At 46.4% G+C, this 72,089-nt stretch overlaps 2 protein-coding genes across 5 annotated transcripts; one reads left to right on the forward strand and one right to left on the reverse strand.

Annotated features, from left to right (window-relative positions):
* The first annotated feature begins 1,285 nt into the window (after positions 1–1,285).
* Positions 1,286–18,959, forward strand: CD276 (CD276 molecule). 3 transcript variants are annotated; one of them, XM_083183576.1, is made up of 8 exons: positions 1,286–1,603; positions 4,040–4,106; positions 7,117–7,464; positions 7,576–7,872; positions 9,752–9,904; positions 15,441–15,479; positions 15,999–16,031; positions 17,567–18,959. In XM_083183576.1, the coding sequence occupies exons 2-8, from the start codon at positions 4,052–4,054 to the stop codon at positions 17,590–17,592; spliced, it is 951 nt and encodes a 316-aa protein (XP_083039702.1). In that variant the 5' UTR covers positions 1,286–1,603; positions 4,040–4,051; the 3' UTR covers positions 17,593–18,959. The 3 variants fall into 3 exon arrangements, with proteins under 3 accessions (XP_083039702.1, XP_083039703.1, XP_083039704.1); XM_083183577.1 differs by having other exon boundaries at positions 1,290–1,603; positions 7,120–7,464; XM_083183578.1 differs by having other exon boundaries at positions 1,292–1,603; positions 9,752–9,892.
* A 6,013-nt stretch (positions 18,960–24,972) lies between these two features.
* INSYN1 (inhibitory synaptic factor 1) lies at positions 24,973–57,156 on the reverse strand. 2 transcript variants are annotated; one of them, XM_083183580.1, is made up of 4 exons: positions 56,683–57,156; positions 56,047–56,178; positions 48,491–48,989; positions 24,973–25,936 (listed from the first exon to the last, which is right to left on the reverse strand). In XM_083183580.1, the coding sequence occupies exons 3-4, from the start codon at positions 48,644–48,646 to the stop codon at positions 25,346–25,348; spliced, it is 747 nt and encodes a 248-aa protein (XP_083039706.1). In that variant the 5' UTR covers positions 48,647–48,989; positions 56,047–56,178; positions 56,683–57,156; the 3' UTR covers positions 24,973–25,345. The 2 variants fall into 2 exon arrangements, with proteins under 2 accessions (XP_083039706.1, XP_083039705.1); XM_083183579.1 differs by having other exon boundaries at positions 55,908–56,178.
* Between the last annotated feature and the right edge of the window lie 14,933 nt (positions 57,157–72,089).

A 72,089-nucleotide genomic window follows, 5' to 3' on the forward strand; every position in this document is an offset into this window, starting at 1 on the left:
CTGGAACTGGTCTGGAAACCGGAACGCTGGGGGGGTGTCCTGTCCGATGGGGTTGAGAGACGGGGTAGGAGACTGCAGTATGATCTGGGGATGTAGTAAAAATTGGAATGGACCGGACCATACGGGGAGGCTGTAATTTCTCCCTCTACATCTCCCAAGTGACAGCTGGAATGGCACAGTTTCTTGTTTGGAGCCTGCCTGGCATTATAGTTCTGGTTTTTAGTCCCCTAAAACCTGGCGAGGTTCCAATGTGATCACCGCATGTTGGGTTCATCCTCATTAGTGTGGGTGCAGAATGACTGGCCGATGGTCGAAATCCTGATTCTTCGACTGCCCAACACCTGTGATCCCGACCAACAGGGGCTATTCTCCCTCATGGTGGCCCACAAGGGCTTTTTTTTTTTAGAATCGCCCACCTGTCAGAGTACCGGCAGCTGGTAATCCAAATCAGTATACTGATAGTAGAGATCCTGACCGTCATACCTAGGGATAACACCTCTCCCCGATTTCTGGGATTCTCCCGGATTTGGTCGCAACCCTCCAGGAGGCTTTTCCAGTCACCCAGATAACGGGAATCTCCTGGAATTCCGGTGACTGGAAAAGCCTTTACAGCCTCCACTGCTGCCGGACTGGTCAACAGGAACATGGCCGCCGCCCAAAGCTGGCCTTCTGCACTAAGGACTCGGAGAGGACATGTCTGGTGACATCATTACAGAGGGCGGGGTTGTGGCCGGGGTGTAAGAAGGGAAGGGCCAGACACCTGGAAGCAACCTTTGCCAATCGCACTCTACTTCTGGCCCGTGCTTTGCACCTTACTTCCGGCCTGTGCAAGGCATTTTCATTGGTTGCTGCAGCCCCCCTTCCCCCCCACCCCACCTCACTGATGGAGCAAATGTTTTAAGGTTTCTCTAGGAAACTAGGAATTGATGATGCATGAGGTGCCAACCCTGGTCATACCACACCTATCAGTGCAGGGCTATCCAAACGCATAGAAAAACAGTCAGACTGATGGGTTTTCTATATAAGATTTTGAAAAAAATTTCCATTCAGAGAAAATAACCGCATTACTGGGCACTTCCTGTTGAACAATTACAATTATTCAAACAAGTGAAAATGTGAACGGGATATCCATTTTTTAATGCAGGTTTATGTTGATTCTCTATCTCTAAATAAGAATATATAAGAGAGCACCTGAAGGTCTTACATGATGAGGGGACCGCATTTGTTTGCCAACGTTCGGGAAACAAAAGACACACACACAGCCTAGCGTCCTTATATAAATTTACTAAGAATGAATAACGTTATTTATCTTTGTCCCTAGAGGAAGCGTTAATCGCCACCTCGCATGAGGGGATTTTCCCCTCCAGCCCGGCCAATGGCGCGGCCGATCTCTGCCCACCTCTCCTCCTCCCTTCTCCCGAAAGCAGCGTATGCTGATGATCTCACTACGGATTGGGAAGCGGAGTCGCCGCCATGGCATTCCCGTTGAGTGGGAGAGGGTGAGTGGCAGCTTCCTGTTGGATAGCGGTGGCTGACTGCGAGGGGTAGGAGACGCCGCCACTCCCCGGTACCGTGTATGTGTGTGCGCAGTGTAAGTGGCAGGGTAAGTCATTGCAACTGGACGCCTGGAATCTAACTTTTTTTTTATTATTATTTGTTGTTAACCTCTTTGCTGCCTGAGCGGCCCGCCGCAGGCCGGTGTGTCCATGCTGTATCTACTGTATATGAGTGATGCTGCTTTGTTTTGTATACAGCATACCTCCCAACATGATCCTCTCCAGGAGGGACACATTTATTCCTGGACTTTCCTCCTCATTTATGATTACCTTACCATCACCTGTGCTATAACAACTTTCTCATCAGTTAACCTGTTTAATACAGGTGATGGCAATCATAGATTAAGAGAGAAGTCCAGAAACCGATAATTGTGTCCCTCCTGGAGAGGGTCATGTAGGGAGGTATGTATACAGCAGTGTGAAGTTTAGTGGCCGCAGAAGAGAACTTAAATAACCTACAGTACCCCACAGTTACTTACTGTACGTGGTAGTCTGCAGTGATGAATATATGACATGAGTCAGTTGGGTATGGTTTGTTAGGTCGACCCTGTCTAGGATGGGTGTGTGGTATATGGTCCCGACAGTCGATTTATCACATTAAAACAAAATACCAACGGGGAGCTGCAGGGCAGTGAGGAGCAGTGGGGGCGGGCGGCGGCTCTCAAATGAGTGGCCGGCTGGGGAGGAAGCAGTGGGGCAGCAGCATTAATCAGATCAGTCGGGGCGGGCAGCGGTGACCAGATCAGTGTTCACTGTCCAGCGCCGCAGCGGCGGCTATTACATCTTTAAAATAATGTGTCAAATGACTCTCCGGCTTTTGATTGGCTGAGATAGAGCACTCTCAGCCAATCAGCTGCTGCGGAGGGAGGTCACTGATTGGCTGAGAGTGCTCTATCTCAGCCAATCATTAGCCGGGCAGTCATTTGACATGTTATTTTAAAGTTGTAATTGCCGCTGCTGCCTGCCCGCTCGCTTGCTACGGCGCTGGACAGTGGACACTGATGATCTGGTCACCGCCGCCGGCCCCAGCACTAGACCAGTTACGGCTGCGGCTGCACTTGCTTCCTCCCCAGCCGGCCACTTCTTCCCCAGCTGGCTGGGCTTCTTCCTCACGGCACCCCCGCCCACTGCAGGAGGTCGGACGTGGTCGTACATGCTGACCGTCCGACCTCCTGATCCGGTTCGATGCACATAGGACCGCGCATCGGATCAAATGTCAAACACATGCGATTTTGGGCCAATTTCACGCGATTTATTGGCCCAAGTGCTCAAATCGCGTGAAATCGGTCCAAAATCGCATAAAGTATGGGGGCCTTAAGGGAGGCTTTATTTTATTGACTATCTATAGCCATGTTAAATGGGCACTGAGAAATCTATGGGGGATGCGACTGCTGGTTGGACAGGGGGGATCACAGCAGGATATATCGGAGATTCCTGCTGTGGACCTTCCATGATACTGCAGGGGGTGGTAATATGTGCAGCTAATGACCAGGGCCGGTGCAGACAAGTCGGGGTGGGGGCACTCCGGTGCCGGGGGGGGGGGGGGGGGGTGGTGGTACCTGTGTAAAAAACTTGCGGCGCCGGCGTCTCTGCAGTGCTGGAGCGGGCAGGGGTGTCCGTGCCGCGGGGGAACCTGCAGCACTGTCATTGTGTATAAAGCTGGCGGCGGCCGGCGGGGTCCCTGCAGTGAATAGAAAATAACTAGCGCTTCCTGCGCCGCTTCGCGCATAGCGCTAGTTATTTTCTATTCACTACAGGGACCTCGCTGGCCGCCGCCAGCTTTATACACAATGACAGCGCCGCAGGTTCCCCCGCGGCACGGACACCCCTGCCCGCTCCAGCACTGCAGGGATGCCGGCGCCGCAAGTTTTTTACACAGTTCGCTAACCCTCCATGCTTGGGGTGAGGGGCGAACTGCCCCCCTCCAAATGCCTAGAGCTGCCTAGTGGTGGCGCCGGCCCTGCTAATGACAAGTATATGTAACTAGGATTTTATATATGTGCTCATTTATCCTCTATATAAACTGTATGGGCTACTAACAAGGCAGAAGAGGAAATGTGACTTTTAAGCAGCCCATACACGCTGCGATGCGGGCTGTCCGATGTGTGCTTTGAGGTGCGCGCTCCTGCGGCACCTCATCGCACAGTACAAAAAGTATGTGTTTGCACATACTTTTTGTACTTAGTTTTCATCACATCACATTGCATCGCATTGCATGCACAACGCATGGACAGGCAATGCAATGCGATGTGATGCGTGCTAGTTAAGCACTGAACGCACGCCCGTATCGGGACGTGTATGGGCGGCTTAACTTTCCTAATAAATCACAGTAAAAGATGCATCTCTTTTTATATAATGAACTCTGATGTATCAGCATTAGATCTGTGTATACAGAGCTATTATTTATTGGAGCTCTTTTGTTTTCTCATTGTGTCTGCCACTTCCCATGTTGTTACTGCTAACTTCCTTTCTTCTACTCCTAGTGACAAATAGACATGGACGGCCTCTGCTTGCTCCTTCTCCTCCTTCCCCTCCTTCCATCTATCTGCAGTAAGTCTGGTTCTTGGCTCTCCCACACTGTCTTATATATAAGGAATATAAAGCATTTGACAGGAGAATATAGAATATACCGAGAACAGGGTGGTGAGATCTGGTGTGTGGGTGTACGTTATGTGCACTGTCTCTTCCTCTTCAATAGCGTCTCTTAAATTTAGCCCTTCTAAGGGCTCTAATGTGATATATTATAACTGTGAATGTGTATATATATGCTAACGTCATAGCAGTATCTACTGCAGCAGCGGGCATACTAATCATCAGCGGCTATTACTGACATACCCCAAGCGCTACAGCACTTATGCTGGATAGCGCCTTGTATGTCTGACTCGCACAAGGGTTCTGATATCTATCTATAAATGTTATTCATTGCGACATACACACATAGCCACCGCTGAAAACTTCGATCCTAAGAGCTGATATGCCTGTTACAAATCAGTACCGTTAACATGCTGACGGGTATAAGCGGTTTAGCACTATAGACGACTGTACACTGGGGCAGCCAGGTACAACTGGCAATTATATACCAGTGGCCGAGGGACAATGTCAAATGATCGACTTACAATGATGACAATAAGAAGGATACAATAACTCACTTGGGTCCTTGTATTATCACCAAAGTACACATACCCCACGCAAATGAGGGGAGGTGATTGGCAGCCCTCACATTAGCCAACAGTATATTATAGCTGTATCGACACAGGGTGTGTTGACACAGCCACTCAACTTGTCAGCAGTTACATCTCCTGCTTACATACACGTAATTGCTTCTCCTAAGGGCTCCAAAGTTATATGTTATAATTGAAACTGTGTACATATGTTGTAGTACCATAGAAGTATCTACTGCAGCGGCGGACATACTAATTATCAGTGGCTATTACTGACAAACTTCTTATTTGCAATATAAATACACATAGCTACCGCTGAAATTCTGATTTCGAGAGCAAATATGCCTATGACAAATCAGTACCGCTAATACGCTGACGGATACAGTGGTTCAGCACCACAGATTATTGTACATAGTACATTGGGGCAGCCAGGCTTAACTAGCAAGGATATACTAGTAGCCGAGGGACACTGTTGAGTGACTGACTTATGACAAAATCAAGGACACAATAACCCACTTGGGTTTCATATTACCGCTAAAACACACATACCCCCACAATTGAGGGGAGGTGATTGACAGCCCTCATACTAGTCAAAAATAAACTATAGCTGTATCGACACATGGAGTGTTGACACACCCACTAAACCTGTCAGCAGTTACATTTCCTGTACATCTCATGCACACATATGATTGCTTTAATATAAACAATTCACCATCACAGGCAACTAAATTTGCAACAACTGTAACAAGAGGAAGTGTCTTTCCCACATTTGGCAACAATTTCTCTCATTTGAGACGCTATACTGTATTATTAACATAAGAGACCTATTTTGAACAAATATTCGGTCCCCACACGTACTGTTTTTAAACACGCACTAATTGTCACTTTGGGCCTTATTTTGGTTCATTCTTTCTGACAAAATCCTTCTTAGATGGGCAAAACCATGTGCACTGCAGGTGGGGCAGGTGTTACTTGTGCAGAGAGAATTAGATTTGGGTGGGGTTTTACTTCAAAGTGAGATCTATATTGCAGTGTAAAAATAAAGCAGTCAGTATTTTCCCTGCACAGAAACAAAATTACTCACCCAAATCTAATTCTCTCTGCACATCTGCCCCCCCTGCAGTGCACATGGTTTTGTCCATCTAAGAAGGATTTTGTCAGAAAGAATGAGCCAAAATAAGGCCCTTTGTTTGTTATGTGTTGTTTCTTTTATATTTCGCAGTTTTAGTAATCCTTCATTAAAGGTTAAATTTTATTGGCATCCATTATTTCCTTAAGGTGCACCACACCCAGACACACTTTTTCTTTCTGTGCTAAATGGAATATAGAATATCTGTATATGAAATGTAAAGTTACAATCGCTCTTATACCCCTTTCACACCGATTGTCTGACCCATGTAGTTGCCAGGACAAGCCAGGGCGCCACAGGTCCTGGCTCAGCATGAAAGAGTTTACCCAGACGTGCAACCAGATTAGCTGCTGTATGAAAGGCAGACCCGGGTCATACATGACCAGGGTCATACCTAAAAGGGTTCTTATTGGCAGACTAAGGATGCTTGGAGATAATGGGGCGAGATTCACCAAACTAAAAATGCCGTAAAAACCTGTTTTCGGGGTTTTTACCGCATTTTCATATGCAGCAAAGCCCCACCGCCGGGGCTTTGCTGTGGGGGGTTACGCCAGTTCTATATGGCATAACTCCATGGAAGAATATGGGCTTCCCTTCACGTCCCCCGCCGCCCCACGCGCCCCCGTTGATCCGTGCTGCCCTCTCCTCACATGTGTCCGGGCAGCCTCCTGCTGTGCTGCCCGACCCAGTGACCTCCTCCTCCCTGCACAGCTTCCGGGTGCAGGGAGGAGGAAACAGAGCACTTACAGCCGGGTAAGGGTGGAGGGAGGGGGGAACCCGCTGCACATCGCCGGTCATCGCCTTTGAGTTAATAATCACATATGTTACTGCATATGCGATTATTAACAATGCGAATGCCGGCGATGTGCGGCGGGGGCTATTGGAGAATCCCGCCCAATGTAATTTTCAAGCATACTGTAATAATGGTGACAATGTGGGAATAAACCAGGGTCACCAAGGTGGTGTGAAAGGGGTAAGTAATATAAAACACTGCTTTGACCTGTGTTCTGTATTCCAGGTCGGACATGGGTCTGAGCCGGAACTTTGGTGTGAAAGGATTATTTAATTTAGCATTGCTGAGCGGGGTCTGTAACTATTTAAAGCAAATTATTCATCTGAGTTGCTCCCGGTTTAAGACTTTTTAGTCTCTTTATCAGTGGTAATTATGATTACACTGTGGCTTATCGGATATTTATTTTATTCTTCTACGTTCTGTATATTCTCCCTGTCTCTTACCCCCATTCTGTAATTCCTTTTGTCTTCTCTCAAGCAGCCATTGAAGTGCGAGTACCTGATGGTCCTGTCACAGGCATCCTGGATGAAGATGTCATCCTTCCCTGCTGGTTTTCTCCTCCAGTTGGATTTCTGCTGAAGGACCTCAGTGTGTTTTGGACATTAGCAAACCAGCAGCAGGTTCATGCCTTCACTTTAGGTCAAGAGCAATTGGAGAATCAGGACCCTGAGTTCATTAACCGTACGCAGCTTTTTCTGGACCAGCTACCACAAGGCAATATGTCACTTTTACTTCGGAGAGTTCGCTTGGCTGATGAAGGAACTTACACATGCTTTGTTAATGCTGGGAACTCCAGTTCAGCTGCTGTGAGTCTGCAAGTGGAAGGTGAGCAACAACTATATGTTAGTATGGGCTGACATCTGATGTGGCTCTGCTTGTGATGCTGTATAAACCCATACTCTACCCTTACTCTTCCTATACTTTCCCTCACAACAGCCTCATTTCCCAAGCCCACTTTGCACCTGGAACCTAGCGAGGGCCTTAAACCTGGTGATCAGGTAACTGTGACATGCCATATTTATTGTCGATACCCCGAAGTGGAAATACTGTGGCAAAATGGAAAAGGCCGGAACCTGACAGAAAATATCACCACATCACAAGAGGCCACTGAAGATGGCCTATTCCATGTGCAGAGCTCCGTACGTGTAATCTTGGAGACCAGTGACTCGTACACTTGCATGGTATATAACCCCGTCCTGCAGATGATGACTCATGCATCTCTGACGGTCACAGGTCAGTGGAAGGGGGGCGCATCCCTTTGTCAGAGGTCAGTGTAGCAGATACTTTGCTTTGTGCAGTGCAGATGCTCATTATGGGTCGTCCCCCCCCCCCCCCCCCCTCATTCATGTAATTCTAGAATCTTTCATAGTATACTGAACACCATCTAATTAGTGCCTAGTTATACAATTATGTAATTAAGAGTCCATGGGGAGAATTCAATTCCAGGCAATGGGTACTAATTGCCGCAGAGTTTATACAGCGGCATCAGCCCTTCAACTCTTAGCCTGGCTGAATGCCAAATTCACTCAAGTGTTAGCTACTCTATGGGGCAGCAAAACTTTTTTGGGTGTGATTTCGGTTGTTCGCTGCTTAGCGAGCACCGTAATTACTAACTCCGCCCCGCTGAACGACACCTCCCCCCCTTCCCCTCAACTCCAGCGCCTGAATCCCTACCAGTGCCAGGGAATGTGTTTGCTATTTCCTCTGTTGAACTCTGTAGACAAGAGAGAAGCTGACATGTGACGTCAGCCGCCAATCCCGAGCAGCCATCACCCAGCATTTTCATGGGGACTCCTATAAAAGGCTGTGTTCCCCCTGCTCCAGGCTGATGCCCGCACCTGCCTGCTCCCCTACCTGTGCGAATGCCTTAGTGAGTGTGATACTTGTTGAAGGCATTCGCACAGGGGGTCTGCAGATAAGCAAATACATGCATGCACAGACTCCCCCCTACCTGCGTCCCCCTCCAGTCACTGTTAAATACATCCCTTTGTGGGATATTGGTTGTCATAGAGCATATATTGGACTATGTGGAAGTATATACAGATGTAGCCAAGCTCCTCGTTGCCACGATTCGGTCACGTGCTTGTTTGACGCACTAAAATGACACCTGCAGCACAGAATCGATAAGCTGCCACAGCTGCTCAATGCGTTTTTTTTATAAGCCAACAGTGCGATTTTAGACACATGTGCGTCATCACGGGTCACACGTGGTGATTGGAGCAGCAACGATGATCTTGGTTACTGTATTTGCCGTCATAGCAGTTTATGTTTGTCCAGTCCCTGCTGCATCCTACCAACAAATATTGTAGCGGCTAGGGAACGTGACAATAAGTCCACCAATAAGTGTCTTGGCTAGAGGTTCCCAAACGCGTTCCTCAAGGCAGCCCAATGGTCTAGGTTTAAGGATGTCCGTGGCTGAGCGCAGACAGTTGAATCAAATTGATTAAGGTACTAATTGAGTTCCTGGACCATAAGAGTGCCTTCACATTTGATCGTTCCCGGTATGCTAGTTGATTGACAGAAAGCTGGCGTTTGTGGGCAGTAACTGTCTGTTTTGTGGGAGTGGCAGGGAAAATGCAGGCATGCCCAGGCGTTTGAGGGGAAGTCATGTGACGTCAGGAAATATGTGCATGTGCAAAAACCCCCTGAGAGGGAAGTGAAGGTGGCAGAAGGGGACTGGTGCAAGGGAACGTCCAGCGTTTTGAGGAAGCCCATAAAAACTCTGGGTGTTCCCCTGCGAATGCAGGTGTCGATGCCTGCTCGGGGTGGGCAGCATTTACTTGTTTGCTAGGCTGCGAACACACGCAGCCCGGCGAACAGGTCTGAATCAGCCCCACAGTGCTAAAATAATTTGATGGCGAGCGGCTTGTGAATGGATTTGCAGCTAATGTTCGCCAGTCATGTTAAGCAATTTGCAGGCTTTCACTCCGACTGGGCAGTGGCTATCTAACCGCAGGGCTCTGCTAAATCACGCCACAGCTATCCGGTCTGAATAACCTCCATAGTGACGAATGTTCTGCAGAGGGAACATGGTGTAGGGCAGATTATAGCCTCTGCCGTTTGTCCCAGTAATGAGTTGGAATTTACTTTATTATCTTTTCGTCTTCTGCAGGTCAGCACCTTTCATTTCCTCCTGTGGCTGTGTGGGTGACAGTGGGTCTATGTGCGTGTCTCATTGGTCTTCTTGTGGCTCTTGGCTTTTTGTGCAGAAAACATCTTAAACAGTCCTGTGAGGAAGAGCAGGAGGAAGCAGGTAACGATGCATGTGAGTGGTGAATGCAGCGGTTCTGTCTGTTGGGATAGACATTTATACTGGCAAACAGGGGCAGATATATGAAACATTGTTAAGGTAGAATTGAGCCAGGGGAGATGTTGCCCATGTCTGCACTGAAGTAACCTCCATCATTTATTCTTCGCCCCCCCCCCACCCCAATTTCGGGCTCCCTTATAGCGGCCTGTACACCGTGGACCACAGCCGGACGTTGCAGATCAGCTCTTCCACTGTGCTGGGTAGCGTGTGGCTGGGTCAATTGAACCCCCGCTGGAACACCACGGTGCAGGCATCTGGGACACCCAGCAGGGGTTCCCAGTGCGATGCTGGTACATTTCAATGGGAGTCGGTAGCAGGAGGTAGGCTCCTCCTGTGGCATGATCCTTCTATGCAGGCTTCCCACCACTGGGTTCTCTACTCTTGCTCTCCCTCCCCGCAGAGACACTAAGCAGCCATTGCCAGCAGCAACTGCCCACAGAGTCTCCAAATGAGTGTGGGCTCCACATTGTATACACTTGTATACCGCCTCTCCATAATCAGTTCAGGCTATACATTACTGCTCCTACCAACCAACTGGAGTTTGGTTAGTTTAGCTTCTCTAGCCCACTTTTTGCTCTAGCCCACTTTTTGCTAAATTGTATGTGCTTGTGTGGGGGGTGAGTTCCTTTTTCAGTTTCACTGTCTGACTTAATCCTTTGTCTGTTACTGAAGTGGTCTCCCCCTGGCCCCACTAGTGGCTACTACAGTGCGGCTGTTACATAATTGCTCTATCCCAATAATCACACCCCTTGTTTTTATATAACATTGTGCGCGTGGGGGATTTGCCTGGTACTTTTCTTCCCAAGGGCAAAGCACGTAAGGAGGTGGGAGCTCTGTGCTGTGCGCATGCACATCCTGCATGGCTGGGCTTTCTCCACAGACTCAAATGCAGGACAGTCCCTGTGTCTGGTTCTACAGGGACACGCACTCGAGGTCCAACTAGGAACCAGCTTGGGTGACTTCTTTAATGCAGTTCAGGGCACAGCTAGTAGATCTCCTAGCTGCCACTGCTTATGCGCCGTCTGCCTTTGGAACCCAACCTGCTACACCTGTGCACACTGATCTGCTACCACCTACATTCGAACTTGGGTGAATGCTCTCTCTACTGCTGTGCAGATTTCACAGCAGATATTACACAGGAAGGGTTTCAAACGGAGTTCGTTGAGAAGAAGTAGTTCCACCTCTAATTCCGTTTACGCTTCCGAGTCCATTTCATACACGGCAGTCAGGGGCAGTAGGGATCCATTTCATCTAGCTTGGAGGATTCTTAAACCCAGGGCGACATTCCATCTTGTCTAAATGTAGAGGCACTCATCAGGGCTGTGAGAGATGTCCTAGCTATTGAGGAGGACAAATTGATGCCGAAATCTATGGCACCTGTTTTCAAGGATCAGAAGTTCCTGGTTCAGTTTTCCCAAGTCGGTTCAACTAGAGGAACTTGTATCTGAAGCTACCCTGGACGCTGGCATTTTAGTGTCTTGGGCTTCTATTTCTGCTGGAGAGCCCACTGACTTCATTCCTGGCAGGCGGACTGGGATTCCATGAGGGCGCTGAAGACTAAACTTTATACAGGAGCTGTTCTTTTCGGAGTTTGACAAGATTGTCTAAACTTTGACAGCATCCAAGACTGCTTTTTTTCTCTTATGCTGGGACTCCCAGGTCATGAGCTTCTACACATCGGTTCTTTAGTTCTGAGGGAATAGCCAGGAGCCAGGTCTTCTCCAGACCTCAGACTCCATCTTTAAAAGACCGCTATGCAGTTTGGTAAGCAGTCCTATTTTACAAGATGCCCCTTGAGCCACATCCTCTGCTTGATGGGACGGGCCTCAACCTGGGACACCCCAGAGTCTGCGGTCTGCTTTTGTTTTTTAGCCATCTGGCAGGGGACCACAATGGATGCCTGGGTGAGCAACGTGATTTCCAGAGACTATGCCAGTGTCAACCACCGGATTGCCTATGGATCTGAAAAAAAAGAGTGAGCTCTACAATATGCCATTCAGTTTCTCCTGGGTTCCAGAGTCATCCTTCCCCTCCCCAGGAGGCAGAGGTTTCTATACCAACCTATTCTTGGAAGTGGGACTAGACTAGATCACAGATTGCATTAGGTTTTGCAAGTCATCGAGATGGACCATAGACTTCAGGTTTGAAGTCTTATCGAGTTTTAAAGGTTTCCTAAAGAACCCTAACCAGCAATCCCCCTAACATGATACGGTATTTACAACATCAAAACCGTATGATTATATTCAGACTTTTACCAACTTCTACCATCCCCACTCACCTACCCAACCCTGCTGATTAGAAATAAATATCTTCGCTTTTGACACATTATCATCTCCATGACACATTAACATCTTGATACTGAACCAGTATTGGTTTGCAGTCACTGAACCTTTCTGATTGCTGATCTCCGATTACCATTACTGAGTACCCTGACAGACCTTCAGCTTTATTTAAGTCATTCGAAGATCCGTTGGCGATTCTCTACTATTAAATTCTGGACTCACCCTATCTGGTCGCTGTTTACTAAGGGAGATCCTTTTCTGTGACAACCTACACACAAATCATTCCTGTAATATGCTGCTTTCACTGCCCCTGATGAAGTCATGGTGATGACGAAACGTGTTGGGATCGTTATACTCAATTGAAGTTTACAAACATTAAGCATCTGAAAGATTTTCATCCAATGCTTTTGTGATATCACCAAACTCAGGTGAGGTGTAGTTGGTACCTTGCCTTCTTTACTCCCGTTGGTCACGGTCCTTTTGTGGTCGTCGAGCTTCACTCGCCTGAACTCTGAGGGCAAAGGGACAAGGAACCCCAAGGAACAAACCCCCCCCCCCCCACACACGCACACAAACACACACAAAGTAACAGGTTCACCACACGTGAGGACGGTGAACAGATGTTTTATTCTGCAGCTCTGGATCACAGATCACCATCAGGGAAAGCACAGAATAACAAGTAAAAGGTCTGACAACAATATAGGGGATGAAAGGATAAATGTATATCGTGCACTATGAGACCCTATTACCCAGGTCGCAACTCGCACGGTACACGGCACTTTTAATTACAGGTAGATAATCAATGAATTATGAAATCAGTTTCACTGGATTAAAATTACAGATCACACATGCACTGGATAATTTTACTGTGGCACAATCACTTCAAAGATACTGTGCGCAATGAGGCCCACAATATGCGCTGGGCCGCAATCCTCACAGTATGCTGCAGAGCAATATGAAAATGACAGTATGAGCACATAGAAATATGACAACTTGCAATTTAAAATACAAAAAAAAATTATTAATTTCCCTTAAACTGCGCAGTTTACCCCTTAAGTTAGGTACCTTTGGCCTAGGTGCACCAAATTCACTACCAAGTGAAGTATAGCAATATAGCACCGGAATTAACAGGCTTGGGCCCATACAGTCTCCAATTGGTCCTGGTGAATTACTGGAGAGCAAGTGGGAGGGTAGTTCCTGCGGGCCTGTCACTAAGGGCTGTGCAGTAAGGCCTCTATTACAACAGCGGCTAAATATCCACGGCGGGGTTTGTAGCTACGGGCCTAAGGAGGAAATGAGGGCAAGGGCCACTTGTGCTCTGGACTTGGAGGTAAATGAGGGCAAGGGCCACTTGTGTTCAGGACTTGGAAGTAGTGAGGGCTCAGGGGGATAATGAGGCGCCCAGGAGGGATAATTCGTAGATACCTGTGGTACTGGTGCAGTTGCCAGCTCCTGCCGGTCACTGATGAATCGGGAGCACACTGCTGGAACAACTGCTGGGCACTTTTACAGCCACACGATGATTCTTTATGGCTGCCGGGTTGAGGCTGTCAATCACCGCTGCTGCGGTCTCTCTCCCTTATGCTCCCTCTGCCGCCCGGGTCTCTCTTCTCAGTAGCCTCTCGGTAATCAGCCTTCCTAGGCTGTCGATCACCACTGGGCTGGCTCTCCTTGCGGCTCCCTGGTTCGCTGCTCTGGTCCCCGCTGGCAGCGGCTGCGTGTGTTCGAGTCTGCCTGTCAGCCCCAGCTCTCCGGTGCGCTCCTCCGGTCTGTCTGTATGGGAGGATCGAGCTGCAGTGTGTCACTCTTTAAGGCCGCCCCCACTTCCCTGGTCAGTCCCGTCGTCCTCACTTCGCACTCTCCGCTGGTTACCGCCCACTTCTCCTCACGCCCTGCGCTTTCTTACCCCTGCTTATTCCTTACAGGCGCTGGCAACATATCAATCTGCCTAGCAACCGCCCCGAGCCCACCATATTGTTAATGGGCAAACAAAAGGGCAACAAGAAAAAGGTGGGGTACCCCTGGTTTTGGGGTACCACACTTTATTGAGATTTTATGGTCTGTATATATATTGTTATGCCCGTAGGGCAATTTTTATTAAAAAGTATCCTTTTATACTACTGTGTATTGATATATAGCGCACTCTGAATCAATCCTTTTTTTTATCTCTAAAAACCTTGGTTCCCATCTAACGGGATCCCTCAGAGGTGCTGCTCCATGTAGATTGAGCACATTTTGGGGTTATTCTGTATTTGTTCATAACCTACTATTACCCTGTACAGGTACGTTTTGGATCCCAAGGTTCTGCATGGCATCTCTTCGGTCTATAACTTTTATTGCTGGAACCAGGGGATTTCGGGGTCTCTCTGGACATCCAGGAGACATACAGTATGTGCATGTACCCATTTGGCTAGAGCATCAGCATTTCTTCACTTTGCTGGCAAAGCGGAATCAAGATCAGTTTTAGGCACTTCATTTTGTTTTGTTCACAGCCTCTCGTGGCTTCCTGTAAGTTAGGGCCATGATGGCGGCTCATCACAGATGCGGTGGAGTCAGTATTGTACCAAACTGGGATGGTCTGCTCCTCATGACCCAGTCCCGGAGGTCCGCACAACCCATCTTTGTCTGGTAGTGGCCCATATACGAGCTTATAGAACTCCAAGTGGGGTTGGCCAGCTTCCAAACAGACTCTGGCCCAGTGACTCCGTTTGACCATTCAACATAGTTTTGTGGCTGCGGTGAGCACATTCCACCAGATTGGTTAGTGCTTGACCGATTTAGTGCTTCTTGGTCGGCCTGTGGTAGTGCCATTGTGGAACAGCTCTGCAAGGCTGCAACGTGACGTGTTCATCTGCCCACAAATTTCTTTGCATTTGATACTTTTGCTTCCGAGGCCTTGGCCTTCAGAAAGAGTTCTTTATGTAGCTCAGGCTTGTGTCCACCCTTAGGGCTAGACGCTGGGACGTCCTAAAGCAATACTGTGCTGGGGGCAGGGTATAGGGAGAGGTGGAGCCTAGTCTGCCCAGAGGCAAAAGTTTTAACTGTTTTGTGCGTGGTCCTACATCCATCCATGAGCAACTTCTCCTCTGGCTCAATTCTCTGCCCTTATCACTGCTTCTTACAGTTACCCCACAGTACTGCAAATAATGCACTGTGAGAGCATGGGTTTTAAATATACCACTTACTTTTGTGTCACTTTTTCCAAACAGGCAATGGTGAACATGAAGAAAATGGTGAACTAAAGACAGGTAAAATAGATAAGTTACACCAATCCCTTTACATAAGATGCAAGGAGCCTCAGTACAGTTAGGAGTACAGTAGCAGATTTGCACTATGACCGTACTGGTTGTGCTGCAGGGGTGCACATGGAAAATGAGCAGAATTAAAGTTGGAAGGTGATATGTCCTAAATCAATTCTAAATTTCCCCAGTAAAAATTCAAGTGCCTTCTCATATTTCCCGGTAAATACATACATTTGCTCGCCTTGCATTGCAACATTTCTGTAGAGGAGAATTCTCTTTTTTTTTTTTTCTTGATTTCTTTGAAAAAAACAAATCTACTCCTACTCTACATGAGGTCCTAGTGTCTGCAACATCGTGATGTTTCCTGTGCGCTCTGTTATCTCTCTCCTGCTTTTCTCCAACTTCATTATTTCTCTTTACAAATTGCTTCTCCGTGTTTGTCATATCACTCAGTTTATGCTGTTTCTAAGCTTTTGTACATTAGTCACCTGAGCAATAACCAGCATGCATTTCTCTGTTGTACAGCCATGCAGCCCCTACAGGCCAGCTCCGCAGAAGGTAAGGCAAAGCTCTGATAAAAAAATGATTTGTTTGGACCTTTTTATGGATTGATACTGTAGGTGGAATTGAGTTGTCATGTGAAGGTAGTACACAATGATTCTTTAAAGACAATGTTCAGCTTTTACAATATGTGTAATATATAATCACAGCAGGTAAAATAGTGCCTATCTGTCCATTAATAATAATACGATCTGTACAAGTTACTGATAATACAGGTGCCTGATTATGTACCTATGAGGTATACATGCAGTACTGCATTACATTTCTAAAGTATCTACCAACATCCTGTGGAATCATCCCCATTCTTTAATTGGCTTGTTTAATGTGGTGTCTAATTCCTCCATGAGGCAGTATTACCTAATTTAATTTAACTTATTCAGATTACAGGAGGTTTTATTTATTTATTGTTTGGTGTTCATATACTGTGCTTCATACAAAGTGAGATCCATCATCCAGGGATGTTTTTACCGGTGTTTCTACATTTACTATATGTGCTGATGTTTGGAACTGTACATGGCCAGTATACATGAAAAGGCTTCTCCCTATTGCTGGAGGTGCTAATAAGTTTTAAATTGTGACTCAAACTGAAACCGTCATTACTACTAGTCAATAGCAATAAATCCACAAACTATTTCTAACTTTCTTTGAAAGTCCATTCAAAATGTCATCCTATGCACTATGTATATGTAAAATTATTTATTGTGCTGCAAAGACAAGTTGGTGGCAGTTTGCAGCTAGTGGCTATCCTCAGGCTGAAATCATCTGTTCACAGCTGGGAGCTACAACAGATGAGAAAACATTAAAGGGCTTATGCTACAGATGTGTCCTCATTCAGCTTTGGTGCAGTCATGATCAACAGCCCCTCTTGGCATGCCAAGTCGCACGTGTATTGGCCATAATGCAACCAGGGCGCACCAGGACACTAGGCTAATTTATTTGATTTTACACTTGTACATCTGTGTGCAGCTTAGTCTCTGAATCTGTACACAAAGTGCTACAATGTAGCCGCAGCAGCTGTTTTCCAATAAAAGTCCTATTCTGATTCATATACAGACTCGGCTATACACCATATGCAAGTGTTATGTAAATTAAGCAGAACAATCTCCTTTTACATCCTAGTGGCATTGTGTTGGACGCCCAATGTTAGCAGAGTTGCAGAGGACCTGGTGACCTACTCACACCAGAAATTTTGCAGTGTGTGGGGTATTGAGGCTAGCTATATGAGAACACATGTCTAGGTGCAGAATCGCCATTGGGTATGGCGTCCAGTGTAAGCGATTTTTCAGTATATCGATTTGCAACCACTTCGGCATCACTCCTACGACACATCCATAAGACAACCAAGAAAGGCCAATACATCTCACACGCAATTGCTATTGCAAAGAACTTATGTAATGCATGTGCCTTATGAGTTTTTATGCGCATTTTTACATTATAAAACAGTGTGACTCAGAAACGGGCAAGAAACTACCATACCAAACAGAACCTGAAATTGTTAAAAATGTTTTATGTTTACTCTCTGCTATTTACAGGTGATGAGACTGCATCTTTAGAATGATTTTATTTGTCTAATTAAAACGTTGAGCTTCAGCAAACACACACTGGACCCCTTGCTGGGAAAACCATTATGGACTTTCAGGATGAGCAGGACCTGCCAGCTTCTGCAGAGTTTTATGTGGTCCATTATCCGCAGGCATTTTATTTCCATGGTATCGCTGGAAAGAAGCAGGAGATACCTATTCTATTGCTACACTTGCTTGCACTGACTGGACGTTATGTTGATCCTCATCTGGCTGCAGAAGTTTTTTTGTAATCTCCTCCTCCCCATTATGAGGGCAAATCAAAATCCAGAATTGACCCAAAGTGCTGACGTTCTGAGAATGTGACAAACTGCTCCTTAATTCTGCTGGTCCAGAAATCTGGGAGAGCACTAAAGGACATTACATTGCAGGACAATTGTTCAATCTGTGATCCTTTAAGAAGCCTTGAAAAAAAAATAACACTGTGCCTTTAATATATTGCAAATTCCTATGGAAGTGAAGTTTGATATATTAATCTGCCAGGGAACGTAAGCTGGGTACACGCTATGTAAACTATACAATAACGCTCACAATTTCCCCAGAACTCCCTGATAAATGATATGGGGCCTAATTCAGAACCACTCGATAGAGGCTGAATTCTGCCCCTTTCCGATGGTGGGGCATCTGCACATGCTCACACCCCCTCTGCGAATGCCTGCGGTGAGTATCACACTCGCCGAGGCATTCACGGGGGGTGGCTTCAGGGGAACGCCCAGTGTTTTATTCGCATCCCCATGAAAATGCCGGGCATTCCATTGGGAACGTAGGCGTGGCGATGCCTGCTTGGGGTCACATGATGTCTGTGCCCGCCCCCTTTTCAGCAGATAGCTGTTACAGTTTAGACTTTTTTTTTTTTTTTACTGAAGGCAGGAGAAGTCATTGGCTGGTCAGGAACCATCAAATGATTTCTTCTGCTAGCGTCCACATGCGAGGGGGGATGTGTTAGTGAACACATCCCCTCACTAAGCAGCCGGTCTGAATCAGGCCCATAATGCTTACACACAGAGGGATTTTTTAAAAGATCTCATCAGTGGCCACATCCAGTAGTATAGCTGTCCTTGATGATATCCTCAGATTCAGTTGCATGTACAGACGATGTTGCTAACGACCCTCCGTATCGTGCATCGCTAGCGATACAGTGCGTACACACTGAAAGGTTTTAAGACTTTGACGCTATGGCTGGTTGTTGTTGGCAATATCGTTTAGGATGTCATCTAGTGTGTACCCAGCTTATAACTATCAGGGGTTCAGTAATATTTTATTTTGTAGGGTGAGTTTTATTTTTTATTTTTTTTTATCTTTTTTTTTAAATATATATAAATAAACCTCTTTAATTATCATGTTCCATTAGTCTGTTCTCTAAACTTTTTCACAATCTGAGAAACTCTACATATGTTGTAGCGCAATCCATAAAGTGTGTAAGTTGAAGTGTCGATCTGCACGGGAAGTGGTCGATAGGTTGACAAGCAAAAGGTTGACCACTAACGGTCGACATGCAAAAGGTGGACACATGAAAAGGTGATTAAAAAAAAACAAAAAAACCTCGTTTACCATCCCCTTTTCTATGTTGACCGTTTTCATGTTTTGACCCTCTGCATGTCGATCATTCGACCCATACCTGTCTGCAAAGTAGACGAATCAGTTGCTCATAGTAGCATCTAATTATTAATCACAAAAAAACATACCCCATAATTAATGTGTTAATTACTCTCCTTTTGAAAAATCCCAAGCCATTAATACTTTGATACAAAACATCTGTGCCTTTTAGCACAGTTGCCAGAGTTGAGGCCCATATTCTGTTCCCAGGGATTAGCAGACGTGATGTTCAGTGATGCTCATGGCTCAAGAATTACAGTATTGTGAGAGGAAGATCTGTAAGAAGTCTAGAAAGTATTGATTCACGGCCAAGCTGCTAATCGGATTGTCCATCTAAGGATGGAACCGATCTCTCAAACACAAGTTCAGTATGTACAAAGTTTTTATTTGGGCCTCCAGGAAGGTGATGGAGAGTGCTCCTTGGTGGTAGGTTTGGGGTGTAGTGTTAGTAGTCCTCTCTTCTGTTCATTCACAATTCTTTACCTCTCAAACTATTACTGCCAAAACACAATTCACTAAGAACGCTCACTAGATTATTGAAGGTGGGAAGGTGGAGCATTCAGACTAAAAAGTATGGTCTGCGTAAAATGTTGCACAGAGCACTGGCCAGATCTCATGTTATCTGGCCCAAATAAATGATTTGGGACCGGACCACCAACCCATGCACCCCATTTGGTATGCCACTGCACCCAGAGTGTCCCAGGATGCACTTTGGGAAGCAATAGTATAATCGGTACTTATGTATTATCTGGGCTCCCATGTTAAATGCACCCCATTTTTTCATACCCCTACTATCCAACTACGCATGGAGTTGATTTTATATAGTGTGGTGAGCGCAGCGAGCCACCGTGCCCGAAGCGTGGCGAGCGGACGCGGTCTCATAAGAAAAATGGGAGCCCAGATATTACATAAGTACCGTGTAATCTTTAGTCTTATGCTCTACATTTTGTCCTGTGGCTTTGATTGGAATAAAAACAGCTGGCGTGGGCAAAACAAAAATAATCTTTGTAATAATAATTGTTCTGCTGCCATAGACCAGTGCATATATTATTTTACAGTATGGCATGGTTAAGCATTTGTTCTAACAATAGCAGCTGTATTAAATGCACACTTTGTGTTATGAATATACAAGTTTGAGTACATAATAAACTCCAAATCTGTACATTTATACTGCAAAGTGTGCTCTTTGATTAAGTATAGAACATCAAAGCACGCCAACTGTTTTTGTAAGATACGGTTTACAACTTATCTCCTGATAGATTCTGATGGCCTTCGATTGCTACAACTAGTTTATTATAAAACTATTATTTAGAATGAAGCTAGCATCTCCTAGAATCCTTTCATTCATGACTCATTGATCTATTATTTCCCAGCTCTGATATTGTTCCTTTCTTTAATAATGAGTACGGAGTTTATGCCATTATAGAGGGTTTCAAGAAGATAGCAGATATTGATCCGTTATTATTCTTCATTTTGTGTGTGGGTGGTTCCACCTGGATGAAAAATTGACTTAGTCTTCACTGCGCTTTTTTCGGTCCTAAAGAACTCCAAGTAGCACAATCAGCTCTAATAATAAGTTTAATTGGACAAAATACACACCTTGTTAAAATAAAAATGAATAAAAACCTTAAAGAAAAAATAACTCTCCTGAGGCCAGATGTACTAAGCATGAAAGGTGGTCAGGTACTTGTTTCCTAGCACGGCGCCCATCGCATCGCAGACCATAAGGCATATGATGGTATGCGATGCGATGTTACGCGATGGCAGCCGATGTTATACAATTTTAAATTGTATACCATCGCATTGTATGGCATATACAATGGTATACGATTTAAAATTGTATAAGCACCCTAATGTGTGTTTTCAATGTTAAATGTGCCCCCTATAGGATAATTAATTGTATAAGCACTGTAATGGGTGCTTACAATGTTAAAAGCACCCCCACTATCAACGCCAACCCGAAGCGTGGCGAGCCCAGCGGTATGCATCCTCCGACCTTTTCATACCCCACTATCCACGTCGGCGTGGAGTTGATTTTATATAGTCTGGTGAGCCCGAAGCATGGCAAGGGGACGCGGAATACATGTAAAGTAATACGCGTCCCCTCGCGGGGCGCACTGGGCTCGGTGGCTCGCTGCGCTCGCCACACTATATAAAATCAACTTTACGCCGACGTGGATAGTGGGGTTATAAAAAGGTCGGAGGACGCGTACCGCTGCGCTCGCCACACTTCGGGTTGGCGTTGATAGTGGGGGTGCATTTAACATGGTAAGCCCCCATCAGGGTGCTTATACAATTTTTAAATCGTATAGGGGCTTATACAATTTTTAATATCGCATCGCATCTGGTGTATGGCATGCGATGCGATTCTATGTCATACGACTTAATATCGTGGGCGCCGTGCTAGGAAACAAGTACCAGTGGTCACAAATACCAGCTACAGCACCACCCCCACCCTCCCCCGAGGCATTGCTGCGATTCACCCATCTATAGGGAATTGGTGATAGTAAGGCAGGAACCTTTTGGAAAATGGGGGTTTTACCACATTTTCCTTTAGTACATCTCCCTCTGAGAGTGTTTTTGGAAACAGCTTTTCCTGTTACAGTCCACTATGCGGTGGATGCTTAGTTGAAAACAAGTTTACTGTAACTGATCCCATATTACATGTATATAACTGAATGCAATCATTTGTCTGTGTGCAGCCTTCTACGCATTCTTTGTGAGTGGACAACACATATCCACTTACTTGGTTTTATTGTCATTAGCACACACTTGCAAATGTCCTATACTTAAGGATGGAACCATTACTTTATGTACATTGTGCTACAGTGCCAGCTGGTCAGCCTAAAGCCAAAGTCTCCTTCCCACACCACAAGCATTAGATCCTACATGCTAGCTGTATAACCTTCATTACAACCATACAGTACACGTGTGTTTAGCCGCATTACAAGGAGATGGAGCAACATGTGCATTAGCCTAGGGCACCTGGAACCTTTCATCAGGCCCTGACCTTAATGTAGTGTACACACGGTGCGATTCTGACTAACTAGTCAAAAGTGAATAGAAATTAAACGGTTTTCAGCCACATTCGATGCCAATTCGATCCAGATACTCGCAGCCTAGTGAACAGGCCAGCAATGCGCACCGAAACCCCCTCCCCCCCATATCCCCTCACTAGCATGCAAAGGGATGTGTACGAAAACACATCCTCTCACATGCAGCCTAAGGGGAGACAAATCATTCCGAATTATTTGTCTACACTTTGGAAAGAAGTCAGTCTAAACTGACTTCTATTTCCACCACTGATCGCCAAAGAGGGCGGGCATCAACCCACCTGCTGGGAACGCCCAGCGTCTTCATAAAATGCTGGGTGCTTGCCTGCTCCGGGCCCCTGTCCGCCCGGTGAGTGTGAAACTCGCCCAAACCATTTGCTTCTGGGCTTTGTCAGCTGGCAGTCTGTGTGAGGTGGTCACCCTAGTCTCTATATGCTATAGCAGTGGTTCTCAACCTCCAGTGCCTCCCCAACAGTGCACGTTTTCCAGGTCATTAGACACTGACACATTTTAAGCATGTTAACATCACAGCTGGCGCTAATTCTTTCACCTGTGATTCTGTGTGGGGACCTGAATAACATGGGCAGTGGCGTAGCTACGTTTTGGGCGCCCCCCCGCCGTCGCCGCCCCGCCGAGCACCCCTACCCCGCCGCCCATGCAAACCCCCCCTCAATCCCCCACAGCCTTACCTATCGCGCTGGTCCCGGCGGCTCCGTTCTTCTGCTGAGGACCACCAGAAAATGGCCGCCCCCATACAGCAGACAGGGTACTCTTTACCTAGCACGGCGCCCATCGCGACCATCGCATGCACTAAAAAACGGGTGCGATGCGATGCCCGCGATGGCCGCGATTTCCCATAGGGACCAATGTTAAAAATCAGATTGGTCGCGATTTTAGTGTTAAAAGTCAGATTGGTCGCGATTTTTACATAGGAATCAATGTTAAATGGGCCACAGAGCCCTAATAGTCCCCCTGAAGTGTGAAATGGCCCCCACAATTTTTAACGCCACCCCACGATCAACGTGAACCCGAAGCGTGGCGAGCGGCGGCGGTACGCGTCCTCCGACCTTTTCATACCCCCACTATCCACGTCGGCGTGGAGTTGAGAATAGAATAGTGTGGCGAGCGCAGCGAGCCACCGAGCCCGAAGCGTGGCGAGCGCAGCGAGCCCCGCGAGGGGACGCGGATACCTTCACAGGTAAACGCGTCCCCTCGCGGGCTTCACAGGTGTCCGCGTCGCCACGGACACCTGTGAAGCCCGTGAGGGGACGCGTATAACTGTGAAGGTATCCGCGTCCCCTCGCGGGGCTCGCTGCGCTCGCCACGCTTCGGGCTCGGTGGCTCGCTGCGCTCGCCACACTATTCTATTCTCAACTCCACGCCGACGTGGATAGTGGGGGTATGAAAAGGTCGGAGGACGCGTACCGCCGCCGCTCGCCACGCTTCGGGTTCACGTTGATCGTGGGGTGGCGTTAAAAATTGTGGGGGCCATTTCACACTTCAGGGGGACTATTAGGGCTCTGTGGCCCATTTAACATTGTTTCCTATGTAAAAATCGCGGGCATTGAGCCAATTAACGCTAAAATCGCGACCAATCTGACTTTTAACATTGATCCCTATGGGAAAATCGCGGGCATCGCGTCGCACCCATTTTTGATTTACCCGCGATGCCCGCGATTTTTTACCCCCGACGCCCGCGATTGTAATCGCGGGCGCCGTGCTAGGTAAAGAGTACCGCAGACAGTTTCAGAGAACTGTGTGCTATATGGGGGCGGCCATTTTGTGGTGGTCCTCAGCAGAACGGAGCCGCCGGGACCAGCGCAATAGGTAAGTCTGCGGGGGATTGAGGGGGGGGGTTTAACTATAGCACTGCAGCCCCCGGCGCCCCCACATGCACAGCGCCCCCCCGCGGTGGCGGGGGCTGCGGTGCTATAGTTACGCCCCTGAACATGGGTACTGAGGACCAAGGTTGAGAACCACTGCGCTAGTGGACTTAAGTTATCTGGCTTCTCTAAACAGAATGCTATGTAATATCCGACTAGAAGAACATACAACTAAAATACTGAAATACACATAAATGCACTGTAACACCTCCAGGCCTCTCACCGTTTACTTCAGGGCTGGAGTGATAGGGATTACAGTTGACTTAATTTTTTTTATGCAATGATGGAACACAAATGAACATGTTAGAGGGCATGTGGTCCATAGAGTATAACCATAAGTGCTATTCATTATCTGGACCAAGGGGTTTGCCAACTCTGTGTTGCTTGAATAGACAGAAAAACACGGTGTGCAGGAGGCATTTCTACACATGGTTATTACATTTATCCTATTAAATTATTTTTTCTTGCATACATGTTCACTCTCTGTTTCTCCGGAGAACAGAACTCCACAGTAAGTGGAATGTTTGGAGATTAATGATGTGGAAATCCAATGGTATTACAGATATGAAATTGGTGAGGTGCAACAGAGAGTACACCAACCTCTGGAGAGCAATTACCCCAGTTATAGGAGTGTCTTTTTGATTAAAGCTTTTCCATTTTGCTTTCTTGTGCTAATTCGGGAGCCCTTCACATAACATTAAAATAGCACAACGGCTCGGTTGTGTTGAAAAAACCCTGAGACAGTCAGACAAATAGACACTGCACACAGAAGTGTCAATCATCAACATCTCACACCTACCCTTGATAAAACACTCTTTGAACTCACTGTTTTTTTTTTCTCTTTAATAGTATACACATGAGGTGAAGATTTGGCGCAGGGACAGAAAGACATGTGAGGTCACAGCAGAAGATGTGAGGTTATAGGGTGGGTTATGTGGTGCCCCCACTCTATTGTCCTCTACCCCATAGTTCATAAGAAAGGTTAAAAAGTGCACCATATATTGCCCATAGTATATAAGTGTGCAGAGATGTCAACATGACACCTGTTTTGCTTAGCTATCCACCCTGCTTTCTATACATATAAAACCCTTCTGATCTGTTCTTTCATCTACTCATTCACTCCACTCATTCAAACTGCTCACGATTTATATTTTATTTTCCTGAACAACCAATCATTATTGCCCTTTCCATTCTTTCACTCAACTCTGCTCCTTCTTTCCCTTTTTTGGCACATATGGTAGCACAGTCTGGGTGCTCTTGTCGCACACAGTCTGAGTACTGCAGCTCCTGGTACCCCTCCTGACTCCAGCAAGTGCCCCTTTACTGCTACGTATAGCAGTGCAAGGGACTGCAGCTCTTGGAGGGTCCCGATGAGTGTCCTGGCCATATGGGGGGTCTTCACTGTCATCACAGCAGAGTGCATGGTACAGAACTTTGTCACTGAACCTCACCCGATCTCTGGAGCCAGGGGTTCTTGTTGGCTGGGGTTTCTGTGGTGGGACAGGGGTTTCTTCACTAGAGGAGTCTGGTCCATTGGGAGTGGCTCCACCATTAAGTAGCCTGTAATCAGGAGGACGGTCTGAGCCATCTCCGGAATCAGAAGGAGTGGATGCTTCGAGAAAAGAACAGAATTCCCAACTGTCTGAACTCAGGAAATCCAGAGGTCCCAGATCACACAGCGGACCGCCTTTCTCACTGCTGGATGTGCTACTAACAGTTCCAGGGGTCCAGTCATCAGCGTCCAGCTCAAATTCAAAGTCAGAAGTAAGTCTGTCTATCTGCTCCACCACCTAAAATATACACAGAATTGGTTAAGGGGTTTGTGTTCATGATAGAGAAGTACCTATGAAAAATATGCCTAATAAGAACAGTACAGCATCATATTATAGTTGTTTCTATTACAGTATCTGTTCCTTCTCACAGAGCCATGTATGTATGACATAGATAATTGATGTAGAGAACATGGAAATAAGTGTAAAGGTTTGCACAATAAAGGTCATTCAATGCTCTAATGTACGTAAGCATGGACAGCCTTCTCCCATCTAGCTGTCAGCAAAGTACACCTTGCATGACATTCAGTTTTATTGTGAGCTTCATCCACTCTGGTATTAGATTAGTCCCTGCCATTCATCAGATACTCACCTCCCAGGCACTTGACTCGCTGCTAATCCTTTGCACAGATGAACACAAAATTGAAGTTGACTGATTTTGACACATAAGCGCACCGATTGAATAATGCCCATAACAAGTAGTAAATGATGTACAGTATAGGCACGATTCAGACCACGTCGATGGGCAGCAAATGTTCGAAGCCCAGCGGTCAGGTATATGCCACCACACGCAGCCCCACATGAATGAAATCTGACCCATGTGCACAGCTGAGAATGCACTCGCAACCATGCACATAGGGAGAAAACCATTCAGAGTCACTCACCATCTAATGGATTCCCCCTGTTCGCAGCTGGCAAGTAAGTCTAGACTTATTCAGTGCTGCACAGGCTGCGGGCAGAAGGAGGCTGCTGATGATGTCAGCAACCCTCCCTCACAATAGCAGGGCGCCGCCTACTTTCTTCTGGGGCACTCCACCGGCTTGCAATCACCTTGCATACGGACAGAGAAAGCAGCCCGTAGGAATGGATATGAATCAGGCCCTATGTCCTTTCTCCAACCATCAGTGGTAGAATTGTCCATGTTTAACTTTAAAATCACAAGGTGACATGCTAAATAATTAGGTCTCCCATAATTGTAATATGGAAAAAACACAGACTGTAGCATGACAGTTAGGAGCTTTTCAAGCTTAGTACATCTGTACCTCTGTGAGGACTGCTTATGATTATGATTGATTTATATTATAAGAAAGCAGACCGAGAGTCATTAAACAGACTGGAAAGCAATCAGTAGTTTGGGTTAAGAGATTGAGTGGTGCCGGTGATAGGTCATTAGCATAGTCAGGGCCGAAACTAGGATTTTTGTAAACCAGTGGAAAGGCAGTAATTTGGCTGCCCTTCCCTTCCTCCTTCCCCACCCCAAAAAATGTACTGAAATAGAAGTAATAGTGATACTGCACAAGATACCAACAAATTACCCACATCCAACAGTTCTATGCAGCTCCCTACCCTAACTTTCCACCAATATATGCCACTCACTACACCCACTGTTATATGCCATGTCAGTATTACCTTCACAGAGCTGAGCATTATAGATACTCCCTATACCCACAGCATCACCATTATAAATATTATCACTACTTGCCGGACAACATGACCAAAGGATGATGGCCAAGTACTTGCATACGTGGGGGGATGGTGAGGAGGCCTTGTGATTACGGGAAGGCAAAGGCAGAACAGAGGTGAGAGTGTGAGGCGCCATGTGTACAGGTAGAGGCAGGGTGGGGTTGTAGCATGCTGAGACACTTGTGGAGCTATCATCAGCTTGGGAACAGAGCTCCTGTTGATACGGCAAGCTAAGTGAAGGCGCTGCGGGTCCACTTACTGTACATCAGTGGTGTCAAACTCATGGCCCTCCATCTGTTGTGGAACTACATATCCCAGCATGCCCTGCCACATATTTTATATAATGGATTGCTAAAATTGGCAGGGCATGCTGGGATGTGTAGTTTCACAACAGATGGAGGGCCATGAGTTTGACATCACTGTTGTACATTTAAGTTTTGCATATGATAAATCGCATAGGTTTATGATATGCAGTCACTGTGGAAGCTGCAGGAGGAGGGAGCCGTGCGAGGGACATCAGCGGGCGGGGTATGCCGGCTAATAGAGAGCCAGGCAGAGTGACGCTGCGTAGGGAGCCGGGCAGGAGGAAGCTGTTGCGGTGCCAGCGGGAGCAGGGCGCCGGGCAGGGAGAAGACGCTGTCTGCCGGGCAGCGGCGGGAGCCAGGAGAAGCAGAGAGCACTTGAAAAAAAAAAACTACCATACAGATGACTAGGAAGCCATTGATTGGCTGAAACCTCTCTCAGCCAATCAGCGATTGGCTGAGAGAGGTTTCAGCCAATCCATGGCTTCCTAGTCATCTGTATGGGCGTTTTTTTTTCAAGTGCTCTTTGCTTCTCCTGGCTCCCGCCGCTGCCCGGCAGACAGCGTCTTCTCCCTGCCCGGCGCCCTGCTCCCGCTGGCACCACAACAGCTTCCTTCTGCCCGGCTCCCTACGCAGCCTCCCCCTGCTCACTCTGCTTGGCTCTCTATTAGCCGACATACCCCGCCCCCGCTGCCGTCCCCCGCACAGCTCCGGGGCCGAGCTGCACATAAGATTTAGCAAATCAAGTGCGATTTGGGCCTATTTCAAGGCCCGAGTCATCCGAATCGGGTGAAATCGTGCCCAAATCACATAGCTTATGGGGGCCTTTAGACCGCCTCCTGCTCAGATTATTGTCAGTGCTTGTCACAACTGGAAGCCTCCTCTCACAACCTACTGTTGGTGTTGGGATCACTATGATTACCATCATTAAGGCCGGCATTCAGCTGCTGTATATGTCTTTCTGTGCAGTGCATGCTGGGAGATACGTGAATGCGTAAATCTCCAAAGTTGCAGTACTCCTTGAAATGATAGTAAAAGTGTCAGCTATTTCATCAAGGAGGTGGGTGGTTCCCCTGAAATCGGTACCTGGTGCATAACCAACCCTCCCCCCCCACTCGTAGTTGTGACCTGGGAATAGTTCATGACATGAAAATGGAAGGGTACTTATGTATTAGCTGGGCGCCCAATTAGCATACATACGGCACTGTAGGGAAATCGCATTGCATGGCATGCGATCGCATTTGATTTTATAGGGTGCGATGCCATTTAATGTAGTATACACTTGTATGACATACAATGGGATTTAGGCACCCCCAACTATCCACGGCGCTCCGAAGCGTAGCGAGCGGCGGCGGAATGCGTCCTCCCGACCTTTTCATACCCCCACTATCCACGTCGGCGTAGAGTTGATTTTATATAGTCTAGTGAGTGCAGCGAGCCACCGAGCCCGAAGCGTTGCGAGCGGACGCGGAATACTTGTAACATAATTTGCGTCTCCTCGCGGGGCTCGCATCACGTATCTCTCCTTCCCCTCCCTGTGTCACTGTGACTGGGCTGTCGCCTGTCAGCCAATCAGAGCTCTGGACCGGACACAGCCAGCACTGCAGGAGGGTGAGTTGTGCTGCTTACTTCTGGAACTGTGGGGGCATTTATGTGTGGCACTGTGGGGGGCATATATGGCACTGGGGGCATATATGGCACTGGGAGCATATGTGTGGCACTGTGGGGGCATATATGGCACTGGGGCATATGTGTGGGGATTTGATATCTGGCACTGGGGGCATATATGTGGCACTGAGGGGGCATATATGGACTGGTGGGGGTGTATATACGCCCCCAAGGAAATGCTAAAGAAGCCTAACACCAGCTGGCAACCAGGATAACAGATATAGAACTCAAACATCCGGACGCGCTGCTCATAGTGCTGGGCGACTTCAACAGTGCCAACCTGATCCAAAAGCTACCGAAGTACAAACAGCAAGTCAAATGCCACACAGGGGAAGGGCGTACCCTAGACCACTGCTACACCGCCATCAAGTCTACTTACCGGGCCATCCCCCGGGCTGCCTTGGGCCTGTCGGACCATTGCGTAGTCCATCTTCTCCCAACCTACATCCAGAAGCTAAGGTCAGCCAAACCTGTGGTCAGATCAGTCAAATGCTGGACAAACTAAGCAAAAATTAAGCTCCAGGCCTGTCTGGGATGCACAGACTGGGTAGTCTTTAAAACTTCCACTACAGACCTAGACGATCTGACCGACACCGTGACAGCATACATCAGCTTCTTTGAGGACCTGTGCGTGCCAACCAAAACAGCACGCACCTTCAACAACAACAAGCCATGGTTCAGCGGTCAGCTCAGGAAGCTCCGCCAAGCAAAAGAAGAAGCCTATCGCAGTGATATAACCCTGTACAAACAGGCCAGAAACACCCTAACTTGGGAGATCAAGCTAGCAAAAAAAAAGATTCTCAGAGCTGGCAAACAACCTATCAACCAACGACCCTGCATCAGCGTGGAGAGGCATGCAAGCTATAACCAACTACAAGGTCTCTAAAACCCCCTCCACCTCGCATCAGAAACTAGTGGACGAACTGAACGAATTCTACTGCATCAATCCTATCACTGACCAGGGCAAAACAGCATGCCCACCTACCTTCCAAAACTGCCACCCTCAGACTCTCCGGGTGGACCAAACAGAGGTAGAAGGTACTGTATGTTCAAGAGGGTCAACCCCAGGAAAGCTGAAGGCCTAGATGGAGTGTTCCCATCAGCCCTTAAGATCTATGCAACTCATCTCGCCCCTATCTTCACCAGGATTTTCAACACCTTACTAGAAATGTGCAAAGTCCCCTCCTGCTTCAAAGGCTCAATCATTGTCCCGGTTCCAAAGAGCTCAACCGCGAAAGATCTCAATGACTAAGTTCCGATTGCACTGACATCTGTGGCCATGAAAGTTTTTGAACGTATGCTGCTGAACCACCTGAAAGTTGCGACAAATACCCATCTTGACCCCCTGCAGTTTGCCTACCGAGCAAATAGAAGTGTCGAGGATGCAGTCAACCTAGGGCTCCACCACATTCTACAGCACCTGGACTGCCCAGGCACCTATGCAAGGATACTATTAGTTGACTTTAGCTCGGCCTTCAACACTATAATCCCCCACATCCTGGAGCCAAAACTCCGATCACTAGGAGACCCAGAACCCACATGCTCCTGGATCACTGATTTCCTATCTGATAGGAGACAAGCGGTGAAAGCAGGTGCTTTCATGTCAAACACGCACACAATCAGCACCAGCGCCCCTCAAGGATGCGTCCTCTCCCCCCTGCTCTTCTCCCTCTACACAAACGACTGCTCCTCAGCAGAACAGACAGTAAAGTTTTTCAAAAATTCGCAGATGACACAACTGTCATCGGCCTAATCACGGATGGAGACGAGTCGGCATATAGACGGGAGGTAGATCGGCTGACAAAATGGTGTAGTAGAAACAACCTTGACCTCAACCCCCTCAAAACAGTGAAGATGGTGGTGGACTTCAGAAGGAAACCAAAGGAGAATGACAGACAAAAGTTACAAAGGGTGGTGAGGAAGGCAGAACAGATCATCGTGGCGGACCTCCCCACGGTCCAAGAATTATACCTAACAAGGGTCAAGAAGTGTGCAGGAAAGATCTCGGCGGACAAGCGACACCCTGGCCAGAGCCTGTTTGAACCCCTTCTGTCAGGCAGGCGCTATAGGTCCATCCCAGCAAGGACGACAAGAACCAGGAAAAACTTCTTCCCAATAGCTGTCCAACAACTAAACAACTCTGAATGCACCATATTCTAATTTGAACTGTTCTATTTACAAGAAATATATGTGATGTATGTTGTGCCCTTCCTATCTTCCCCAAGTGTTCCCTGCTTGATGCTGCACTGTTACCGAAAAAAATTCCAAGTATACGCAAGTATACCTGGCCAATAAAGATGATTCTGATGTGTGGCACTTTGGGGGCATATGTGTGGCACTGTGGGGGCATATGTGTGGGCATATGATATCTGGCACTGGGGGCATATGTGTGGCACTGTGGGGGCATATCTGGCACTGGGGGCATATGTGTGGCACTGTGGGGGCATATGATATCTGGCACTGGCGGCATATGTGTGGCACTCTGGGGGCATATGTGTGACACTGTGGGGGGCATATGATATCTGGCACTGGGGAAATATGTGTGGCACTGTGGGGGCATATTAGTAATGGGCATCAGTTGTGGGCATTAGTTGATTATAAATAAAATCAAGTTATGAAAAAAAATAGCCATTGGATCAGGTTTAATAGAAAACAAGATCATGTAAATATAGTGTATAGCCTGCATACTAAATTCATTTGTTTTTAATAAATACAAAAAGTATCAGCTGTTAATGACTATTGGTTGACAGTAAAAAGGTTGATCTATCTATTTACGGTATCTATCATTTCCTTTTGTATACTATCTAGTACTGATAATTTGAGAATGCTTTTTATCTTTTATTTACAATGTTTAGTGCCAAGGTGTGTATGTAATGCCAAGTGAATGAACCAAAGAAAAATCTAAATTAAATCAATGTTTTGGGCCAGATGTATCAAGCTTCAAAGGAAGCTTTTTTCCTCTGTGCAGGCGCTGTAAGTGTACACATCCTCTCACAGAGTAACGAGGGGATTTGGGTGGTGGGGGCGTGTGTTCAGTTCGGCAGCGCTAACCTGCCTTCTGGGATCTGAATAAACGCAGCCTAGTGAGCAGGTCTGAATCGGGCCTAAGTTTCCTTGGACGAACACTGCGTTTTGGGTCCTCGACATTGCACGTTTCTTTGTGCTTCTTCAAAAGAGCTTGAAACCCCAGTCTGCTTTCAATCTTTGCCTAGGAGAGACCTTGCTGATACAGTACAACTAACTTGAAGTAAATTTACCAAGATAAGAGTTCAATTGAAGATGGGATATTGCCCATAGAATGTGCTAATTAAAAATAATTAGAATCTGATTGGTTGCTATAGACAACATCACAACTTCAATAGAACTCCCATCTGTGTACTACTCCCTTCAGAGAACAGCACAAACAGGCTCTAATCAGAGTTGAAATAGAAATGGGAGGCCCCGTTGCACAATTGAGCAAGAAGACAAGCACATTAGAGTCTCTAGTTTGAGAAACAGATGACTCACAGCTCCTTAACTGGTAGCTTAATAAATGGTACCCACAAAACACCAGTTTCAACATCTACATTTCTACATTGTATTATGGTTACAGCCTATTTGTGCTGTTCTCTGAAGGGAATACTACACATCGTTGTAGGAAATGTTCAGTTTCTTGGCAATTTTTTGTATCTACAGATGGAGCCACGCTCATGCATTGTGCCAGCACACCTAAGCTAGGGTTTTCTTATGTCACTTTTGTAGCGTGCTCAGACACACTGAGGCACATTGAGGCATGCCATACAATATGCAAGCAATACATATCTACACAGCTGGGTGGATAATGCTACACTAATCCAGCGACGGAATGATATACAGATGCAGCAGTGTCATTCGCTGAGAATGAGATGCGCTTGCATGTGAGACGCTCGCATGTCTCATTCTTAGCAAACACCACTGTGGCTTTATCTGTACAAGTGTTAACCAGCTGTATTTCACATGTGCTGCCTTCAGTTGGGCTTACTGGACTGTACTGTATGTGTGCATCCAAGTCCCCTAGTAGTACAGTACACCATGACAACTGTAATTTTATCAAACTGTATACTGTGCATACAAATTGAGGAAGAGACACTATTGCATATGAGACACTCCATCTGTACAGTACAGTACAGTACAAGACAAGTTCTGGCAAATAGGCTGTGTAATGTACAGTGCTCAGGTGTACTCTAGGCAAATTAATTCATAAACATAGCGTCCTGCAGGTCCCGTAGCCGATGCAACATAGTGTAAGCATAACCATTGGCATGGGATCACTCTACATAGACTCAAGAGCATTGGTCGCTATCACCCGGCACCATAGGCTAGTGGATAAGTGTGCTTGGAGACCCAGGTTCGATTCTTAAGGCCCCCATACACAATGCGATTTTCAGCCGATTTCACCCGATTTCAGCCCTTAAATCGGGTGAAATTGTCCGAAAATCGCATGTGTTTGTCATCTGATCTGATGCGCGGTCCCGTGCGCATCAGATCGGATCAGATATATTGGCATCTGACCCATCATGGGTGCTTTTTAGCACTCACAATGTTTCAGATCCGATATATCATGTGTACCTCCTGCTGTGATGCTACCTCCTTCCCGTGCAACTGTCCTCAAACCCCGGCGCAGCAGCAGAAACACAGGTGACGTCACTGGAAGGGGCAGGCGCAACGGGATCCAGACAGAGCAGCTGCAGCACCAGAGTCTCATCATCAACACAGTCACACACAGTCTAGAGCAGGGGTCCTCAAACTTTTTAAATCGGGGGCCAGTTCACTGTACCTCAGACCATTGGAGGGCCGGACAATAGTAAAAACAAAAACTAGGTGGGAGAGAGGTAGAGACCACGGGGGCAACAGTGGTCAGTGGTGGGAGAGAGGTATAGACCACAGGAGTGACCATTTATGAGAGAGGTAGAGACCACAGGGGGTGAGGGGTTGTGGGGGGGCGACAGCAGCTGTTGGGTGGGAGAGAAGTAGAGACCACAGGGGGTGACAGTGATGGGAGATTGGGAAGTTTGGGTGCAACAAGTAGTTAAAATATACAATATATACAGTGCATGAGTGTGTGTGTGTGTGTGTGTGTGTGTGTGTGTGTGTGTGTTTGAGAGAGAGAGAGAGAGAAAATATAAAATATAAATACACACACTAGCTCTGTAAAAATTAAACACACACACACACTTGTAGCTTACTGTATAAAAGTCAGCTGTGAAAGGGTTAAAGCTGTTTTCAGTCACTCTTGGCTGGTGCAGCAGCAGCATGTAGAATGCAGAGGGGGAGGGCTAGTAACTGGAGTGTAAGGGGGAAGAGTTCCGTGCTTAATAGCAGGAACATAAAGCAGCAGGGAGACTGCTGAAACTTCTACTGCCAGCCTGTGCGGACGACGCCGGGACGGACATGGGAGGAGGCGTTATTGGGAGGGACAGAGGTTGAAGGTCAGGTCATGCTTCCGGAGCTGCCTGTCATAGACACAGTAAACACTGACAGTGCAGCAGCCGGGCCGGCAGTAAAAGCAGGACAGCAGAGAGATGCAAAGTGGGCAGTGCGCCTCTCCTGGCCAGCGCCTCCCTGCTTTGCATCCACTGCTTTAGTGGGTAGCGCCGGCCCTGGGGCTCAGCAGAGAGAGTAAGCAGGATAACCTCCCCCCTCTCGCCCGATGACGACCCCCCCACCCCCCCAGCGAACCGGACCTTGTCTGCAGTAGTAAGCAGGCAGGGCAGTGGCAGCGCTGTGATGTGGTAACATAGCTGCCTGGGGAGGAGGGAAGGAACATGCTGGTTCCGACACATGAAGAGAGAGGGGAGATGGTGGAAGGGCAACTCCGGCTCTGACAGTCAGGAGGGGGACAAGGGGGGTCAAGCACCCCCAACATACCCCCAACCAGTCACGGCCTCTACTTACCCAAAGTAATATGCACTGCTCCCTCGCTGCTTGCTTCGCGTCGGCTCCTCTCCCGATTCTCCTCAGCCACAGCGTGTGACGTGTTGACGTCACACGCATAGGAGAAGCTGAAGCAGGGAGACGGGTCGGACCAGCAGACACTGCTGCTTCCACCCGATGTCACAGGCCACGCCCCCGCCCGTCCGTCCATTCGCCAGCCAGCCAGCCTGCCCGTCCATCCTCCCGGTCCCGGCTAGTGAGGCAAGTCAGATTGATTGCCTGGGCAGCGGCAAGCAGGCGGGCCACATGAAAGTCCTCTGCGGGCCGCATCTGGCCCGCGGGCCGTAGTTTGAGGACCCCTGGTCTAGAGCCTGAGCTCCATCTTCCCTGCCCGACAGAGACAGCCCAGCAATACGAGTAGGTAGGAGGGAGGAAGAAGCAGAATATAGTTGTGGGCAGAACGGGACCCCCCCCCTCCCCTGCTGCTGAAGGCCAGCTAAAGTGCGGGCAGCAGAGCCCGACCCCCCCCCCCCCCCTCCTCTGCTGCTGGAGGTCAGCTTCGGTGCGGGCAGCAGAGCCCGACACCCCCTCTCCCCGGCTGTAATTACACAGGCATATCCATTATCTGACTGACAGACGGCAGCAAGGATTCCTGGTGACCCTGTGTCAGTGTCTTTGTACCCAGTGTGCTAGGTAGGGATGGCCAATAGTGCAGACACCATCGATGATTGCCATCGATGGTGATTCTGCACCCAGCCATCGATAGTAGTAAACATTTTGATGGATAACCATCGATAGTTTTAGCTATCGGTGGTCATCCATTATATGTGACTGAACGGCCTATGGGCCAATCAGAACTCGGTGGTGGGACTTCTGGGTGTTGGGGCGGAGCTATGCAAAGTGTCCCGACACCTTGAAAAAAAAGAAACAGAAATCGGTACTTGTTTATTTTCACGGCGGCAGCTCTACACTACGCTGACAATGTAGCAGGCGCCACAGTCAAACTACATTGGGAGCAGGGGGGGTTTATTCTTACAGATCCCCACGGGCGATGGGCGGCTCCTCCGGTGCCAGCAATGTATGTAATTCAGCGCATTGCAGCTGGGGGAGCTCCACATGGTTTCCCTGCTCCCCCAGCGGCACTACGCTAATTGCGTACATTGTACGCTGGCAGTGCCGAAGGGGGGGGGGACTGAACGATGGCTCCGGGGAGTGACTGCCAGAGGAGGGGGACCCATCGGTGGATCACGGGGACCCAGTGGACGCGGTGGCCAGGCTGGAGGAGGGTATAACGCACAACACACACACATTTCCCCCACTATCCACGTCATATCGCTACTATCCACGTCATACCCCCAGTATCCACGTCGGCGTGGAGTTGATGTTATAAAGTGTGGCGAGCCACCGAGCCCGAAGCGTGGCAAGCACACCACACTTCATAACAACAACTCCACGCCTACGTGGATACTGGGGGTATGATGTGGATAGTGCCGATATTAACCATTGTTTAGTTTCAGGGCTACAGAAGCAGTTACATAGTTTACATAGGCAGCATATATTGCTTCTCAATACAGCACTACATAAACTAAGTAACATCCGCCTTGAAACTAAACAAGTACCCAGAAATCATCGGTTCTCCTTTGCGATCGATGTAGGGAAACCATCTGGATCTCCCACATCGATGGCAAAAGTATTCAACATCGGCCATAAACCATCAATGATTTCAAATCATAGATGGTCGATGGCCATCCCTAGTGCTAGGTGCCAACCTGCATTGTCCCAGGTACACTTTAGCCAGTGTGCTAGGTGCCAGCCTGCATTGTCTCAGTGACACATCCAAATTTGCATCAGATAAATCACATGTGATTGGATTGGATGTAAAAAATGGCACATCAAGTGTCAAATTGTATGAAGCCTCCTGGGAAGCTGCCGGGGAAATTCAAGGGAAATCAGATGCAATTTTACAGGTCAGATAAATCTCATAGTGTATGGGGGCCTTTAGAGAGAGATGTTTTTTTTTTTATTATTGAAACATTTATGAAACTTAAATTTAATACAACTATGCACACACAATTTCTTTTTATTTATTCCATAAATAACTTTCTGTGCGTCTCAATGTGCATGATTCAGAGCATACTGTAGTGCTGAGCTCTTTAATGTACTGTGCAGTACTATGCTTTCTCTATAGTGCCTTCCCCTATCCAGACTGACTAAATGCTATATCAGCCCTTCATTTACATTCATGTTGACCTACTTCTCTGTGAAAAAAAGCAGTCTCCCAAGGGGATAGGGTTATTAGATCGACAGCATGTTGGTCGACAGTCATTAGGTCGACACCACTAGGTCGACATGCTGAAAGGTCGACATGGGTCTAGTTCGGCAGGTCATTAGGTCGACATGGTCTAGGTTGACAGTCAAAAGGTTGACATGGTGTTTTTAACTGTGTTTTGAGCCAACATGTACCAACAGGCGGTATTTTATGCCCTATCATCCACTAGGGTGTGGTGAGATAATAAAATAGTGCCTGAAGCGAGGGGATGCGGTGCACTTTATTCTGTGTCCATCTCGACTGTGTCGACATTCGTGTAAAAAAACTGGGAAAAACCACATGTTGACATTTTGACTGTCGACCTAGACCATGTCGACCTAATGCTTGTGTGGACCTACTGACCTTTTCCCATGTCGACCTAGACCCATGTCGGCCTTTCAGCATGTCGACCTAGTGGTATCGACCCAATGACTGTCGACCAACTTTAGGTCGACCATATGAGCCACACCCCTCCCAAGGAAGGGGGAAGGGCTGGGCATTTTACCAGGCAGCGTTAGCCAGCTGTAATTCACATGTCCTGTCTTCAATTGGGTTTACTGTATGTGTGTGTCCAAGTTCCCTAGCAGCACAGTACACTGTGATACACTGTGACAATTGTAATTTTACCGCACTGTATATTGTGCATACAAATCTAGTTTGAGCCACTATTGTGTATGAGACACTTGCACATCTCATTTTTAGTACAGTGGCAAATGGGCTGTGTAATGTATTGCATACTTGCCTACCCTCCCGGAATGGCCGGGAGGGTCCCGCAAATCGTGTCCCCCTCCCGGTCCCCCGGGAAGGGGGGCAAGTCTCCCGCATTTCCCTACAGCCCCGGCTCCCCCTCTCCCCGCGGTCTAAAAACTATGACTTTCGCGGATCCGCGGGGAGGGGGCGGGGCTAAATGACGCAATTTGCGGCATTTTTAGCCCCTCCCCCACCCACGGACTCGCAGATTGAGGCTTCAGTCCGTCATGGGGGCGGGGCTTGATGACATCACCCGTGCCCCGCCCCCAAAATGAAGCCTCTACCCGCCCCCTTTCACTCCTCTCCGGGCTTCTCCCGGAAAGGAGTATGCCAAAGTCGGCAAGTATGATGTATTGTGCACAGGTGGTCCATCCGGGTCCCCTATGCAAATTATTTTATAAACATAGCATCCTGCAGTTCCTGTAGCTGATGCAACATACTCCAGAGCATCGGTTGCTATCACCAGGTGTTATAGGCTAGTGCAGTGATTCCAAAACTGTGTGCCGTTTTGGAATGTTGTTTTTTGACTGACAGACAAACTGTCATGGCCTCGCCCGTGCCGACTCGCCTGTGATCAGTAAGCGCATGGGCAGCGGCTGGTGGCAGGCAGCAGCATCTCTATGTAGTGTAGTGTGACAGACTCACTGATGATTGTCTGTCACACTCACTCAGTGTGCTGGCCACCGGGCGGGTGCTGGCACCCTGCGCCCACGCAGCCCCTGCTCTCCCAAACAGCAGGGCCTACCTTACAGTATCTACGACACTGGCCGTGGCACCCAGGGGTGCCTTGGGACACTTGCAGGGGTGCCCTGGATTAGTGGTCCAGGGTAAATTTAAATTTATTTATGGTCGATGTAATGGGCAAAACCAGTGCTTGTGGATTCCAGTCATAAAATATGTGTACAACAGAAGTAAATCTACTCCCTTACCACAAAACTGACCCTAATAATCACATACAAAAACAGTTTAATTAATTTTATGTTTTTTCTTCTAACTTTCTCAATAAGAAACTTGAAAAAATTCTGATACTCTAGGGTGCAGTGATTCAAAAAAGTTTGGGAACCCCTGGGCTAGTGGATAAGTGCAGGGGCAAACGCAGGATTTTCAGAAGGGGGTTTCCAGAGGGGCGGAGCAAAGCACGGAGATGGACACAGGTGACCCAGTATATGCCGGGTCAGTTAAAGTATTATAAATAGACCAAATGTATATAAATAATAATAAAATATATATACATACAGGGGCATCAACAGCAGTGTAGACCCCTGGGCATAGCAATGTATTGGGGCCCCTACCGATCCTCCAGCGGTAGGGGTGGGGGAAGCTTTGATGTCCCGCGGGTGGTAGGGGGTATTATATCAACCGCTCAGCATGTAGGGCCTGGATCAGTCATTTCAGTCATTTCCACTAATTACCCCTTTACTGCACAGATGGTGGGAGATGGGGTGGGAGAAGGGGGCATTGGGCTGAATGAAGGGGCCCTGATACATAACTTCCAGGGTGTAGAGGATGTTTAATATGGAGAGGAGGGGTGTATAGTGGAGTGGGCTTATTATTCATAATTTTCTGGTGGGAGGACAGCTTGCTTGACTGCAGATCTCTCCAGTTCCCGGAAATAAATTTCTTAGATTTTAATGCAATTAAAAACTAGAGAATCCCACCTACCAAATGGTATTGGGGACTAGGGGATCAGAGTTCAGGAGGATGAGCAATCTGCCAATGAGAATATAAAACTACATACCAGGTGTGTGGAGCTGGAGCAGTAACCAACTGCTGGAAGGCTGATATCTCTGGTTCTGGGAACAGTAGAGACAAGCTACTAGTGTCCACCAAAGGGGAAGAGTCCCAGCTTTTGGAATGTACCCTCAGAAAAACTCTAAGGGCAGTATTCAATGAAAAAGTTCTCCGTGCATGGAGAGCGTTTTATTTCGCTCTCCATGCACTCTCCGTGTTCCGGAGGGCTCTCTGCCACTCCTGCTCCCTCTATTCAATGTGGTTAAGACTCGCCGCCACTCGCGGCGAGTCTTAACCCCTGCAGGGAGCAGGGAGCTTTCAGGGAGCCGGAAGCAGCCAGAGAGATTAAAGTCTCCCTGGCTGCTCCAGAGGACTGTGGAGGGGAGGGGGGCTCTCCAGGACCCAGGCTGCACCCCCCTATAGCCAGCGGGGGACCCAGTATTCACTGCACCCGTTTGTGCATAGTTACGTTCGGGTGCAGTGAATATATGAATATCTAATGAGCGGCTCGAGCGCTCCGGCCCCCTGCTGGCTGCACTGTGTAAAAAAAAAAAAAAAAAATTATTAAAAAAAATATTTTTTTTTAAATTAAATATATATTCATGTGCTATAAGCACATGAATAAAAATAACATGCCCCTTCACAGAAAAAAAAAAACAGATTTTTTGACACCAAAATTTCTTAAAAAAACCTTTTAGTTTAAAAGTTCACATTCCAGCTCTCCATCAAAAGATGGAGAATTGCTACACGGAGAGACACGGAGAAAGTCACTTAGAAAGACGGAGAACATTTCACATTGAATAGGGTTGCTCGCTTTTGGAGAGCAAAATGCTCCGTCCAAGGCGAACAAAGCACAAGTTCTCCACAAAACACGGAGAACTTTTCTCATTGAATACTGCCCTAAGTCAGACAGAACCTGAAATATCTGACTGGGAAGAGCAATTAACAGGCTTGGATGGGGACCACTGCTTTGAAGTCGGATATCTCCGGTTCCCCAGGGCCGATTTTTAAAATTCTTGTACCTATGGAAAGAGGGGACCCTCAGCTTTCAGCCTAGACTCCTGGTGGGGTTTCTGGGTACTCAGAAACCCCCCCCTGCGTGCGCTACTGAAGTGTGACGCTCTCCATGCTTGGAGACCTGGGTTCCATTCTTATAGTGAGAGATTTTGGGGGGGCTTTATTAAAACATTTACAACCAAATGAGAAACACAATCGTCTGTTCCCTTACACATTTATTACCTATGCCACCTTTTCAGAAAGCCGCTCGACAATCGAGTCCGGCCTGCTACAGTATGTACTATGTAATATGTACCTTGCTTGTCCCCTTATCCGAGGTTTCACTAGCGTGATGAGACGCACGAGTGAATGTGCCCTTAGACATCTAAAATGTATGCCGTGGCTCACTCCATAGACTGAGGATTTCACAAGGCTGCACAGGTGGCAGTCATTTTGGAAAGACACTCGATGCTCAAGTCACGCCTGCAGTGAACTATGGGCCTTATTCTGGTTCACTCTTAGAGACAAAACCATGTGCACTGCAGGTGGGGCAGATATAACGTGTGCAGATAGAATTAGATTTGGGTGGGGTTTTTCTTCAAAGTGAGATCTGTATTGCAGTGTAGAAATAAAGTAGTCAGTATTTTCCCTGCACACAAAACAAAAGAACTCACCCAAATCTAATTCTATCTGCACAAGTTACATCTGCCCCGCCTGCAGTGAGCATGGTTTTGTCCATTTGAGAAGGAATTTGCCTCTAAGAGCCAGAATAAGGCCCTATGTACCTCCCTTGTTCCCTTAGCTCAGGTTTCACTACAGTAATGAGACACACGAGCAACTGTGCCCTTAGACCTGTAAAACTTATGCTGTTGCTCGCTCCATAGACCATGTCTTTCATGAGGCTGCACGTGTGGCAGCCATTTTGGAAACCACTCAATGCATGAGTCAGGCCTGCTACATGCTATGTACTATGTACCTTGCTTGTCCCCTTAGCCACTAGTGTAATGAGATGCTTGAGCAGCTATGACCTTAGACATGTAAAACTTATGCTACTGCTTGCTCCATAGACCATGGCTGACAAGGCTGCACGGGCGGCAGCCATTTTGTAATGTTGCTCGACGCTGGAGTCAGGCCTGCTATGTACTATATACTTCACTTGTACCCTTAGCCGATGTTTCACTTGTACCCTTAGCCGATGTTTCAATAGATCTATATTGCAGTGTAAAAATAAAGCAGCCAGTATTTACCCTGCACAGAAACAAAATATCTCACCCAAATCAAATTCTCTCTGCACATTTTACATCTGCCACCTGCAGTGCACATGGTTTTGTCCATCTAAGAAGGATTTTGTCAGAAAGAGTGAACTAGAATAGGCCCTATGTACCATGTATTATGTACCTTACTTGTCCCCTTAGCTGAGGTTTCACTAGCGCAATGAGACGCACGAGCAGCTATGTCCTTAGCCAGTATATCGCATGCGGTACAGTACAATACAGTAAAGTATATAGCATGTGATCCTTTTGCATGTGATATACTGTAGGACAAGCACATACTGTACTGCCCCTGTAAGATGTAGTACAGTACAGAGTCAATACTGTATGGTACTGTATGTGCAGTGTACATACAGTACCCAAAATAAAAATATTAATTTTTTTGTGATATTTTAATAAATGGCGGTCATCAAATGAGGCCTTACTGTAGTAAACATAACAGGAAATGTGTACTAGAGTCATATTGTACTGTAGAAATGGCCTAATGTACAGTACTGTAAGTCGTTCATTGCACTGTGGCATAAAATTCTGTACTGTACTAAAATACTGTAGTATACAGTTACAGTACTGTACATACAGTACTGTACTGTATTTCACACAGAAACCAGTGAAGCATAATGAGACGAACGTACAGCAGTGCCCTTACACAAGTCGAACCTATACCATTACTAGCTCCATATGAAGCCCTGGCTGACACCCGGTAGCCATTTTGTTAACCCCCTCAGTGCTTTAGTCTGGCCTGTTTGTACTGTATGACATTCCTACTGTAGCGTAAATATGTTTTCAACCAGTGTAGCATAATGAGACGCAGATACAGCAGTGCTTTTACACAACTGAAACCCATACCATTGCTAGCTCTATAGTTCTGGGCTCCCATGAAGCCCTGGCTGACAGCCGGTACCCATTTTAGTTAACCCCCTTGGTGCTTGAGTATCGCCTGCTCACACTGTATAACATTCCTACTGTGGCGTAAATCTGTGTTCAACCAATGAAGCATAATGAGAAGCATGTACAGCGCTGCCCTTACACAAGTGTAATCTACAGAATGGATCCACAATTATCTTTGCTGCTTTCGTGCCACAGCGACCCAACTAACTCGGATCGCAATTTGTCAAGAATGGGACAGACGAGCGTTTCACGCGCACGCACGTCCCATTCTTGGTGAACGTACTGTATGCTCGCTCACTTATCCCCATAGCCCGTTATAAATAGCGTAATGATACGCACGTCTATGCAATAATATTTTTGGAGAAAAATATCTAGCTAACATATTGAACAGTACAATAAAGTAGTTCTTGTGCTACAGTGCATTTCAATGGGCAATGCAAATTCTTTCGCTATATCTTTGCATTAGACATCTGAGGCATGCGCAGTGGTGATTTTAAAAAGTGACATCTGATGGATGATCACTGGTATTGCACTCATCCGGTAACGCCATATGCCAAACGGCAAGCTGTGCAATTTATTGTGCTTCCGTGCGACTAAGTGCGATGTGGCAAGTTGGCAGGACAAACGCCATAGTCAGACTAGATGAGTGTGACTCCATCTGTAATATAGTCATTTACCACATTAACAATGTATCGAGTGTATTTCTGATTAATTTAATGTTATCTTCTTTAAAGAAATAAGTGACCCCAAACTTTTGAACTGTAGAGTATATACAGTATGTGTGTGTGTGTAAATGGTTGGATAGATGGGCTTGGAAGCAGTTCATTTCTAAAGTACTGTATATTGAGTAAACAGTGGTCTGATTCACTTGCAGCCTGCTTTTAGAATATAGGAACTATCATTTCCATGGAAACCTGGCATATGTATAGGCCAAGTGTTTTAATCAACTCCTCCTCTACAAGTCATTATAACCAAACAATTGCAGTTTTATGCCAGAAATTCACAACAAAGGACAATCAAAGGAATCTAAAATATGATTGATCTTCAAAACAGTTCTCAATACTGTATATCAGTGTATTTTATGAGACCAATCGAGGAATTATGTGCCAAACAGATTCGCCCTGTGAATCTGCACGTTAATTTAAGGATCTTGCTCAAAAGTGCTTATTATCCCATAGCTGCCCCTTACAGAAATGGGTCATGGAGGAGGGCTGCTGCAGCAGCTCCTCATCCCATGGGCCTTTGGGATCAGTCTGACTCCAGGCAGCTACCACCCTCCACCCCCATCAGAGAACAACAAAAGACCGAGTCCAGGCCCCAAAGATGGAGGCCTTTTTTAAAAGGCAAAATTTCCACATGAAAATAGGCCCATCATCATGATAGAATTATGATCCTGACAGACACCAGCTGGCCACATTGCATCCTATTTTAAACATTGTTGCAATGTTTGTACTTATTTTGTTGTATATTTAAAGAGACAATGGGGCTTATAGTGTATGGGTTGTACATGCCTACATGGCATTGGCCTCACCTCCTCCACTTCTCATAATAGGCCCTTGAACAGTTCCAGCTCCATGCCCATTAGGCCATTAATCCAGCCCTGGATATGGGGCATATGTTTTTTTGGTACTTATATGTTAGTTGGGCGCCCACTATAGTAAGTACGCTCATACCCCCACTATCCATGTCGGCATGGAGTCGATTTTATATAGTGTGGTGAGCGCAGCGAGCCACCGAGCCCGAAGCATGGCGAGGGGACGCGTAAAACTAAGCAAATAGCTTAGTGGGCGCCCAACTAACATATACAGTAAGTACCGTTTTTTTCTTTCAATGTTATAATGTATTTAGAATGTAAATAGTGTATATTGATTTAACTAGCCTGTCACTGTTTGGGCTTGGGGGATAATCTGTGCGGCCTACTGGGTCACTGTGTGGACCTTCATGTTTAAATGTCTCAAATGTCAGTTTAGAAAAAAAAATATTCCTTCAGTGCAGCTAGGATGGCCAATCTCTGGATCATCAGGATCCCAGGATTCTTAGTCCAAAATTGCCGGGATATGATTGATCACTCCAATCCTGGGATTTTGGGATTAGGCAGCACATGCATGGTCTTCATGCCGGGCAGCGCTGACCAGCCCCATGCTGGCCCTTCTTCCAGTCAGCCAATTTATGTGGGGGAGAACAGCGACCATTCTTGTGGTAACCAATGTCTAGTCGTGCAGGGTGCAAAAGTCGGATGTTAAGTATTTTTTTCTTGCTAGACCACGCCATTTCCCTGCTAGGCCACACCCCTTGCAATTAGGTCACACACCCTTTTTTGCACCTGCGTCACGTTTCATTTCTTCACTAACAAACGGTCTACTGGGACACACATTTTTATCTGTTTACACTTGGAGCCAAATTGTCTAGAAATGAACGTGGGCCTGAGGCACCTTCAGCCTTTAGTTAGTAAGTGGATTCAGCGGCAGGAGGGCGGGTGTTTTGTCAGCGGGGTTATGCTGCTCGCTAAGCGGTGAAAAACCGCTGCTTAGCGAGCAGTCCTGAATCACCACCTTTGTTTTTTACAGTGTTCTTTGTGTGGGACTAACCCTATTTTTAGTAGCGGCTAGACTTAACATCACATAGCAGCACCTTATTGGTACTTTGGTACACTCCTTTGCACAATTAAGGTAAGTCCAATAAATGTATATAGTACATCAGTGATTGCTGTGGCTGGGCTGCTTCAGGGCAATATAACACTTATTTTTGCACTGTATAGCAAATTAGCAATCCACTTGTTTGTGTTTATATACAATGTTTTACATTTTTACACAATTATTCTTCACCTCTATAACACTCCTAATACATGTAGTAGCTGCTCTTATCTATCTAATACTCTTTAATACTTCACTTGCTCCACTAGTGCTATTCCTTTGGGTGGTTTGGCTGTCCCAAACCCTTAGAATGGCGGCAGATTGGGCCACCAGGAAACTGAGGAGTTTCCTGCTTTGCCTGTCCAAACAGCTGTCTTCCGGGCCGGCCCTTCGTATTCTCAGGGGCAGATTTATTAAGCTTGGTGAAGTGATAATGTGGCTGGTACTTTAACACCGGCCAAGCAGCTCTCAACTGTGTAGTTACAGGCTTGGTTTGAAAAATGACAGGTAGGAGCTGATTAGCCGGTGATAAAGACCAGACACTTTGGGGCAGATGTATTAAGCCTTAACAAGAGATAAATGCAAGGGTGATAAAGGGGGAGATTCTCTAAGAATCTCCGCCCCCCTTCGCCGCCCATCGCATTTATAATTATCGCATATGTTCTAACATATGCGATAATTATAGCAAAGGACAGCTCTTGCGTTAAGAGCTGTCCTTTGCGGTGAGAGTTCCGGGTACCAGCAGGTCCCGGCGGCTCCCCCTCCCTCACACACCTGGTGCTGCTGCTGCGCCGGGCTCTCCTCCTCCCTGCACCCAGAAGAGGATCAGTGCAGGGAGGAGGTCACAGGTCCGGACAGCACTGCGCTGTGCTGCCCGGACACAGGTGAGGGGCGATGTGGGGGGGGGGGGGGGCGTGGTCCGTGCAGGGTGGCGGGGGGTCATTGCGGGGCAGCGGTGGTATGCGGTAGAAGCCCATTGGCTTCTATGGGGCATTGCCATATTTTTTTGGCGATGCCCCCCGCCGTTAACCCGGCGGGGGATGCTTACAGCATCCCAAAATGCGGTAAAAACCCTGGGTTTTTACCGCATTTCTTGCTTAGAGAATCTCCCCCAAAGAGAGAAAAAACGTCCAGCCAATCACCTGCTAACTACCATGTTACAGGCTGTGTTTGAAAAAAGTCAGTAAGGAGCTAATTGGCTGGAAGTTTATCTCACAAAGGGGGCGATTCTCTAACACAGAAATGCGGTAAAAACCCCGTTATCGGGGTTTTTACCGTATTTCTGTATGCTGTATTGTTCCTCCGCAGTGGCAGCGCTGCGGAGGGAATATGGGCCTATGGGCTTCTTACCGCAGCGCTGTTTGAGGGATCCATCACGGATCCCTCTCAGCATGCCCTGCGGCCGGCGTGTCACTCTGCGCATGCACAGATGGACTCTCGGGTCACAGACCCAGAAGTCCAGTGCCGGCACCACATGGCAAGGGACAGCTCTTAGCGCAAGAGCTGTCCCTTGCGTTAATAACAGCATATGTTAGAGCATATGCCGTTATTAATAATGTGATGCCCGGCGACAGAGGGCTGTGGATGTTACAACATCCCGCCCAGAATGTTGTGCCTGTGGGCGGCATGTGAAGAATAGGGCATACAGTGTCTGTCCCTAGAGCTGATGTGGTAGGGCAAGCCAGGGGTGCTGGGGGTTTAGTGTGTGCAGTGTATGTCCTTGGAATCATTTAATGCCCATCACTGGGGAGGTGGGGGATGTAGTTTATGTTCCAGTGGCTGGTGCTAGGATGGGCTAAAGGTATGTTCCAGAGACCGGGGTAATGTTTATACCAAAGGAGTAAGACCTAATGTAGTGGTTGTAGGTGGCCTGTTACTTAATTGTCCCTGACTGTTAGGGGTACTTGAGGACCAACTACTGGACTAACATCTAGAAATGCAAGTCAAAGCGCTATAAATAGTTTTTTAACTGGTTTGTTTTTGTGGAGATTTCACAATGCCTAGAAGAAAATCTTCAGTTGACTATGATACTGCTGTGGCTAAAAGGGAAACACTGCAAGAAGAAATGTGGATAGCACAAAACCTATTCATGTACGACATATTTTTCCTGCACCCCACCCTATATATTACCAAAATCCAAAGTAGTCGGCTACCATTATCACTGAATTTCAGGTACAGCAGCTAGTGTATATATTATATTAACAATCACAAAGATGATACTCAAAAGGTTAACCCTAAAATGTTGAATGTCGACATAATTAAGATGTTCCCACCCACCATGTAGACGCCTGCAAAATGTTGACAAAATGAAAAAATATCAAGACAATTAAAATGTTGAAATGGAAATTTTAGGGTTATGGTTTAGCATTAGACTTAAAATTCAGTCGACTTTATGTACCTGTCAAAATTTGTGTGTAACATTTTGAACATGTGGACATTTTGTCTGTCAACATGCTCTTTCTGTCAACATTATGGTGTCTATATAATTGCTGTCAACATTGTGATTGCAGTCAAAAAAATATTGAAGCATACTCATGCCCTAATTTGGCATTGAGGTGCAAATGTTTCAATGGCAGGAACATAGTTTATTCTACATGCTGATGGTGAGTTCATAGAGCAATGGCCAAATTCTGTGAGGGACATTGGTGTAGGTGGATATAGCATTCACTCACCTCTCTCAGCTCTTTCGCCACTTCTTTGAGATCCCGTAAGATTCCTTCTAGCTGACCAATGACTGCTCGGACTCTCCCTCGTATTCTCTCCCTTTCCCCAGCTCTGCAGCTGCGTCCCCCTTGCTCCGTGGTCTTCCCCACCCCCCGAGAGCACATGGTTCAGAGAGAGGCCTCCAGCCTCCTCTACAGCTTCTCTCCTCTGGGGGGAGCTCTGCATCTTAACGTCTAAACCCCCTGTGGCCTTGCACCCCCTCCCTACACACAGCCCCTCACGACTCCACCCAGGCCTCCTTTCAGGAGGGCTAATAAACTGTACAAGGTCAGACAGACACTGTTGTTGTGGCTGAATGTAAATGTGGGAAACAGTGTGTTATCTATTAAGAAGGATAGAGACATAAAAGGTAAAATCTGGAATATTTGATAGGGGCTTTTCAAGCTGCATGAAAACTTTTTGAGATGGGAGAGCAAGTCACGAAGATCTGAGATGAAGTTCTGGTACCTGTGTATAGAAAGAAAAGGTTGAGGTTAAACTATTCCTACTGTATTTGCAGGTGGAAAGTTCATGATAAAACAGGAGGTATTATTAAGGAGCAATCTGAGATGCTGCGGGCATGATGAACACATCTTTTATTCGGAAAACCAATGTTCAGAAGGTTCTGAAATCCACATAAAAAGTACATAAGTAATTGCTGCTGTGAATTGGTAATCTATGAGCACCTCGTCTGACTGAGAGGACAATTCTAAAAAAAAAAGTATACTTTTAAGGCATGGGTCTTCAACCTGTGGACCTCCAGATGTTATGAAACTACATGTTCCAACATGCATTGCCACATTTTTTCCTATAAGTGCGTGCCAAAGCTGTCAGGGCATGCTGGGACATGTAGTTCCACAACATCTGGAGGGCCACCGGTTAAAGACCTGTGGTTTAAGGCATAGCGCTACCAATTATGAGAAAAGCGTATCTAGCTGATCACAAGAATCCTGGACTATACATGCCATACAAATATATATATGAAAGAGTTGTATTTACTAACTGTTGTAGTAACACATTACCACTGTACCATTAAATGTACAGAATAGCATAAATCCAGTATCAGCCATATTTGTTCTCCAAAAATCAGTTTTAAGTGCCTCCAACAAAGCAAGCAACTTCGTCTTAAATGCAGCCTGTCCTCCGCATTATGAAATGTATTATTATTATTAATATTATTATTGTTAATCTTGCCTTAAAAAATCCATACTTAACATGGAATGCCCATGATTCATTCTCCTACTCCCATCAGAAAGTTTAAATACTGGTATTAGTAACCCCGTACTTATCCAATTGGCCAGCAAATCTGCACACTGCTGTTAAAACTGGGTATATTTGTACAAAAAAATCATATTATTACTATATAGGCTTTGCGATGCAGGTTTCGACTTTTGGGGCAGATGAACTAAGCCTTTGAGAGTGATAAAGTGGCATTCCTTAAAACACAGCCTGTAAAATGGCAGTTATTAGATAATTGGCTGGTACTTTTTCTCTTTGGCTCATAATCTCCCACTTTTGTCAATTTGTATTACTGGTTATAGGGCTCATTATTGCATTGTTCAAAACAAAAACAGGTATAGCTCAACTTCAAAGGCAGGGCTGGCTATTGTAACCTTACCATTCCATATCAATAATGCAATTGCAGTGGTGTATTGCTCAACTGTCCTTTTATATGATTTTGTTAAACTAACACAACAAGAATTGTGAATAGATTTAGAATAGAAAGTAGTAAGGCCAATACTAATGCCATTTGTCCCAGGAGTCCAGATCACCTGTGAGATTATGGCCAGTATTCAATGCCGGTGCGAGCGGCCGGCGAGGGGGTTAAACTGCGAGGATCACAGAAAACCAGTGATCCTCGCAGTTTAACCCCCGCGCCGGCCGCTCGCACTATGCAACGTTCCGGGGGAATCCTCGCAGTCACAGAACGGCGTGGATTCCCCTAAACTGCGAGAGCCGCGGCTAGTGCAGCAAACTCGCTGTAATTAGCCTCGGCTCTCGCAGCTTTTGGAGGCACATTCGCAAATTCCCCCTCGCTCAAAAAACGGAGCGAGGGGGAATTTTCGAATGAGGAGGGGGTCAGTTGAATACTGACAGGGTGAGCGGTGACTGCGAGCAAAAAGTCCTGCTCGCAGTCACCGCTCGCCCACGGCATTGAATATATGCCTATGAATCTCAGGGCCTGATTAAAGATTCTAGTTGCCCTAGGCTTATACACATGTAGCTCCCCTTGTAATGCTGCTAAACACACGTGTATGGGTGACCGTGCTCGGCATTCATACTGCCCATGTGCTTGTAAAGTTATTCAACTGGCATGTAGGAGCTAATGTTTGTGGCATGGGAAGGAGGCTTTGGCGTTAGGCTGCTCAGCTGGCGCTGTAACACAATCTACATAAATCAATGGTTCCATCAGTAAGTTACATTGGCACGGCCAACTGGCAGTCACCTTAAGAACTTTACTTCCCCCCCTCAGTACAGTACATCAGAACGGTGATAGTCAACAAGCATGGAATAAATTCATTTGGCACTCAAATGGTTAATAAAAGGAAACCGTTAAGATTTTAGTTTTCAAAGTGTGTTAACCCCTTGAGTGGCAAGATCTCTGTGAGAGATGTGCAAAATATCAACTAAAATTGCCAGTGTCACTCACATTTGTTATATAGGTTCAAATAAAAAAAAATGTGTAGAAAAAGATTATATTTCCTATATAAGGTAAACAGTACAGGTCATTATGATGAATAAAAAAGATTGCTTGGCAATTTTTACACCTGTTTTTGTATTTGACAAATTCACTTGTTACTCAAAGGGTTAAATATCAGTTGGCCCCATCCACATGTGTAACAAGCCCATTGGTAATAATGAATAGACCTCTAAGGGGGGTATGCAATCTGCTGCCGCTATTTCCGACATGGGATATAGCGGCGGCTCCCTATTCAATGCTGTCATTAGCGACAGCATTGATGCGGGATCACGACAGAACGGGCCCGACTTCAGAAGCTGTCGGGCCCATTCTGCCGATAACGGCCGTGGATTGTCATTATCCAGGCCGCAGATCGACAATCCACGACCGTTTTCGTGGCTACGCCCCCTTTGTGCCCATCGACAGGCGGGACATTGAATCCCGTCTGTCGTTATGCGGTCGTTCTGACCACAAATGGGCCAGGATCACGGCTGCATGCACCCCATAATCTTATATTTGTACAATCAATGTGTGTGTGTTTGTGTGTGCGCGCGTGTGTGTGTAAAAAAAGAACAAAATAAGTCTAAAATATGAATTAACAAATAGCTCAAACAGCTGTATAAATAGATTATTACATTTCTGTCAGCCGCTATCACTTCAGTGTTCCTGTACTGTATTACATTCATTCTATCTGTTAAGCGACATGAGTCCTATTGGTAAAAGAGCGCTATATAAAAAATAATTATTATTATCATTGAAGTAGATCTGTCAAGATATAACTGTTTCACAAGTTATATTTATAATATAGAGGTCTGGCATTTCATTTGCCTATAAATTAGGCATTTTGGGCCTTTAATACAGAGGTCTGACATTTCATTTGTCTATAAATTAGGCATTTTGGGCCTGATTTAAAGTTTGATGAATTTAAAGTTGTCGAAATGCACATAAGTTGCAAAACTTGTGCTTTTAAATGCATATTTTGAGCTGCACAGATGTCAGTGGGATGTGGATTGAATTGTCTACACAGTGTCTAGGTAGATAGTCATCAGTTTGGCACCAAAAGGTCAACATACAAAAGGACGGCACAGACAAAGGTCGACATGCTTTATGCTGTGAATTCGTAGGGGCAGCGTATTTTCCGTTACTGCACATGTGGTACTGTACCATAGTACTGTAGCACTATGAGCATAAAAATGCTTGCAAAGCGCATAACGAAAGCAAGGCAAATTGGTGGTGTCTTTTGGGCGCGGCCTCAGAACACTGGTAGTTGAAACGGGACGTATAAGGGGGTTATAGAAAAAGAGCAAGGTGGTGTTTTCGCAAACCTGCACATATATTGCGAGCGTCGGGAAGGAAAATCCTTCGTAAAACTAAGAGACCCCAGGGTGTCCTTTGGCTGCAAGTAAATGCCAAACTGCTCGCACCAGCAATCACCACTGAGTCAATTGCTAAATTACGCACACCTGCAGACTCTACTGAAGCATGCGCCATACAAGTTACTCTCATTAACCAATTAGCTAAGCATACAGTATGTAGTGAATGCAGGGGTACTGTAAGAGCAGTTCTTAGTAAACATTTGTAAGAATTATGCTTAATATACTATATACAGTATAAAGCACATTTTTAGGATACACATTATACAGTAGTTGGGCAATTCAGTCAAGAAATACATCAAAAAATGGCATATGTTTGGTTGCTTGCAAATGGGTAATGGCCACTAATTTAGTAAATGTCTTCCAATAAAGACAATGACGTGAGCCAATTGCTCACAGTAACTGATATGATTGAGGATGTTTATTAAAGGAACAAGTGGGTTCACTGTGTGTATGTATGTGTGTGTGTGGTTGAACATCCAAACACAAGTATCAGAATGAGCGTGTGCGTACATGTATGCACATAGCAGTAACCATGAACACAAGTCAATGTGCATACGACTATGTAAGTGTGAGCTGGCCTTGTGCCCAATCTCCTTTGTGTACTGCTGCAAAAGCTTGCATACTGGTGCGGTGTGGGAGGTAATGTGTTTAATTGCATGCGAATGCATGCATGTGTGCGTGCGAATATGTGAACAAACGAGTCCACCAGAATCAGGACATAGCTTTACAATGACAAAAGGTTGACATTCAAAAGGTAAGCACAAGCAAAAGGTCAAAATGGAAAAGGTTGACACATGAAAAGGTCAACTGGAGATTTTTCACATATTTTTCGTGTCAGTGTCGACACCTGTACACATGGACCCCCAATTAGTGTAGGGCATACCCTCGCCATGCTTCTGTTGTCGACCATTGTCATGCATAGCTGCATACCCTTCTGCATTCTGCAGGAGACTCCCTGAAATAACAGCAATCTCCCTCTCTCCCTCATTAGTCTAGCAATCTCCCTCATTTCACCTAGGCCACATTGTTACATTGTTGGGGAAAAAAGAATGAGAGACAGAAACATTTACATTGAATCATCAGTACCATTTCCCAGCACTTTACCAAGTATAGTAGCTCTTACTAAATGCTTTGGGGCTCATCTAGATTTGTCTGTAAGTCATTTTAAAAGATTGTCATGTTCACAAGCTCTTTTCACAATCTCTCCATATATGGAACTAGACACGCCCTTTGGGAGGAGAATTCTACTTCCAACTATAATCTCCCTGAAACTAGTTTTCAAAAGTAAGCAAGTATGTTGTCATGTCAACATTTTATTGGTGTTGACTTTTTGTCACTTTCGGCCTAGTGCATGTCGACAATTTGTTGGTGTCAACCTATTGCATGTTGATCTTTTGAGGCTCTCCTATTGACTGTCTACCTAGATACTTTAGACCTGTCAACCGCTTCCCATATCAGCGTACATCCAACTCTAAACAGTATGTCGACATCAGGCATAAGCAAGTACTTACACACAACCCTAGTAGAGAACAGTAGATTGACAGTGTTATAAATGTGAAAGCTGCATTACCCTATACATATAAAATGTAAAGTGATAAAGTGTCCTACACACTAGACAGAACAGTTTAAAAATCCAATGAGAAACTTTTTTTCTGCAGTCTTTATCTTTAATAGGCAATAAGTTATATAAATGACCTAGAACCATGTACAAATAAACACCACTTCATTCTTAATACTAACAGCCTATTGACAACAATCATGATGATATCCAATATATGTACAGGAATAAAATGATGGGTAAACTATCAAGGCAGCATATAGATCTTTCAATAAGGGGGTATTTATCAAAGCATGGAGATATATAGAGAGAAATAAAGCAATAACCAATGAGCTCCTAACTGTTATTTCCCAAACACAGACTATAAAGTGAGAGTTAGAATCTGACTGGTTATTGCTATATTTTTCTTCACGTTATCTCTATATGCTTTGATAAATAACCCTTTTACTATCAAAAGCTTGGACTACCACCAGGGACTCGGACTACCACCATTGTTTTGGTTTGCTCTGAAAAGTTGATAACTTAGCAGCTGTTGGCTCTAAGCTTTTAGTATTTTATCATTATGTTTTTAAGTAATATATGGAAACCTATGTCATATGAAACTTGTATGACTCCAACACCAGTGTGCCTTTATCTTTTAATACCCATATGTAATATGTATGATGGAACAATTACAAATAGTGTGCTCTAGAGAAACCATTGTGACTGGTTAATTCCCCAGAAGGTTTGTTACTGTTTATCTTTACTCAGAATGTGGAAAAAGACTTTCATCTTTACAAGTGTTTAAGAGAAACTGCAATACTTATTATTATCATAGTTACTTTCACTGTAGCATCATACTATATAAGTCACTTATGACGTGGAAAACAGCTAAAGCACAGTAGGAAATTAGCTTGATTTTGCTGTCTGCCCTGAAATGTTTTCCATCAAGGTCTAATAGAGCAAGATGGCAGCGCATTGTCATGTATGAAGTAGACTCCTATTTATACCGCTAATGAGTGCAAACACGAGATGTCATCCTGCTGCCTGAGTGTCTTGTAAAGAGGTAGAGAAGAGACATTTTCATGCATGTAGCCGGATGTGCGGACAGATGCATGGCCATTTTATTTCTGTTTTTTCCCCCCAACCACATCTGAAGGTTTCCAGTTACTTGCATAAATAATATATTCTAGCACTCTAGGCCTTTGCCCCCCCCCCCCCCCTAGTTACAGAAGGTGGCCATTTGTTTTTGTAATACTTTCAGGCCCAGATTTTATGCATCTATGCAACATAAGTGTTCTGTAAGTACAAATAGTCAGTGTATGTAAGAAAATGTGGTAAGATGATAAAACAAGTGATTGCTACTACTGTGGCTGTCCTAAGCCAAAATGACACAAGGATATCACTGTATCTTATTCTGGGAAATACTTGGTGAAACCCATAATGCTTAGAGGATGAACAGATAAATGTACAATAGTAAGGAGCCTATAGGAAGCAGACGTAGTTATGGGGAAAAGGCCAATATAGAGATAATAGGGTTATGTAAGGCATGTATGTCACAGAACATGGGCTAAGAGGAATGACTGCAATACACACAACCATTATTATTCAGATGTTGCTCTCTTACAGTACATTAATGTCTCCTTCCCACTGTTTCCTTGATCGCTATTTCTTCCTGTATATTTCATGTCCCCTGCTAGCTTGCATAGTGCACCTCACTTCTCCCACCCTGTGTCCTTCTCTCCGACTCACTTTGTCAGGGGATTGAATGGCAGATCATTACCTCATCTTACCTGGTAATACTGCTAGCTGCTCTGTTTATACTTGTAAATTGCAAGGAACAGGGACACTTTCCCGTCTTTTTTGTCCTGCTCCGATGAGTGTAATATGACATCAGGGGAACCTCAGTCACACACAATCCAGAGCGCTCACCGGTCACTTTCCAATTTATTCTCACAAGACGTCAGAAGAATCAATGTTCCCTTTGTGTCTCCAATTCCAGATATAAGGCAGGAAACATGGAGTGTGTAGGAGATGCCACTGGTGAAGAGCTGCTCCTCCAACCTATTCAGATAGATATTGTATTAGTATGGTCTGTGTATGCCAGCTATTCCTGTAGTCTCTCTTTACTCATTGCCCTTTCCATTCCCTCCACCATTTCTTGTGTTCCTTATGTCTTCCTTCCCGCTGCTGTTCTTACTCTGTAATGTCTGCTTCCCTTGTTACATCTACAGCTTTCCTTCCTATCTCTACATCCCTATTTTCACATTTCTGGTTTCTCCTTCAATGTTTCAATCTCCTTATCCCTGTAATAAAACAGGTCATAAAGCAAAATAATATAAATGATCTGTCTAACTCCTATTTTCTCCTATTTATTTTCATATTTCCATCTCCATTAATATTACAATCCTATATGTGTGCCTGTACAATGTAGGTTTCCTCATTATAGATAATGTCCTCCATCTCCTTCGTGTGCATCCCTTCTCAATCCATCTTTATTCCTTGTGTCCTCCTTTCCGTTCTCTCTGTTAAACCCTCCATCCTTTTTCCCTCCTCTATCACCCTCACCTTGCAGTTTTCTAAGGGTCGATGTTCTCCCTATTCTGCATCTGCCTTTCTCCCTCCTCTGGTAGATAAGAGCAGATACACAGCTCAGGCCTCATCTCTCCCTCTCTGGTGCTGATGCTGTAACACCGCTGATTCAATGCTGGATGCTTCAGCTCTCTGCGACATTCCTCCTTCTCTATCCTTTTCCCCTTCCCGATTTCCTCTGCTGGCCTGTGGGAGGGGACCCTCTCGCTCTCCTCTTTCTCTCATGGGGTATACACAGCTATCGCTTGCTGTGTTTCTGGATTCCCACTTGTCAAACACAGCGGCCAGAGCATGTGCCCCAGCTCAGCCAGAGAGGAGGAGGGAGGGAGGAAGTGATGGAGGAGGGAGAGCTACTGAACATTGTTTAATAGAGATTTGCAGAGTAGTGCTTCAATGCCCCTTATCTGATCACTTGCTTCATCTTTTCTCCTTGGTCACATACCTGCATTGTGTTATTAACTATTTCCCTGCCAGGGATGTGTCTTTCCATGCCCCCCCCCCCCCCCAAAAAAAAAAAAATCCTCAGGATAGGCCTGTAGGGCATTGGTGCATTAACCCCTCCCTTGCTAGAGAACTGCAGTGTTTTTCTTAATTCATTCTCACATCAACAGTCAGGCCATGTAGTCATGTATTGTTGCATTAACCTGCTCGCCTACATCTGCAGATTGTTGCATAAATAGGAGAGAGTATGTTTTAAGAACCGGTAAGAAATGGTGTGGCTGTTTTTGCTGCGTAAAACACCTACAGAGACAGTGCTTATTGTATTTCATTTCATTACACAGGCACATGGGCATCTATATGCGTTAAGGCAAACCACATAGGTAATTTGCAGTATTGAGATCTCAGAGATAAATCTCATAACAGAAATTGCTTATTTTGGGAATTTATTGTTTCCTATGTTTTGTGCTACAGAAGAACAGTTTAGTCAATTTATAGTGTGATGATCTCTTTCACTTTAAATGTTTTCTGCTGTCTCTCCTAATCACCTAGCGTGAACTACAAACAATAAATCTCCTTAGAGTTTAGAGTAAGAGTGATTAAACACTCATTCAGGAGATATCTGGTGATTCCGAGTAAAAAAAAAATGCTTTATTTTCCCCACTGAACTATTAAATGTCATAAGATTTAATCGCAGAGACTGAAAATTGCCTGTATATTATGATTATCACATTTAGTGAACAGAACTAGATGTCCAATTTGGCCTCCTTAAAGAAACTAACACACAAATTATATTGGTGCTACTCAAATAAGCTACATTACCAGTCCAAAAAGTGTTAGCGCATCCCTAATCTGTGATTATTTCAACACAGACAGTGCAATGGTTAGCATTACTGCCTCACAGTACTGAGGTGATGGGTTCCATTCATGGCCCTTACTGTGTGGATATTTTCCCCTGTGCTTGCGTGGGTTTACTCCAGGTACTTCGGTTTCCTCCCAAAAGCCAAAAATATACTGGAAGTTATTTGGCTACCAACAAAATTAACCCTAACTTGAATATGTGTGTATATGTGACAGAGAAAATAGATTGCTCCACTTGGGCAGGGACTAATGTGAATGGTCAAATAGTACTTGGCCACCGAAAAACCTCTGTCAGCATTATGCTTTAACTCAGAGTTTCCCAAATGCAGTCCTGAATAGTCCAGGTTTAAAAACCGGTATATCCATGGCTTAGTACAGTTTGTCAAATATAATTAACTAAGGTAATTGATTAAACAAATGATTAAAGTCACCTGTGGCAAAGCAAAGATATACCTAAACCTGACCGTCTTTATGACCACATTTTGGAACCTCTGCTTTAACTCCTTATCTGTTAATGGCTAAATTGACTCTGAACTTTGCACCATCAAGCGGAAAGTTTAGTTATAGCCTGATAGACTTACAGTACCATACCATCCCTTTAATCTGGGACACTAATGAATTACAAAAGTTCTGTGGCTGGCTGAGTTCAACCCTGCATTTCACCTGATTTTAACCAGCCACAGAACTTGTGTATTTCAGGAGAATCCTGGTTTTAACGTGGCCTATGTAAGAATACTTATTGCATACCTTCCAACTGTCCCGCTTTTTGCGGCAATGTCCTGTTTTTTTGGGATGTGCGTCCCATCTGGGGCCGGCAGTGTCCCGCGGCAGGGGGGCAGTTGGGAGTCCCTCCTGTCACCCGTGAATAGGTGCTGTGCGCATGCGCACAGCATCTGTTCCTACAGCCAGAGGGGCTGGGGGCATAGCCAGCAGCTCACGGAAAGTTGCGAAAATGGGAGCATGGCCTTGCAAGTATAGGCCACACACCCTTCCTGATAGGTCCCTCCCCCAAATTTCACACACTGTCCCTTCTTACGGCACTCAGAAGTTGGGAGGTATGTTATAGGGCATACAATATGTATTAGAACATTTTAATATACATGTGATTTATGATATAGACAGCCATAATGTCATCATTAGTTCATGATGTATTTAATAGATGGGGATTAAGTTTACTAAAAAAGCAACATCTTAAGGAAAAAATGGAAAAGTTGAATTAATTGAGGAGATGTTTTAAAAAGTGGTCAGAACTTACCTTTCCGCCATGCATGTCCCCATTCTGGATTTCAGTTGCAAAAATGATTGTGCACTAAGAAAAATGCAAAGGCAAACAAATACTGTAAGTCATACTATATGTGATATTTTCCCAAACTCCACCATTACAGTCCAAGTTTTAAGACTATTGATATTTGAGTCCAGTTGGTCAAATCAAAGTGACTGAGGTACTAATAAAGTCACCTGTGCTCAAGCAGGGATATGCTTAAAACCTGGTTTGTAATGGTGGAGCTTGTATGCATGTTGTCAGTTGCTGCTTTAATTGACAGCATACTAAGCTGTATTCTCCTCACAACAGCAACAACAGACGTTCTGGGGTAAAATATACTAAGATGGGAGGTATAGTGAAGATATGATGTTGCCCATAGCAACCAATCTCCCAGTATTTTGAAAAAAATATTAGTGTCCCCAGTAGTAACATATTAGAAGCACTTATTATGGTATCTGTGGAATACATACATGAGACCGGCGGACAGGGTGTCGGCTTTCAGAATATCAACAGCATTATCCCAGTGATCAAAAACCCGACAGGGACTGGGTAAGTATACTGTCCCTCTCCCCTAGCATCCAACCATCCCTATTTGCAGCTTAATCATAATCCTCCCCCTTGCAGCCTAAACCTAACCCTCCCCATTAGTGCCTATCCCTAACCTTCCCCCTTAGTGTTTAACCCAAACATCCCTTTTTTGGTCCTATAACTGACCCTTGCTCCCTGCAGCCTTATTACTAACCCAGTAGTGAATAACCCTTCCCCTTCAGCCTGACTCTAAGAGACCCGTCATACTTACTATCAGGATGCCGGCTGTTGGCATTCCAGCTTTGGCATCTCCAGTGATGTCAGGATTCCGGTGTTGTAGCAGCCGGCAGAGCAGCCGAGAGGGGAGCAGGTACTAATTACCTGGCTAGCTGGAGGGGCCCCGCAGGGGCCCTGGTCCGCCCCCTCCCCCTCCGTCCCTCCCGGGTAGCAACAGCAGACTTCTGCTGAAGAAGCACACTTCTACAGCATGTGCTGTGTTGACAGCAGGCTCAGCATGAGTGTCTCAATGACAGCGTGAGAGGTCACGCTGAGCCTGCTGTCAGCACAGCACATGCTGTAGGTGTGTGTTGCTGCTGAGATTACAGTTTTTAGAGTTTTCTTTTACCCTCCTCTAAACATTTTGGGGCGTGGCCTAAGTGTGGGAGGTGCCCCCACCCCACACTTAGACCACGCCCCCAAATGTTACCGGGGCCCGGCATTCCTCTCGGCTGCCCTGGCAGCCGCTCGGGATTTTTCTGGGGAGATTTAGAGTGCCTGAACCCTGATCACAACCATGGTACACACACATTCCGTATGTGGGAGTTGTCAAAGGTACACAATTTGATCCAACTATGGACTGTACCATTCAGTCCACAAAAAAAATCCTGAAATGTTCTAGAGGCCAAGGACTAAGATTGACAAGTCACTTCTGTCTATTGCTACCAGAATATCATCAAGTGAATACAACATGTTCATTACTGTGTCATTGCCAAAATATTTACATATCATGGGTTGACTAATGGGTTTCCAGTTTGGTTGTTTGGTAATAACCTTCCCTAGGAATACAATATGTTACACTATTCTGTAGTCTGCTATGCATATGAATATAAAGATTTGTTTCTAGAAGAGTTCTTCCAACCTCTTCTTTTAGTGGTCTGCAAAGGTGTGCTTTTTTGGGAAATAATGGACCAATTACATCAAATCTCATTATTAAAATATAGTATCTGTTGGGGCTGGATTTAGATCAGGGGTATTGTGAAGTTATACAAGAGTAATTTCACCAATGTCTTCTACATTCGGGAGTCAGGGCTAATTGAAGAGCACAGATAACCGACTTTCTCAAGCTTGGATCCTTTCCACTCTTTTGACAGCTGTTGGGATTCCAGCCCAGATGAGTATACCTTATCAGCAAACGTACAGCACCTTGATTGAGAGACAATCTGCAGACATGCTGGTTTGCAAAAATACTACACTGTGCGGAAACGCTGAACTGGTATGTTCATTTGACAGGAAGGCTGACTTGTTATGGGTGATTATGGACTGGAATTCTTCAGTACGCTTGATTAATTTAATCTTGTCATCTAAGTCTTCCTTCATCACCTTTTGAATTATGCAATTTTTTTTTCTTCAGCTGTCCAATACATTTGATTATCAAACTGCACGTGTCACGCCAAGGAAACTCTGCAATGTTGCTTGCAGTGAGTATACAGATGGAGCCGGCCTTGTCTTTGCAGGGGATGGTGGCAGAATCGGCAGACGCCATCCCCCGCCAGCCGCCATCTGCTCTGCGAAAGGGGACGCACGCGCACGAGTTGCGTGCCCGTCCCCTTCCGCCGGCGCTTCCCCCGGGTCCCCGCCGGCTTGCCGGTGGTCACACGGGGTCCCCACCGCCTCCCTGCTCCCCCCCGCTGCCTCCCCTAACCCTAGCATGTGCGTCTCAGTCAGATGGAGCGCCGGGCTGCTGGCGGATCGCCAGCGGAGACAGTCTGGCGATTGGCCAGCAAGAGGGAGTCTGGCTCCATCTGTGTATTCATAAAGTGATTAACAGTCAGACTGGTTGGGGGAGGTAACCGGCATTGGTGGAAAAAATGCATGCATGTTACAACCCTTTTTGCGGGGCATTTCACAGCCTTCTGTTTATATAATGTTAATCTTATGTATTTGGCTAAATCTAATGTTGCCAGGTGTGGTTTCCTGTTTCAACCGTTCTTGTACAACATGGCTACTTGGAACTAGCATGCAGTGTCTGTCCTCATTTAGTACATCTGAAACATGGTGTCAGAAGTTTCTGAGCCCACAAATGATGCTGGATATTGGTGGTAAAGCAGAAAGCCTGCAAAGACTAAAAAGGATAAGGATTGCATAGATATTAAGTGGACTGAATCATCATTGTGTTAAACCTCTCTGCCTTCTCTGGAGTGGAATCTCACCAAACATGGCATTTATTAACAACATTCCTCCACCTGATGGGAAGCAGCTGAGTGGCAATTTGTGCATTTATACCCCGTTCTCACTGCAGGGTTTTTCCTGGGTAATACACGGGTGTATGGCAGTGTGAACAGCACAGACCTGGGTTTTTCTCAAAAAATGCAAAAAAGCAAGTTCATTGGAGGATGTAATCATGTGATATGTGACAGCCAGCCAATAAAAGCTGGTTTTTAAACAGCCAATCACAGCAATTTGTACAAATGTACCAAAACACAATCAAATTCCACACACTTGTTGGAAGGCAGACCATGGAAAGCAATGTGAAAGGGGCAGACATGGGAAATTCCCGGGTCTGAGGTGCAGTATGAAGGGGGTCTGTTGAGCTGAAAAGCTCTGTGCCCCGCCAAAAATCCGGCAAGAAAAACCCAGGATTTTGCAGGGGCGGCAATGAGAACGCAGCATAATTGGGAGAAATTTAGAGCAGAGTTTAAAAACTTTTCTTTAGCCACAGGTCTTACTGATAAATCAGCAAAGGTGCAAGCAGCCACACTGAGGAGAGTTGGGCAGTGTGTGTCGCCATGTATATAAGCACAATGTGAATCTTACAGAGGAGAAACAAACAGATGTAAAGGCTAGGTTATACCTTGTGTTATATACAGTTATGGTATACTTTAAGTATATTTTAAACAGGGAGATGTTTATGTAATGTTCATCTTATGTATTTGGCCACACCTAGTGTTGCCATGGGAGTTGGAGGTGTGGGTTCCTGTTTCAACTGTTCTTGAACAACATGGCTGCTTGGAAGTAGCATACCGTGTCTGTCCTCATTTAATACAACTGAAACACCTACAATTGTGATCCTGTAGACAGAAAACATAGCACTTAAGTCTCAGAACTGATTCAACCCATTCTCTCTATAAACTCACCATCGGGTATCCTCCCGGTTTACACCTTGTCTGTTGACAAACCTAAACACGTCGGTCCTGACGAAGCTCCATAGCGAAGCGTGCGCCGACCGCACACTTTGTGGTTTTGACTCCACTTTCCCTTCCCCCAATTTAATAATGTGTATTTAAAATTGTTGTGATAGACTGTAATACGTAGTGGTACCTGACCGGACTTGGTCAGCCATACCATCGCGTGCGGGTGCTGGGTACGCGGTGTCTGACATCTGCACCGCGATCCTTAGCGCAGACACGGTGACAGACCGAGCGGCGTTCACTGCCGACGATCTCGGTCAGCCACAAAGCTGACAGACCGGCTGGCCTCGGGCGGTTAGCCCGGCCTGTGATTGCGTACTGACCACATCAGATGCAGCACACCACGCAGTAATAGAATCCACTAGCCATGGTGCAGTGGTTGCCTGGTGTGTAGCATCACTTTCCAATATAACATTTCTTCTGTTGAAATAGAGGACCGTGGGTCTTTTTCAGACTTAGCTGACATATAGCAGTCTGAGCTATTGCACGGACGATCTGTTACCAATTAACCTTATCAGATACCACCACTCTCATGCTCATTAATAAACTGCAACAAAATATACACATTCAAATTTGACACTATTACAGTGATAACTGAAAATTCTTTGAAGTGGAATAGTGGAGTCCCACGTTGTGAGGATAGCAATATCCTTTTTATTTTGACATGTTCAATGTTTGTATTTGTATGTATTGTGTCTTTTTATCTCGCTAGTGCTTTTTTAACCAATTAAACAATAAAGGTTATATTTTATTCTCATGGTGCACCACACAGTGACACTCCTTTTCCTGTACATATTCAAACCTAAACACAACCTTAACTCTAAACTTAAATAACTTAACCTAAAATAAGACACGGACACAAAGTGCTGGCGTTTCAAAAGAATGTCAAATTTATTTTGACAACTAAAACTATGACTATAAAATGGTGGCGGCACTAAAGAACGGTCACTATAGGAAAGGTGGGGTTTAAGATCACTATGCATACATACATCGCTGGTGATCACTCTCCCTGGTCAGCCACCCGGCCTGGTGGTGACGGCCACCCCCCGGACAAAAGCATGGCCCATGACAATCGATGTCGAGGGAGAGTGCACCCCACTACCTACACACACACAGAGTTCTTAAAGAATGACCGTTCTTTACCGCCGCCGGAGAAGAAGAGAAAGAGGGCAGGGTGGGTGGGCCTTCTTCAGACAGAGAGTCTATCACTATAACTCGTGATCCCTTCCTACCCTGTCTAGAACCCTCCCCCTGCTCTGATAGGCCTTGTGCCTATCCTCATTAACATACATGTGACCAACAGCACTGTGTAACCTGTGAAGAACCCTCAGTGGTTTATGCCCCTTCAGGCTTAATCAGCCCTCTGTGTTTCTTTGCCACTTGTCTATATATGGCCTCTTGGAAACAATGTCCTCCCCACCATCCATGCTATCAAATCTAAATGATAACATACTTATCCAAAGAATTTATGATTAGCATCATCAATGATTCCTTTAATATCCTTTCTGAAACTTTGCCCGCCCTAGCAATGTTACTAGGACAGCCTTGTTAAATTTGCATTATAGCAACATATGTATTCGGTACTTGTGTATTATCACGGCCACAATCGCGGGCATCGTGTGCCTTAACTTTAAGGCACACGATGCGACGCGATGCCCACGATTTCCCCATAGGCTTCAATGTTAAAATATTTAACATTGAAGCCTATGCGATGGACCCGATTTGTCGTGTGCCTTAACTTTAAGGCACACGATGCGACGCGATGCCCACGATTTCCCCATACGCTTCAATGTTAAAATATTTAACATTGAAGCCTATGCGATGGACCCGATTTGTCCATAGGCTTCAATGTTAAATTATTTTAACATTGAAACTGAGTCCATTTAACATAGTAAAAAATGGGAAAAGGCAGAATAAGGGCCATTTCTTATTGGCTATGGCCCCGTCATGTGTGTAAAAAATAATGGCCCCCCATTGTGGCCGCCACCCCCACGATTAACGCGAACCCGAAGCGTGGCAAGCGCAGCGAGCCCGCGAGGGGCGGCGGTGCGCGTCCTCCGACCTTTTCATTCCCCTACTATCCACGTTGGCGTGGAGTTGAGAATAGATTAGTGTGGTGAGCGCAGCGAGCCACCGAGCCCGAAGCGTGGCGAGCGGACGCTGATACCTGTGAAGCCCGCGAGGGGACGCAGGGATCTGTGAAGGTATCAGCGTGCGCTCGCCACGCTTCGGGCTCGGTGGCTCGCTGCGCTCGCCACACTAATCTATCCTCAACTCCACGCCGACGTGGATAGTAGGGGAATGAAAAGGTCGGAGGACGCGCACCGCCGCCCCTCGCGGGCTCGCTGCGCTCGCCACGCTTTGGGTTCGCGTTAATCGTGGGGGTGGCGGCCACAATGGGGGGCCATTATTTTTTACACACATGACGGGGCCATAGCCAATGAGAAATGGCCCTTATTGGCCCTTTAACCATTTTTTAATATGTTAAATGGACTCAGTTTCAATGTTAAAAAAATTTAACATTGAAGCCTATGGACACGATGGACCCGATTTCTCCATAGGCTTCAATGTTAAAATAATTTAACATTGAAGCCTATGGAGAAATCGGGTACATCGTGTCGGTCGCGTCGTGTGCGTTTTAGTATGCACCCGACGCGACCGACACGATTTTTTCCGACACGTCCACCACGATAGAAATCGTGGTGGCCGTGCTAGGAAACAAGTACCATGTATTCTGTAGGGATGTGCATCTGCTACTTTTCGCGTTTTTGCGTCTTGAGTTCTGATTATCTTCAGATTTTGGGTTCTACTGGGTTTTGCCAAAACACCTCCTCAATGTTTTTGGTTTTTGGGTTCTGTTTTTTTATTTATTTATAAAAAAGCATAAAAAAACACTACAATTACAGAATTTAGTTTTTTTTTGCTCCTAAGCTATTGTTAACCTCAATAGCATTTATCTACACTCATTTCCAGCATATTCTGAACACCCCACACCTCACAATATTGTTTTTAGGCCAAAAGGTTGCACCAAAGTAGCTGGATAACTATGATAAGCGACGCAAGTGGGCGGTACAAACACTAGACTGATACGGCACACTTAGCATCACCCCTGGACTGATACGGCACACTTAATAGCACCCCTGGACTGATATGGCACACTTAGCATCATCTCTGGACTGATATGGCACACTTAGCATCACCCCTGGACTAATACAGCACAATTGGCAGCACCCCATGAATTATACGGCAGTCTTGGCTCACCCCAGGAATTATTTGGCAGACTTGGCTCACCCCTGGACTGATATGACAAACCTAGCATCACCCTGGACTAATACGGCACAGATGGTGGCGCCCCTGACATGATACAGCACACATGGCGGCACACATGGAATAATACAGCACAGATGGTGTAGCGCGTGGACTGATACAGCACACATGGAATTATATGGCACACATGGTGACACTACTGCAGTAAAAAGATTTTTTTTTTATTATTTTAATAAAAAAATGGCAGCACCCCTGGATTGATACGGCAGACTTAGCAGCACCCCATGAATTATACAGCACACTTGGCTCAGCCCTGGACTGATACAGCACACTTGGCAGCACCCCATGAATTATACGGCAGACTTGGCTCACCCATGGAATTATATGACACACTTAGCATCACCTCTGGATTGATACAGCACACTTAGCAGCACCCCATGAATTATACAGAAGACTTGGCAGCAACCCATGAATTATATGACACACTTGGCTCACCCCTGGAATTATGTGTCACACATGCGGGTGTAATAATGTGCCCCGGTGCTGGGACAGCTTCCATGCTCCCAGCACCGGTGCCTCAGTGGCAGACAGTGGAGATAGAGCTGTGTCCCCAGCGGGACGCAGCTCCAGATAGCGCTTGGATCAAAGAACCGATCCCACGGCTGACAGTCTGGGATGGGAGCAACGCTGCGGAGGAGAGAGGCGGCTGTTTAAAATTGGCGCCATTGTGGCCGCCAATGAAAAATGTCGCCCGCGGTGTTTAAACGCTGGCACCATTCGGGAGCCAATCACGGTTTCCGAATCGCCAGCCAATAGGAAACACTGCGGCAAGCCAATCAGTGCTTGCCACGCCGGCCTCGATCCCGCCCCTGGTGTCTGACGTCAGATGCTGCTGGGAGGCGAAGGAGAGAGAAGAGCCCACGCCGGAGGCGTGCAGGAGCGCCCCGGTTGAAGAGGGAAGCAGAAGAGGCCAGAAGACGCCGGGATCAAGCAAGAAGATCTCCGAAGCGAGAGGCCAGCGGGGGTGGGAAGCATCAGAGGTGCCAACACCAGGTAGGTGGCCCCCGGCCACCTACCCCCTACCCTAGACCACCGGGTGTCGGGCACTAGGCCCGTGGGAACTGTCAGGCCCTTCCGGCCTGTGGGTAATTCAGTCTGGCCCTCTCGGCCTGTGGCCACTTGATTGTCGGGCCCTCCCGGTCCGTGGAGTTTAGTTGGACCCCTCCTCCCTGTTGCCCCTTCCTTGTAGGTCGGGCATTAGGCCCGGGGGCCACATAAGTGTTGGGCCCTCCAGACCCTTAGGTACTGTATGTGGGGCATCCTGCCCCACTCCAAGGCCCCATAGCTAGGCCCGTGGCACAATAGCCAGGCATAAGGCCCAAGGCCCGCTAGGACAGACTCTAGGCCTGGGTGCTATTGATTCAGGCACTAGGCCTGTGGCCATTGAAAGGCGTTAGGCCTGGGAGCGGCTAGGAGGGTGGTAAGTGACTTTGGCACTATGCCAGAGTCACCTGTGTAATTGATTAGTCAGGCTCTAGGCCTGCACAATCGCTAAAGTCATTTTAGGCCTCTTGAAGGGAGGGGGGGATTTTCATCCTCTTCTGAGAGGTCCTGTCCCTGGGAACAGTGGGCTCCACAGTAGCTCTTCCCAGGGCCCGGACCTAGTAAAGAAAGTGGGTGTTCCCTTCACATCACCGCGAACGGCTGTTCGTGAGTTGAGCCGGTTCTAGGTAAGGTTGGAAAGTAAACTTCCATTGTATTCTCTGTCCCTATTGTTGTTGTTTGTGTGTTTTTGACATGTTACTGTTTTGCATATTAGTCAATTGTTTGAGGGACCAGATACCTGAGGCTTAATGTAATGTTGTTAAGTGAGCGTAGGGCAGTTAGTCTTGTGTTAGGAAAGTTTTAGGATAGGGAGGTTGTGTTTCCCCTACAGGTGTGGGAGAACGCCTGTCAAGGTGACAAGAGCCTGGGAGTGAGTAGTCTTTATGTTTTTCTGTCTCCCCTTTCCCTACGTACTGGCTTAGGGACTGTACACGGATGTGTGAGTCCCCTATCTAAACACCTGGGCGTGCAAGCGCCTATAGGTGAAACTGGGTGGCTGAGGCTCCGGCCAATGATGACCATTCACCCAACTGGTGAAGGTCGCGGCCACCCATTACCCCCTCCACCTTCAACTCTCTGTGAGTTAAATGGTGGAGCCTTCTTAACCACCCTTTTGTTCCTGACAGTATGACATCGGGAGAGGAATCTATCGGGAGGAAGGTCCATCGTGTCCGGGTGCCGGAGAATTCCAGGACCATGGTTTGTCACGGCCTGAAGGTGAGAGGGTGCGGTGCCAGGTAAGTGGTCCGACGACACCTGCACGGCAGCAGGTACCACACCGCACCGCCCCTACACCCCTCTCACACGGGCACCCCTGACCTGATACAGCACACATGGAATTATACGGCACAGATGGCGGCACCCCTGGACTGATACGGCACACATGGAGGAAGACATAGAATTATACGTCAGACATGGCAACATTCCTGCAGTAAAAAAAAAAAGAAAAACTTGTATTCTTTTAATTAAAAAAAAGAGGCAGGCTTAGGAGGTTATTCTGATCGGTGCGGCCAAACGTGCGTACGTTCCATATTAGCGTACGCTCTCCGTACGCGGCCGTTGGGGTTAAGTCCACCCACAAATCAGCCGCATACGTACGGCCAGAAACAACGTCGAAGGGGAGTGGCGTACAATTGAGCGTACGCCAACGTACACGGACGGACCAGCCCTTACACTCCGACAACTAGCGTACAACAGAGCGTACGCCACCGTTTACGGACGTCTCTCGTCCGTCTTCCCACCGACTTCTTGCAGCTATCTGAGCGTACGCCAGCTTGCACGGACGGGTCCCTATTGTTTTCAATAGAAAACTCAGCTTATGTCACCGCTCGTGAGAGTGAGCGTACGTCCGTGCACGCTGGCATACCCTTCACATATATGGACCTGCAAATCTTGCCTTTCAACTACAATTCTGACAATTAATTAATTATTCTAATTGTTATTTAATTATTGTTTTCTATTAACTCAATTGAGGATTGTGTGCAAAATAGTGGGCATGGGCTTAAAACATTGCTGAAACATCCTTTGTAGGTGTTAGATGTGGTTTATGTTATTGTATCATAAATACAAAACCTATGTTTGTATTAGAGTGAACACGTTGACACATGTCGACTTGTGTAGATTGAGTGTGCTACTGTGTAAAGTCTATGAAAGCACGTAGTGAATGTGTATAACCAGGGCCGGTGCTAGCTAACACAGCGCCCCAGGCGGGGGGGGAGCGCTCCGACGCTAACCCGCCCCCCACCCGCCGCTCACCTGCCGCTCACCTGCCGGGGGGGGGGGTGCGTCCACCGCCGCTGCCGGGTCACTCAAGGGGGGGAGATTCTCCTGGGCGGCAATTGACAGCGGGGGCTCAGAAAGCGCTGCTCTGCTATAATGGTGAGACAGCGCAAGTTCAGTGTCCCCACACGCTGTGTGTCCGATGGCACCATCATAGCACAGCAGCGCTTCCTGATCCCCCGCTGTCAATCACCGCCTGCAGAGTGCCTGCACAAAGCCGCCGGGGATAGCCACCTTGGTCCAGCAGGGTGGGAAGGGGGGTACACTACACTCTGTGACCTGTTCTCCGTCCCAAGTGCCGCCCTGCACTGGCCGGCGCCCTAGGCAAATGCCTAGAGCTGCCTAGTGGTGGCGCCGGCCCTGTGTATAACTGTTTAACAAATACCTACCTTAGCATATATAAGCAGGTCTTAAAAAGATTCTTACCTTAAATTAAACAGACCTTTAAATGTAGAGAAGTATAGAAAGATAAGCTTCCAATGTGTTTGAGTGCTGTGTGTGGCTTGCAGGTAGTGAAATCATGGTTTTGACTTAATAGACTGCAGCATTGCTTATTACATTCAGGTGTATGTGTTTGAGTAGTAATCAGCGTAAATTAGCAAACCCAGGCGCACGCTGGCATGCGGTATCTGTAGGGGTGGTCTGAGGTGGCGGTTGGCGGCCGCCTGTTTTGTGTCCAAAATGAACGGTGCTTTAGGCGATCGTGCGGTAGTAGCACCGTTCATTTTTGGTGCACACCCCCGTGTACACCCATATTTACGCCCATTTTCCCTCATTATTTCGGCCGCTCCCCTCAACACGCCCCTATGCCGCCCCCAATGCCCGTACTCTCGCGTACAGGTTTTTTCGCACGGAGAGACCCGTCCGTAAGCGTTGTGGGGTGTTCGCGCCTGCGCATTGGCGATTGTACGCATGCGCAGATCATGAAAAACCCCGGAACGTACGCGTACGGCCCGGCCGCACCAACCAGAATAAGGCCCTTAGTAACACCACTTGAATTATACGGCACTCTTGGCTCACCCCTGGACTGATACAGCACATTTCACAACCCTTGCAGTAAAAATAAAACAAAAAAAAACACCTTTTATTTTCTTTTCATTAAAAAAAAAAAAAAAGGCAGCTCCCATGGTCTGATACAGGACACATGGGGCATCCCTGTACTGATACGGGACACTGGGCAGCACAGCTGGACTGATATGGCACACTTAACACTCCTTGCAGGTTAAGGAAAAAAAACACCTATTTTTATTTCAATAAAAAAATGGGGGCAGCTTCCCTGTACTGATACGGTACACTGGGCACCCCTGGAATTATACAGCACACATGCAGGAACCCCTGGACTGATACGGGACACTGGGCAGCACAGCTGGACTGATATGGCACACTTAACACTCCTTGCAGTTTAAGAAAAAAAAAACACCTATTTTTATTTCAATAAAAAAATGGGGGTAGCTCCCCTGGACTGATACGGGACACTGGGCAGCACAGCTGGACTAATTCGGGCAGCCCTGTAGTAAAAAAACAACAACTTTTTTTTGGAGAGCCCCTTAGATGTCCCCCACAGTAGTCCCATATAGCAGCCCCCTTTAGAAGAACCCTTAGTAATGCCCCGTTAGTAGTTGTAACCTGAATAGTTTTCCACTTAGTATAGTTTGTTTTCCCCTCAGTCGTTCCCCCTTAGTAGATGTACAGTAGAGAAGCACAAAAGTTCCTGCACTATTAGTAAATGTACCTTTATGTTCCCCGATATATACAGTTGTCCCCCTTAAGAAGCTTTTATTTGTTCAATTATTAGTTCCCCGCTCAGTATGCCCCCTGTGGTATTTTGTCATCCATTGCTGTTTTCTCCTGTGCAGACAGCACGGACACATCCATGCTGTCTGACTTCCACTTGCCGAACGAAGATGGCGCCGGAGCCGGGTCATTTATAGAGATCCGAATCCGACGCGGGATAATGACGTTTCTGCCTCGTTTTGGACTCTGATAAAGTAAGTTCGGGGGGGGGGGGGGGGGAGGGGGGTTCGGATCTCTAGGATCCAAACCTGCTCGTCTCTAGTATTCTGTAAGGTATTGAAAACTGCACCCATTGCAGGCTGTATTAATAAAGGTTGAGTGTTTGCATATTCTCCCGGTGTTTGCGTGGGTATCCTCAACACAATCCAATAATATACAATATGTGCGCATGTACATATGGTAGCAAATGTAGATTGTAAGCTCCGCTGGTGCAGAGACTG

Source organism: Crinia signifera, chromosome 4 (genome assembly GCF_055691185.1).
Source record: "Crinia signifera chromosome 4, ASM5569118v1, whole genome shotgun sequence".
Lineage (NCBI taxonomy): Eukaryota > Metazoa > Chordata > Amphibia > Anura > Myobatrachidae > Crinia > Crinia signifera.

Bases quoted from the DNA above. Each gene is read 5' to 3' on its own strand.
- CD276 (XM_083183576.1), top strand. From the start codon at position 4,052: ATGGACGGCCTCTGCTTGCTCCTTCTCCTCCTTCCCCTCCTTCCATCT. The intron at 7,465-7,575 runs GTGAGCAACAAC...CCCTCACAACAG, and splicing joins TGTGAGTCTGCAAGTGGAAG to CCTCATTTCCCAAGCCCACT. The intron at 7,873-9,751 runs GTCAGTGGAAGG...CGTCTTCTGCAG, and splicing joins TGCATCTCTGACGGTCACAG to GTCAGCACCTTTCATTTCCT.
- INSYN1 (XM_083183580.1), bottom strand. From the start codon at position 48,646: ATGTGCTCTCGGGGGGTGGGGAAGACCACGGAGCAAGGGGGACGCAGC. The intron at 25,937-48,490 runs GTGAGTGAATGC...TGTATATTTTAG, and splicing joins TGGCGAAAGAGCTGAGAGAG to GTGGTGGAGCAGATAGACAG.